The sequence below is a fragment of the Streptopelia decaocto genome, assembly GCF_964273445.1.
Source record: "Streptopelia decaocto genome assembly, chromosome: 6".
In the NCBI taxonomy this organism is placed as follows: Eukaryota; Metazoa; Chordata; class Aves; order Columbiformes; family Columbidae; genus Streptopelia; species Streptopelia decaocto.
In genome coordinates, this window is record NC_138660.1 from 60,419,910 (window position 1) to 60,484,887 (window position 64,978).

Sequence of the window (64,978 nt, forward strand, 5' to 3'; positions counted from 1 at the left end):
ATCTAACATTAGAAGAAATGACAAGTTTAATTAGACTAGCTGTGATATCACGCTGGCTCCTTGCTCTCAATGGTACCATCCCCCTCATGATAAAACATGAAATATCTGAAAGCTTTTATTCCATACAGGTGATGAAATAAATTAAGTTTCAAAGTTTTCCACAGAGAATTTTTTAATGCAAATTTAAAGTTCAAGTTTAATTGCTACCTTTCAGCCATATTTGCTCCACAGTGATTTTATCTTTGTATCTTTTGTGATTATGGACAAGCATATTTGATTCACAAAGATATTATCTAATAATTTTTTGTAGCCTTGTTTTGTTGAGAATAATGGCATTAGCATCAGCAAGAAACATTGCAGTGCATACAAGTGTAAAACAAGTTGAGCAAGCCTGAAGTAGTCACCTCTCCCATGACTCACAAGCTCTTTCCCTTTGCTATAATGCAGAGATCCACTGGAAGGAAGGGGTAGAGATGAAAGAAATGGCTATTGGCAACCCACAGCTCTCCAGCCACCATGCCAGGTGGTGCCACAGGTACACGGCTCTCTCCAGTGCCCATACAGCCATCCCATGCTGGCATCTGTGAGCAGGAATTGGGTTGCCCACCATGCAGGTGGCTGCAAACATATCTCTCTTCCAGAACCTTACTGATACCAAAAGGCCACTGACAATAGAAAACTCAGGAACAGCATGGTTCAGAATCTGTTCAGCGGCTTTGAGGGGAGAAGAGAGGGACCCAAAGCACACACACTTACCTTCATCTCTCTATTTTGAGGCAGTGCTGCCTTTCCACACTCAGCTCAGCCCCTGCTGTAACCTCCCAAGGCCAAAGTGCACAAAGCTGCCTGAGAGGTGCTGATAAACCCTCAGCCCACACTTTCCTCACCTGTGTGGTCCAGGCAAGCCCTGGTCCTCCTAGAGACAGGTAACGACCCAGCTGGGGTCAGCCCTGGTGGGCGGCCAGAACCCTATCAGGGTGTTCAGTCCCTTTGGGGATAACTGAGGAAGAGACCCAAGGCAGGAACAGCTGCAGGCATGGCTGCAAAAGAAGCTTTGCTTTCCTAAACCCTGTTCCCGAAGAAAAGGGAGATCTGAGAATCATTGAAGAACTAAAGATAGATAGATAGATAGATAGATAGATAGATAGATAGATAGATAGATAGATAGATAAAAGGAAAACTAAAAACAACAACAACAAAGTTGACTTACAGCAGAGGATGGGGAGGTGGTGACCTGACACGGACCTGCTCCTGGAAACACGCAGGCTGTTGTCTCTCTCACACTCAACTATGACCTTCTCTTTTTTCATTTGTGACTAAAAGTTTGTTTTTAATCTAGCCTTGTACCGGGTGTGTATGTCCCTGTGCTGGCTGTGGGGGCTCTGCTGTGAGGAGAGTCCATAGCAGCACCCTGCAAGACACAGCCGGTGCCAGATGGTTCCAACAGGCTGCACCATGGTCCTGCCGCAGGGCACAGCAGAGACCATCAGCGACGCTTCTGGCCCTTAAGAAAGGGCCACAGAAGCAGTGAGGAAAAAAGTGTGAGAAACCACCCAACAAGTGCCCAGGTCTGGGGAAGAGGACAGGGAACAGGCCCTCCTGGCGCTGGGACAGATATTGCCCTGCAGCTGGTGGAGGGATGATGGGGATCAGCCACGCACACAGAGCCCGCGCAGGACCAGAGCAAAGGAACAGTCCCTGAAGGGGCTCTGGCCATGGAGAGCCCAGGCTGGAGCAGGGGAAACATGTGAGGAGGAAGGTCCTGCAGAGAGAAGCTGCCCTAGACTGATTGCAACCCTCCATGTGTGCAAAGTGCATCTTCAATGTACCAAAATGGTGGGTATCTTACTTCAATTTGTTAGCTGAATTATTTACAGCATGGTTCATTTCATACCCACCCCCACACACACACAATTAGAGACACACCATTTATGATTATTTGCCCTCCTGTCCTTATGGCAGGCCTTTATTCACTGCACCAAAGGCTGTGGTTGTGGGGCAGTTCAAAATGGAGAGGAGCCAGCTCAGAGCGTCCTTGCATGTCCAGCCTCTGAGGAGCAGATGCCTTGTAGCCCTTCAAAGAGGCTTTCCTCGTATCAAAAAAACCCAGCAGATTTCTAGGCAATTCAATGCTGTTAAATAATGCATTTCTGAGATCAGAGGCGAGACACAGCTCACACCATAAACTGGTCCAATTTAATCAGGAGCACTCATCAGAAGATACCTACAGTCATGGAAGCTGAAATATTTCTCTCTAAACATCTTTAGCTCAGTGGACTTTTGCAGATTCTTCAGCCTGGATCCCAGAGTGGGATTGATTTCCAGGCAGACCTGGCCAGGATCCTTAGATCTAAGGCAGATCTGCCACAAGGCAGGTTTCCTCTGAAAATGGATGTTAACTCCAAGTCCTATCAGCCTTTCCAAGACTGTTCAATTTCTGCCATACACTCAGGAAATCGGCCTTCCAGCTCTGCAAGTTAGAAAGCCCTATGGGTGCCAAATGGAGCTGGGCTCTGACAGCTTCCAAATTCTTGCTGCAGAGATAGGACTGAGGCTAGAAAGGAGCCTCCTTTGTTTGTTTGTTTGTTTTCCTAGAATTTCTGGTTGGTAGGAAATCTTGAAAGTGTGCAAGATTTTTCACTTGGAACTGAAACCACATATCAAACCCATACAGGCAGAAAAATAAACTGGCAAATCTGCCTAATTTGTCCTTTAAACCTCAGCCTTTTGCAAACCTATGGCCTTTTGCATTGAGTTTCAAATGAAAAAGAGAGATGGAGGAAGAAGAAAATCCTTGCCCACGATTGCTTCCCAAGGGAGGGTGACAGACTAGCCAGTTGCCAGACTGAAAGGTGCTGATTTGGGCTATATTTTAGCACACCATGATGTATTTTGTGCGTCCTCATAGAATCAGAGTGCCCTTGTGCTTAGCTAGCTCAGAAGTATAAACGTCTTCCTAATGCCCCGGTCTCCCTTGCTGCAATTTAAGCCCCGCACTTCTTCCTTTACCTGTCATATCCCCGGAAACAAGTTTCTTTCTCTTTGCAACATTTTTCTCAGCTATATTTCAGGGCTGAGATCTTCCATCGATCCTCTTTCCTCTACAGGATGCAGATACAGCACCTCAGTCTTTGCTCATACATCTCACCTTCGGTAGCTCTGAACTCCCTTGGGCAGGTCCTATTCATTTTATTAGGGATGGCACCAAGTGCACTGGTGAGACCTTCCCAGACTGCCATGTACACATCTCTTCAAACATTTTAAATGCCACACTCCTCCTCCAATATTTCAGTATTTGCTATTTTTTTGGGGGGGGAGGAGGGATGCAAGAGCATGATGTTCATGATTTCCCTGACTTAGTAGAACTCCTGGAAGAAAACTCAGTGTGGATCAAAGATTATTTTTATAAGCATGGTTTGTCACCTGCTTTCCACTTTCTATAACAATTCCTTTTGAAATTTCAAGTCACTACTTTGTCACCACAGCAATATATTTGTTCATCATCAGAATCTATTCCCTTTAGTGCATTTTCCTTGGCTTTATTATAGATGGCTTTTCTTTAGATCATTTTCATAATTTATTAGTTTTAGAAAACAAAATCCAAAAATACTGCAAAACTTCATATCCAAATTACTTACTTTGAATACAAAAGACAAAATGCTGCTGATCTTGCAGCAGTGGAATGCCCACTCAATGAAGTTAGATTTTTGCCTAAGGAAGAATAGCACGTTTCGGTCCATGATTTTATTTGTTTTCATTTTTAGAGATTGTTTTCTGCAGAATTTTACAGCCAAGATGATTTCCACAATGTAAAGATATGCAAGCATGTTAATCAACTCACAGGTGGATATCTCTACCACAGAATATTTATTATCCCTTGAAGGTGAATAAGAAATAAATTGTTTAACTGACATGAAGAAAGGACCATGCAGCCCCAAGAATGTTACGTGTTTTAAGAGAAGTGGGACAGAAAAGAGAGAGGAAGGTGATGATCAGAAGTTCACTTTTAAGCCTCTATAACACCCTCTTCTTCACCATTTTTTTAATTCATAATTTCAACTACATAGAAAACAGTTACACAAATTATGTTTTTGTAAATTAAGTATTCATGTTCACCCTTTGGCCTGCCTCTGGTGCTGTAAACAGAAAAACTCTCCAAATCTCATGATGCTGTTGAAACCTTTACACACACGGAAGGCTACTTACATCAAACAACCCAAAAGCCACTGCTCAGTGTTGCTAATGGGGCTCTACATGACCGAGACTCTCCAGCAGCTCCACGGAGCTGCTCCCCAGCTCTGCCTCTCCAGCCACACAGCTGGGACGGCTGCCACGTCTCACATGGTTCACGGCAAACGAGCTTACACGACTTTCCTTGGAAGTTTCACAAATTACCAAGTTCTGGATGGTTTGCAGGACCAGGATGAGCTCTGTAATTGCTACAGAGGTCAGCCAGATCCAACAGCTGAGAATATCAGATGATATTCCTCCTATCAATATGAAATATTTCTGCGTATCTGCTCGGTAACCGCAGGGATTACATTGGGGCTGGCAAAGTGTCTGTGTCTTGGCCTAGACCAGAGAACAGAGAGCAAATCCTGGCAAGGACTGCAGGGCAGCATCAGCACAAGCTGCATCCTCAGAGTTAATGAACTCAAGGAGTGAAGCTCTTAAAGGAATGAATATCCCCAAATTAATGAAATTTTTCATTTCATTAGGAAATGAATACCCTTTTTTTTTATCCTACATCACTGAAACCATAAAGACAGCCTCTACAGAAAGGGAAGACTCATCTGAAAAACTGATTTCATCTTTATCCATTATCTTTCTAAAAGCAGCATCTTAGTGCCTGTGCTTTGAGTGTTCTCCAGAGAGCCAACGGGATTTCTTAATGGACTCTGTTCCGGGCTGTGGGAGGATGGCTCTGGCATTTACTTGCTCACATAGCTTCACCTGACGTTATAAATGTAGCACTGCAGCTGAGAAAAGATGGAAGTTGTCAGCTATTGCCTTGCATGTGGGAATCTCTCTTTTTCAGTCAATTTGGGTGAGTTTCCTGCCAGAGAGAGCTCCGGTCCAATTTTCTGTGTAATATCTAAAACATAATTGTGTTCAACAAACCCAGCAAAAAGTGGCAAGCAATGCAACAGTGAGGTAAACCCCAGACTTGTTTCCAAACAAGCCCTGTGCTAGATGAGCCAGGCAGCTCTCAAGAGCTGTGCCCGAGGATGTGTCTGGCAGGATGGGGTGTCATGGGGAGCCGTGGGGTGGCTGCGGGAGGTGCGAGGGGCCCTGGCAGGGCCAGAGACTTCGAGAGGTGAGGTTTAAGGGGAGTTCTGGCAGCCTCTGCAACTGCTTCCAGCACTGCTGGTCCCAGTGCCAGCCCCCATCCCTTGACCCCTCACAGGAACGGGGAGGGCAGCTTGGTCCTGCCATCCCAGGTCAGAGCTGTGACCCGGGCACGTGGAGGTTTAGGTGCTGGGAGGAAGGAGGGAGGGGAAAGTGGTCTCACATCTGATTATGAAAATCTGCAGGTCCAGCTTGGCCACTCATGCTGCAATTCAATAACACTCTGTTACCTCTCTATTAAGTCAAATACTTTTTGTTTAACTGAGGATGACCACTCTGGGCTTAAGACAACCGGTTGTGATTTGAAAGCATTGAGAGACTGTACATCAGCTGCTTCACTTGGTAATTTGTTCCAGTGATTAATCATCCTCACTACTAAAAACTCTGCTGGATTTCTCATTTGATTTTTTTTACTTCAGCTTTCAGCTATTCATTCTTTTTATAACTTTTTTTATCCCTGAGCCACTTAACTCTATAGTAACCATTACTTTTTCCCTGTGGATTTCCACCATAATCAAGTTACCACTCCAACTCCTTTTCAATAATCTAAAACATTTAAGCTCTTTAAGGCTGCCACTTTCAGATGGAACACAAACAATTCTTCAGCCTTTTTTTCTATATCCCCAACAGTGTTCTTCAACATCCTTTTTAAAACATCAGTCTCATTAAAATCAGATTAAAATGCATTTGCCCAAATAAGCCCTGCCTCCCAAGCGATCTGCATGACTTTAATAGATTTCTCGTTCCTCATGCTAGTTCTTGCTCTGTATCCATGTTGTTTTATTTTCTTGATGAAGCACAGTGGTATCAGGGAGGCTCCCCTCCGCTGACCCCAGAGCCACCCGGGGCAGGTGGCAGGTCTGTGTGCAGCTTAACAAGATCCCATGTGACATCTGCCCTTTTCCCAGCCTGATTTTGCAAAGCTGTGAGCTATCCCTCCTGTGACAGCGAGCTGAGGGACTACCTGGCTCTGTACCTGACCCCACAGAGTGCAGCCAGCTGGGCTGGGTGAGCTGCAGCTCCTGCATCCCTCTAGATCAGCTCCAGTCACTCCTCCTGTCTCATAAGAGCTGTTAGGTGTATGTAGGACAATGGTATTTACACTCCTTTACATTTTTGAGGCATTTTCTATGCAGGCAGCATAGTAACTAGAACAAGCAAGTGCTGATGTGTCAGGTGCAGCCAGATCTCCCAGTGCTGTATACCAATGCCACTTCACCCATGAGGGGATGTGAAAGGAGCAATTGTAAAACTACTGTTCAACGTTTTATAGACCTCTTTTTTTTTAGGTATTATAATTTTTCATCACAGTACTTCTGCAGGTGCCCTATCCTTCTTTCCTTCCAGTTGTGTTGTTCTATCCAGCTCATTCAAGATAAAAGGCTCAAAACCAGTTCCTTGATTGATTTTAATAGCCTAGCTACAATTGCTATTTACAACACAAGAGTGACACCAAGAAAACAAAGGCTGGGGCATGGCAGAGAGGTGGCAGTGAAAGCCTCACCCTCTGCCACCTTTCTCGCCCACCACCTTGTGCAATCCTGCACCTGGAGCTGTGGTTTTTGCAGACCCTGTGATGGCCATGGCTACAAGCCCAACCTTCTGGACTTCAGTTATGTAAAAGAGGAAATGTGAATTCCACTACCTGATGTCTCCAGGGCTGCAGACATAATTCTGATGTGCTTTGTATTTATAACTCAATGGGGTTTTGATCATCTCTGGGGGAATTAAGGAAAATGGGAAAATGGATGATTTGTTTGTATTTTCAGAGTGTGCCTTGGGAAATGCCCCTCGGGATTCACCTTCATGCGTTCCTTGAGTCAGGAATGAGTAATCTGGTTTAGCTTCTACATTTTATGGGATCTGCAGCTGCAAAATTAGAAACCAGAGCCAAAATAAATAACAAAAATAAAACAAATGCCAGAAAAACACTATTACCATTCTCAGCAGAAGGTAGCTCCTGTTAATGGGAGTGCCAGGCACCGCCTGCTGGGCTTCCTCAGAGAAATAACAGGACAGCATCTTTCCATCACTGAAATCATTTGGGAAACAGCCTCTGTAGGAAGCCCTCTACAGCTCCTTGTTTCTCGTACTGTCTTAAGTTAGGGCAGGCGTTCCTCAGGGACCCACTGTAGCTTATAATTTTGCAAATAAAGGGTTGTGTGTTTGCAGAGCTGAGTGCCTGGCAGAGAAGCAGATGCCAGCAAGTGTGAAAATCGGTAGCAGTGGCCAGTTTCTAGCCACTTACATCCTCATTTGTGGCACACAGGGTCAACACTAAGCAAAGCATGAGTTAATATTTAGGTTTTACAACTAAAGGTTATAGAGGAGCTGCATCTTACCTTCTAGGAGGGAGGGAGTGAGTAAATAGTTTGAGAGTTATTTTTTTGGAGGCAAACTTAGTACCAGAGAAACTCACACCGAATGCCAAGTTTTCTTCATTGCCTCTTTGCTGGCTGGTGTGATTTCTGTGCAGCACAGCGCGGCGGGCAGGGCGTCCATCGCTCCAGCCGTGCGGGGAACACGATGGTACAGCGCCTGAGGACAGACAGGACAGCCAGCTCAGCCCTCAGTGCAGCAAGCAATCTTAAAGCAGATGGTCTGAAGTACAGTATTAATGCATTTTAACTGTCTGTCTTTCCTTCCCTCCCCCTCCAACCACACTTCTGTAATAATTTGTTTGATTTGCTAATGGAGTCAAAGCAACCGAGAGCAGCCGCTTCAGTGCTCAGTGAAATGCACCTGCCCTGGAGCACTGAGCATGTGAAACAGCACGGCGGAGCACAGGGAGTCAGGTCAGGCTTTCTGTAAGGTACCTGCACAGCAAACTTGATGTCCTTGGCTAGAAACGTGTGGGCTGACAGATAATATATTTCCCTTTTCCCTATCACTTTGCACTAAAAGCCTGGACAGTTTTAGTCTTTCAAATACAAATGAAGCATATTTTGTTAACAGTTTGGAAACTTCTTTCTGGTTTTATTCTTTTTCCCGGACAAGGATTTTTCTTCTGTCTGGTACTTACTGGAATTGATTTTTAATTCAAATTACTTCACCTCTAGGTCATCCTGTCAGCTTGAGAGGTGCAGCCCTTCCATTTCTGCCTTCTCAAGTTTGGAACATATTTTTCATTTTGCAGCTATAGAAATTAGCTCTCTTTGCTCCCAGAAGAGCAGCAGTTACAAGAAATGCACATCTTGAGCAGCAGAAAAGCAAAAGTGACAGTAAGTGAAGCCCTGGCAGGCAGCCTGGGGAGTGCACCGGTGCCCCGCTGCTGTTTTGGGGCAGCTCGTTTGTTTGTAAGTAATTGGGCCAAAACTCAGGGAGCTGCCTGGGATGGGGGAAGATGGCTGTAGTGAGGGGAAAACAGGTCTATAAAGGTGCAGCCACGTTGCAGAGACACTGATTTGCTGTGAATTCCTTTTGAATGCAGTGATCAGAGCAACACTTCGATGTGCTGGGGCAGGTAGTTCCACTTCATTTTTATTTTTGTGGTGAACTGAACCCAGTCAGTTCAGATTTTCTATGAAAATCTGATTTCTATTGGGGATGGAAATTTCCATTTTCCATCAGTTCTGCTAAACTGATGGAGTTTCTCCCTTTTTTGTTTTTGAATGTGGCAACAGTGCTGTCCCTCCAAACACTGCATGTTTCTCCTGTCTAGCTCCCATTTATTCTTCTGCCTCTGTGCATGCTGGTCACCTTTCACATTTTGGAAATTGCTTTAGATGCAAATAAATCCATTTGTGGCTCCACACTCAGAATTTCAAAAGTTACTAGAAAATTCAAAGTAACATATGACAGATCTGAGCCTTGGCTGCTGATTCACATAATTGTTTTTAGAGGCTTTGGTTTTCTCATTTTCTTCTTTTATTAACAGATGTTCTCTTCCATTTTAAAGGGCCCCAAAATGTTAATTGTTTAAAATACCAAGGCTGATCATTCTTTATCCTCTCTATGTTTTTCTGCTTTTTCTTTCAGCAAGATCACCAACCAGTACACAGCATATTTAATTCACTCAGTAGACCTCAGTTATAGATTAGTCGACTGATTCCTTTCACAGAGCACACTGAGATTTAGAGAAATAGAAGTACACACAAAACATTGGACTTTAAATAGGTGTTCAGACACAAAAACAAGTTATCCTGGCTTGAAAAGTTTACAAGAAGCAGCTGGGCTGCAGGAACTGTGGATGTCCATGCTTGTAGCATGAGTCAAACAGGAGGATACTGATTTAGTTTTGTCTGCAAGACAAAAGGATGAGCAAAGTCCAACTACCTGGCATTTCCAGTAGGATCATGCACACAAATCATCGGCACAGCTCAGCCTGGGCATGGCAACTTCTCCATTTATGGTCCCATTTTGTTGCCCTTGTTCCCCAGACATTGTTATTGACTCAAATGGAAAATGTTGGATGGGCTATAGGGCATATTGTCTTAATGGTCTTTTGTCATCGAATACATGTTTCTGTTTGAGCTTCCTGAGGGTTTCCAGGCAGGTATGCACTTCTGAGCTGAAACCAAATGAGGGGCTCTGAATGATCACCTAGAGGGTCCCAGCTCCAAAATGTGCCTCCAACTGCAAACCCCAGAGCCCCAGGACACTCTGCCCAACATAGAGCCATAGGCAGTTATCAATGCTTGAAAAAGATAAATATCCTCCCCTCCTCTCCTCAGTTACACTTCCCAGGCCCGTTCACAAGGGCCAGAGCACAGGCCCCAGGGTAGCAGTTACACAGACATTAGCTTCTTCCTACTTAAAGATTTTTCTCTAAGCATTCAGAAATTGCAATAAATGTTTTTGACCGCTGCAAGCTGCTGAAGGTGACCCAGTGAGCAGGTAGCAGCAGTGACACTTTGCTCCTGTGTTTCCCCCCTGTTGCCTTCCCTGGTCCTTGGACACGTCTGTCACACAGTGTTGGAAAATGAAGGGGGTTTGCTCACCCCTGCGGGAGATGTTTGTGAGTCTCAAATAAAGGTTTTGAAGGCTTGCATTGAAAGCAGTAGAGAAACTCAACATTCTGTCAGTGATGGGACACGGTCAGGCTGAGGAGATGGCGCACAGCCCTGGGGCTGCCTCGGGGAAGGGTTTCTTGTGCCCTCTTTCCTGTCTCTATCCATGTTGTAGCTCCAGTGAAGAGCCCTGGGATAAACATGACTTGGGCCTTTAATAATGTACAGCTTACAGCAGGCAAGATAGCCAACCTGTGTGCCGTTTCCATTTCAAACGGTGCTTCTCCTCTGTTTTCTCCCTCCAGGTGAGGGGCAGAGGCAGGTTTAACGCTTTCCTGGCTGATATCAGGACAGTTCATGATGGAGAGAGCCTGCCCACAAAGGCTCAGAACCCAGTGCTGGGGGCAGCCAGAGCAATGTCAAACAGAGAGCATCCTTGAGGAGCTGGCACAGAGGTGCTTGAACCTGCTTTATTCAGTTCTGCCAGTAATTCACTGGTCTCATTTCAGTCTGAATGAATTCAGCACATGATGCACTGGTGTGCTCACATCTCAGGAGGCTGCCCCATGCCGTCATGATATCAAGGGTTCCCTTCAACTGCCTGAAGAGCTAGTACCATCTGAGGGGTGATTCAAGGGCACCTGAGACATCCTCAAGGCAGATGCAGCACAGGTCACCGGGATACCCACCCAGCTGGAGGTGTACCAGCGCGCCCTGTGGGCATCTTGAATGGTACCAGATACCCACGTTGAAGCAGGTGACCTGAGCAGCCGCCTTGCAGATGTCTGCCCCACTGGACCGTAACATGGGAGCACAGTCCCCAAAACAGCATTTTGTACCTTAATATTATTCAAGAGTCATGCTGGGATACAAATCACAGATCCAAGTGATGAGTTCACCTGTCACTATTCCCAGGCAAGAGCTTTCAGCTGGGACAGTTAAGGCCCAGTCTAGTAGCTGCCTGCAAGTTGTTTCTTTTAGGATTTCAGCAATGGGCCTGGCTTCCAAGTGACATTTCTGAGCACTTCTTTCTAAGCTGAAGAATTCTCTGATGGTCCAAGCCACACCCTGAAGGCATGAGCAATAATCTGTTCAAAGACATAACCCTCCTTTTCTTTGAAATGTTGTCAGCTTGTTCATTTCTGAAGGAAGGCAGCAAGAAGTACACTGTGATACGTATTTTATTACTATTAATTTTTGGACATATTATTTATACAAATTCCTGAATATATTCTGCATTCCGAAGTTTTTTGTTAGCTGGAATTATTTTCATTATTTAAGAAAGATCTGCATGTTGAATTGTAGTTTGCTTCCTAGTTGTTTAAACTCTAAATGAATTTAACTGTTAACTTTCCTGATATCCATTTGCTTAGTATTGATAAATGGCACAGATGTCCTGTCAGCTCTTCCCTGCTGCTATAAAATACATGCAGCTTCTTTGTGACATGGACCAAATCACTTGTTCCGTAAGGGTGAGGCGATATCTCTAAGAGGATACGCCTGAGTAAAAGCCAAAAGCTTTCACTGGCTGTCTCTAATCATCAGCACTGCACTTGGTCAGAGGCAGAGAATAAAGGGGACTTAACCAAAATACATGGTCCCAGTTTGAAATCTTCCTTGAGCAAAAATTTCTCTTCATGCTTTGCATTCCAGATGGCCTTTTCCAATAAGTGGGAAATACCAACGAAACTGCATAGAGAAAAACCTGGAGGCAGAGTAAGAATTACTAAAAATGCCACATCCTGCCCATTGCTTGCACCTGCACCTGAGTCAGCCCATACCACAGGCAGTGGTACAAAATGCTACAGTCACTTCTTGGGATTTTCTGGCTGTTATTTCAGCTGGCTCTAGAGAGGGGAGTTCAGAGACAACTTTTCCAAATTCTGGAGGTGATAAGGTGTGAAATTTGAGTCTGTTTCGTAGTTGGAAGACGGCAGAATAACATACTGCTTTCCATATAATTCTGCATAATACAATTTTTCTGCCTCATTCTGACAGCTACAGAATCTCTCCATTATTACTGCAGCTCAAGAAATCCTCACTTTAAATCTTCCCCCATCACTCTTTCCTGTCATGTCCACACCAGCCTACATGTCATTGTCTCTTTAAATTTGCTAGGTAGGACTGCATCATGCCTTACATGGTCCTACATACCTTTCTCATACCATCTTCTCATTTTATTTCACATAATTTATTTTGTATTTCCAGGCACTTGTCGTTTCTGTTAGTCCCCTTGTTTAACATTATCCTCCTGACTTGACTATATGATCATCCTACTGACTACATTTCACCTTCTGCTTTACCCAGTTCTTATGTTTTTTGACGCTTTCTGTTTCTGGCAAGGTTTTAGTGTCAATTCACCAAATAATTCTTGCTGTCACCACCACAAGTTAGATGACTAGTTACCTTTCAGAACTCGAGCCCCAGTTTCCATCAGTTTTAAGGGGAAACAAGCAGCTCAGGGCTGACCTTCCAGTTTGGGAACACTGATGCCTTCAAAGGGTGCCTTACTGGACTGGGCAGTACAAACCTGCAGTATCTTGAATGAAGAAAAGAATGAAAAGAGCAAACATACTATGTTTATTACAATAGTAACGATATCACAGTCGGTATGTATTGCCTTATTCCAGATTTATAGCTGGGATCTGTGAATGCCCCAGGGCTCAGCATGCAGTCGCAAAGACACTCTATTTGCATGTACTCTGCATTCTATAAATAAAAAATGGAAGCGTCAGAGAGGCATTTTAAAACACTATGTTATTAAGCAGTTACCGGCAGATCTTGTGCTTTTCGGTCATTAGTCTTCTACAAGCTCTCCCTGTATGTTGTGACAAGCTGTAGATGTTCTAGCTTTGGTGCCAGACTGAAAACCAAAGCGAAAGAAAATAAAAGGAAAAGAAGAAGAGAGGGGGAAAAGTTATCTTTAAATCTGTGTGTCTTAAGATAAAATCCTGCCTGCAGACAGCCAGCTGGCAGGAGTGATGGCTAAGCCCCATTTCCTTCTGTGAACAGCCACTTCACTGGCAACCTCAGACACGCAGCCCTGTGCACCAAGGGATGCTGATGGTCCATGAAATTTGAGCCTGTATCAATGATACATTTAATTTCCCATCCTTCACTCCAGTTTCAGATAGATATAATTCATAAAGGTCAGCTTTAGCTTTTGCACTTAGCAAACAGAAGCAAAACCAGTGCTAACACTAAAAGGCTAATTTTTAAACCATCTACTCTTTTCCTACGGAGATCCAGGACCTCAGAGGTTATTAAAGCCACACTAGTTTATTACTTGGTCAGAAAGCACAAAGATATTAATTCTCTCTGAGGTATAAAGCAAGCAGAGGAAAGATCGAGACATCCAGGTCTCTAAGCAGGGTACTCTCTCACATCTCCGTCTCTCTTTTTCAATCTGTCTGTGCCCTCCCCAGCCTGGCGAGCTCCTTCCTCTGGCTGGGACACACAGGACCACTTAAATTTGATGAGAAACTCATTTTCAGTAAGGGTAACAGAACACTGGACCAGGCTGCCCAGTGAGATTGTGGAGTCTCCTTCTCTGCAGACATTCAAACCCGCCTGGACACCTTCCTGTGTAACCTCATCTGGGTGTTCCTGCTCCGGCGGGGGGATTAGACTTAGAGCTTTCGAGGTCCCTTCCAACCCCTGACATTCTGTGATTCTGCGACCATCATTCCTGCAGCATGTCTGCTTCCCCAAGAGCCTGTGTGATTGGGCTGACAAGAGGTCTACCCTCCCTCTTCCCCAACACCAGCAATGTTGAAGATTAGTACCTCTTTTCCTCGGGGCTGCCAGCCTGGAGGAGAAAACCAAGCAGCCTGGAGGGAGATCCCTGCATCCTCGGTGATGTCCTCCCCTTGGTTACCTGCTCTCTGAAAGTGTCCACTCCCAGGACCCATCCTCTGCTTGGTTGTCTCTTTAAAATCCTTACCAGGATTTTCTGATTTCACTTCTGGGCATCACACAGCTTCATGTCAACTACGTAACCCAGAGATGTGTGATGTACTTCACCACTACAGTCAGCCCCCTTACTTTTCACCCTCTAGAACATAAATTTTATTTTATTTTTCTCTTTTCAGAAGAAGGCAGAGCATTGCCATGCAATGACCTCTTAGAGGTGAGTAAATTTATAGCTCTCCCACCCCTACAAAGGCAAAAGCAAAAATTTAATTTACTTTCCTAAGGCAGAACTCTTCCCACTTACCCACTGTCAAGGCCACACTGAATAGTGAGGAAGGGAAGGGGAGGAAAGCGGAAGGGAAGAAAGAACAGTTCCACAGTTGCAGGAAATAATTTGTGCTGTAAGGTACCTCAGTCATTAGGTAATTATTCTGAGTTCTATTTGTGTTTGGGTTGGAATGGAAGGATGAGTCCTACCTCAATGAGAGCCAAATCTTAGCGTACCCCAGATTTGTTGACTGTGCCTGTGCACATTTCCCCATTAAGGGTCACACCAAGCACCTACACAGGTAACAACAAACACAAGCCTGTGTCTCTTGCTTCCCCACTGGCTCTGCCAGGCTTGGTGACTCAGTTGAGATCTTGCTCTTTACCAAGTGCCTTGAAGCCATAGCCCCCAAAGTTGAGGTGCCACCAAGGAAAAAAATCAAGTGGAAGGAAACTTGCCCCTAAGCACCACCATCAGTCCCTCCAGTGCCATGTCCCATCTCAGAGGGTTTCCATAGTCCAACTTCCACAGCCTCTCCCTCTGCCCCACCTCAGGGATGGGGCTGCAGCCACCAGCTCTGCACAGGCAGGGGGCTGGAAGGGGCTCATGGCCCCAAGGAAAAGCAGCTGAGTCTCAAATCCAGGGGTTAGGCAGATCCACCATGTAAACAGCTTAGCAAGCTAAACACTTTTTTTGCAAGCACACCTGGGACTGGGTAAACATGACTTATGAGCCAAATCCCATCCCTAAACCTAAGGTAAGCCCTGGGCTTCCCAGAGCAAGCAGCCAGGGCGCAAGGGGCTCCAACTCCCCATTTTGCCAAAATGAGAAAGCAAGAATTGATCTTCATTTAAGCAATTTCAGGAGTCAGTTTCCAAGGCAGCCCCACAAGCAGTTATGCGGAGACAACTGCAGGACTGGCATGCTGCAGTGAGCGGCTGGGGAGAGGGGAGAAAGGGGGAGTTCGCAAACTGTCATTGTGTTTCATATACATCTTCACACTCATTTTTCCATGTGTCAATAGAGGGTCCTACCACATGCAAAATTACCTGGACCCCTGTGATCATTTTCCTGATTTACTGTTGGGTCATCCCAAAAAAAGCACCATAGCAGATGAAGTTGCAAGTTTGAAAACCACTGGCTTGGGCTCTTTGATTATTATTCTGTTTCCTCTGTGAGAGATGAGCTGCACTTCCAGCTCTGTGTTCTTTATTTGCAGGTGATTTTTACTTAACTGCACTATTGATCCCAAGATGGATAGGAAACCCAGCAGCTTAAGCCCTGTCCCCAAAGGTGTGAAAGCTTCATTAGATTTATGAAATTCTCCAGGATACACTGAGGCTCTGCAGTACATCGAGCAAAAAGGCTTTACATTTTACTCATGCTCCCATGATTTGTATTCCTTGTTGAATTATTATTATTATTATTATTATTATTGTTTAGACTCAAGGTTTCTCCTCTATCTCAACCACATGTAAAATGCAGTCAATTAATAGATGTAGAGAAGAGCAGCCCATCCCCCATGAGTCTTGGATATCCCATCTCTTAAACTCATTCTAACACTGTAATTTCTCCTTCCTATCCCTTGTCTCTGGAAGGACAGATTTGGCATTTTTCCCCAAGGGAATTAATGAGGCTCCAGAAGCTCCCATTGTTTTCACCTGGGCTAAATGAAAGCATCTTTGGAAATGGTCAGAGAAAAGCAAGAAACAATGACCTAGAGGTCAAAGATGCAAATGAACACTGGCGTTCCCTCCTGGTGGTGATGCTCAGAGGGATCGTCACCCACTGGTGGGGTCAGGGCCACAAGGAAGCACATGTGGCTTTTGGAAGCAGGGCTGTGTATGGAGTCCAGGGCAGCAGCTCCCCAGCACCGTGCTCCAGGTCTCTGAGCAGAGCATAGGTTTTAGACCTCACTTACTTTTTTAAGAAAAGTTAAAGAACTCGCAGGATGAGCTACATCTCTACGTTGCCTCCTCGCCCTGGCTTCAAAAAGAAAGACTTGCTGCTCTCATCCAGCATTTGCTGAGTTCCAGCGGAGGGCAAGACATCCCCAGGTTGTTTCCTTGCTTCTTATTTAATGCAATAATACTGGCTAAAGCATTCGTGGGGCACCAAAGGGACCGCTTTGAACCAGCATTATTTAATACGTTCACTCACCATGCAGGTAGGGGAGTCAGTTGCAGATTCATGACATTTGTAGAAGAGACTAATTCAGAGGCTGAGAAGTCCAGAGAGGATAATGGAATTAGATAGAAAACAGCTAAATGAGACAGGGAAAAGGCCACATAGTATATGTAGTAAATATAATTCAAAATGTGAGATTTTTATTCAAAAAGCAAGTGAAGCTTGGAAAGCAATAATGCAGCAGTAGTGCAAGAACAGAAATGGACAATAAATAAAGTAAGCGTAAGCAGAAACTGGTAGATGTCACCAAAACTTGACCATACCTCGTGGCTGTTCCGTGGATTAGCCGCAGGCTCTGCTGCCCTGCTGGGAATACAGGAAGGTGGTACTGACACTGGACAGATACACTGGCAGGGTCAGGGAGGAGAATGGTAAGGACTGTTGAGCAGCAACAACAGCCTTGGAGGGGCTACACAGGAGACATGACAGCTACATGCTTGGAGGTTTTGCAAAATGGAAGTATCCAAAGAAATGCAAGTGAGTTTCAATATAGCTGCATGTGGACTAAATGTAAAATACCCAGCTGGAAGAGCAGAAAAACCTCCATGGCAGTCAGATCACAGATTAGTCTGTGAAGTCCAGAAGGTTCCTAGAGGCAGGATGGGAGCATCATGCCCCCATTTTGGACCCGTGCGAGCCGCCTCCCCAGGGGTGCCGGCACAGACACATCCCTGGCACAGCCGCTGCCACAGATTTAACCTCCTGCCCGCCAAGGGAACCCTGCTCCTGCAGTTTCCTGCCTATCTCACGATAACGTGAAAACATTCCTCTTTGCCCTTTTCTGTAGTTTAGGTGGAGCTTCCCCATGAAAAATCCTCACAGAAATGGCATCTTTTGAGACAATTTCTACTTTTTGTCCATGGCAAGAAAACATGCTTTTCTTCACAAGAAACAGTGATTGTCCTCACCTTAAAGTGTTTCTTTGGATTTTCATTCTGTTTCCTACTTGCAAAAGCCATTGGACATGGGAGGTTTTTTTAAGCTAGCTCTAGCAATGATAGTGGCAGTAGTAACAAAAATGGAGCTTTAAAGATTCTTTACAGCTCTTTGATTTTCCTCATTTGTGCCCTTAGAGCATCAAAGTTTTTGCTTGCTTGTTTTTTTTCAAGACAGTATTTTTCAGGACTACTTCTGGTATGTTTTTAAGGAAACAATTCACAAGCACCCATCCCCAGGTCATGGGCAGTACCCATTTCATACAAGCATGTCCCAGCCATACTGCCGAGAGTCACACTGGAAAAAACAAATCCCCCCCATTGCACCCCTTTCGATGCAACTGTACCCTCCTTCAGATTGCGAGAGGCTACACAGGTCAGTCAGTCCCAGCACAACTTCATTTAACCACCAGTAAATAGACCTCAAGTGGGCAGCTCCATGAGCGCCTCTGACAAGCAGCACTGTCGATGCGCAAAGTGTTACTGTAATTAAAACCCCTTTTCTGAAAAACAATTGCGGTAGTCAGTCCTGTGCTAAAAGACTGCTTCCAGATGCAAACCCCCTAGTGTCATTCTGACTGACCTTTGAAAAGCCTTTCTGCTGTGTCATTAATTTTCATGGGTCCCTTAGGCGGGCACTTGAGAGAGTTTTCTCTTGCTTTGCTCACTGCAGTCCCAGGGTTATGTCATTCCCAGACACCACAGCCAAAGACCCATGCAGGCTTATTTTCTTCAATGGCTATTTTTATACATCCTTTTAATCAAATATTTGGCTGCTGCAATCACCTTGATTAACAAATGTGAGTTAGACCCCTCGTAGCTCAATGAGTGGGTCCTTTTCTTCATTTCACACCCACGTCACACCATTCCCCCTTTAACACAGAAAGAGATGTATCAGAATCTAATTTACGATTTCTATGAACAGCTAGAATTTATTTCTTCCTCTTGAATTAGCATCTGAAATAGTGAATTATTTTCCTATAAGGTAGGCTACCTAAATGATTAAATCTGTGACCATGTTGTTTATTTAAAGATATTATTCTTAAAAGGCATTGAAAAAGGTCCACATCTCTTCAAGGCCATTTTTCAAGCTCCTGCTTTATTTAAAAGCATAGCCCTTATAGAAACACTAAACATATTTCAAAGCTGTCCAGGAGTTATTTGGGCTGATTTAACAACGTCCATGCATTACAGCTAATCAGCACAACTACAGCAGTGACAGAGAGAGGCCAGGCAGGTTAAGATCCTGCTTTGGAAAATCACATCATGAGCAGCAGCCGCTGCCCCAGAAGAGCTCCCAGAAATTACAGCCCCACAGGAGACAAAATGGGACGTAATCACGTGCAGCTTATGAAGTTCAAAGCACACCTGTGTGTCACGGTCCATTCGATGATGGACTCATGATGGTTCTTTTACCTTGATCTCAGAGCACAAAATTAAGGCGACCAAAATGCCAAGGGGTTATAATTCAATCAAGCCGACTCTCACACTGTGGTGCATCACAATGCTACAAACAGCTACGGCAAACATTATCCAGCTTTCCTTGGGGGATTAGTCAAAATTATACACATAGGAACTAGAAATCTATTAAGTTATTCAGCAGGTAATAATTCCTGCCAAATCAGGCAGCTATGTTAGCTGCTTATTAACTGTATTACATACCTGCAGACAGAAGGCACGCGACATTGTTCGGCAGCACAGCCTTATCCTTTGATTTGTGTCAGGCCACTTGTATTTGTCACCCACCTCCCCTCAGGAAGGCACCACCTGAAATAGGGCAGCTGGAGGATTCCACTCCGAAAATTGATCTTTTTGAATTAGGGCAGCACAAGCTGTGGGCTGAATTACACCCAGCTGTCTACAGGGTTGTTTTATGAGAAGATTGTGCTTTCAAGTCAGGTGAGCCAAAGAAGGGATGAGGAAGTTCTGCATTGTAGTGCATTGTATCCTGAACACTTCGTGGTCTTCCCCAACATAGTGCTGCACAACAAATGATACAGATGAACGACCCAAGTGATATTAACCTTTGTATCTGATGTAGGACTTAATAGATAGATAAACTGGTCTGTGCTCCTGCAAGATAAGAATAGAGAGAAGATACATAAGACATTTTATAGACCTAAAATGTAAAAGTTGTGTGGCTCCCTGACCAATTATTGTGTTGTAATCTTGGGGAGCAATTTAATTTAAATTTCTATTTACTGTTACTATTTTATTGCCACTAAGAAACAACAACAGCCAATTCCCTCCCATCCTTTGCTCCGGATTGCCCTCATGATTTTACCGTGAAGCTGCTCATCTGAAACTCCATCTCAAACTCAGCTGACCCTGGAGCCCTTGGGCTGTTTTGGCACCTGGGGTGAGTTACTCCTTTCCTTGGTGTGGGGAAGCTGTGCTGCACCCACTGCTGGGAGAGCGGAGCAGCCAGCACAGAGGATTCAAGGGAGCTCTCCTGTATCGCTAGCGCATCACTGGTAATATTCTCTAGGTTTTTTAGTTAAAAATTTCATCAAAAGCAACAATATGAAAACCGATGTAGTGCTGGTGCCAGCAACGCATTCTCCTTGGATAGAACTGCTTTGTAAAAATCTAAAACCTGGTAGTGATGCCAGCATAAGAGATATTACAGAAATTTCCACCACTGCTGCTGGGACACAGCAAAACATGCTGCTGTTATTGGAGAAATATGAATTTCTTGGGACCCCTGAAGATATGCAGCATCTCTATCCAACTTCTACACTGAACAACCAAGAAGTAAAAGAAACAAACATAGTCAACCGAATATCCTATTAAAAAACTTCAGAAAGAACTGATAACCTGGTTTGGGCTTTTGCCAAAATGCTGGCTTTTCTCAGCATTCCCTCCCAAAAGACCTCAAGGTGCTGTTCAATACCAGGGCACACAGCAAAGCAGGGAGCGGGTCTTTGCTGTTACTCACATGGGATGAAGCTCCTGCTGACTCCCTGGGCATCTCCACCTCTGAGGTCCCTGTGCAGGGGCATCGAAGCAGCAGGTCCTGGGCCAGATCCTGCTGGAGCTGTGGGTGGGTGAGGGGAGGAGGATGGAGACGTGTAGCAGCCTCTGCGGGGAGAGACCCCAGACACACATATATACATTACACTGGATTTTCATTATCACCTTATTTCTAAGTAACATCTAAAAAAACAAGGTTGACGCACCATATAAATAAACATGCAGCAATTCACAGGAGACTGTACTTATCATAGAAAGACCTGGCTGTTAAATGGTCTTTTCCATCACATCTTGATTTTTTAATTTAAAAGGGCAGACACAGAGTTATTAGAGTCACTGCTGTATAAAGTCTAATATACATGATTAACTCCACGGTGTGTGATCCAGCCATGAACATGTAAAACACCCTTTTGCTTCAATGCTGCCTATACACAGTTTTGTTTTCATATCAATATAAAGACAGTATCAAAAAGTCAGCTTTGTTTACCTCGTCAATGCACACATTTTACATGCCCACTTGAGCCAGCATGTTGTTTCAGAGGTAAGCCAAAGCTGTTACTAAGGTGAATACAAATACTACAGAATAAGTTAATTCAGTTTTTATCTCTCTGCAGTTGTCTCTTTACGCTCTCCTGCTCCTTTTTTATTCCCATGTGAAGCTTCAAGCATCATTCCTCTGCTGAAATACTGACACCTTTAGTTTTAACCTCACTGCAGCAGGAAGGGCAAGAACCCCAAGAAGACGGCTCTGAATCTCGATAGTGAAGCTGTGGCCAAGGGGGTGGAAGGTGATGGAAGCCACAGGGCCGGGCTGGTGCTGCTCAAAAACTGGACGTGTGGTTTGGAGCGCGGAGTCTCCCAGCTGAGCAGCTGCTGCCTTCTGCTTCCTCAGCAGGTATTGATCATTCCTCGGGTGTTGGGAAAGTGCCTTTCCTGATCTACCATCCCAATCAGGGGAGCAGGAGCCACCATACCGTCACTACCTTCCTTTTCATGTCTGGGCATTTGTTTCCCTTCTCAGGACGGTCTTTGGGGATTCCCAGTCACTATCTTCTCTCCTCCACACCCCGAACAAAATATGCGAAGTAATCCCTGAGCTGAACAAGAAAAAAGGAAAAAAAAAAGGGGGGGGCACAAATACTCTATGTGAATCAAGGTTTAAAGGCAAAAATACACAATCCCAGGGACTTCCATCCACTCTGCCAAAAGAGAGGGGGTGTCTCTGCCCTAGATCAGGGGTAAGTCACCTATGGAGAGTCTCCAGCTCCTGGTGTTTGCTGTTGCCCTTCCAACCCAACCCAAACTGATTACTGAGCATCTTTAAAATCCTTTTAAATGCCCCTTTCTTTGGCTTGCAGTTTACATAGACACCGCCTTTTGAAAGACATGCTACAGATATATCCACATGTACAAGCCTTGCTCCTGGAGAAGGAAATTCTCTGATTTCAGACATTTTCCATCACTACAAGAAAGTATTCAAAATGGAAGAAAATAAATCCTGCCTTTTGATTGACTCCCCTCAAGTTTTCCAGCTACAGAGACAACCAAATATTTTTTTCCTTGGGGATAAAAAAGCAAACCAAGAAGAAAATTACTTACTCACTTTAGCCACATAAGCCAGTAGGCAGGAGTCATGCTTACTAGGAGACTCAGGGAAACGCCTAAATCAGGGCTGAGTCTACCAGGAGCAGCCAGCGCTGCCCAACAAAGAAAGAAAAGTGCTTCAGATATAATCAGATAGGCGCAGGTATTTTCTTCCCACACTTCAGCTCTCCAGTATGTTTTGAATACAACTTTTAACAGCATTTTTTTTTTCCTGTGAATATTCCCCTTCATTTTTTATTTAAGCCATTCCAACTCACTTAAGCAAGTTCCTAGCACCAACGTGTCCTAACAAACAAGAATTGCATTAAACTTAATAAATAGTTACTCAGCTATTTATATAACAAAATTAAATGCCACTCTGAAAGACCAAGAGCCTGCATTCATAGCAGAAAGCATTTATTTGGTCACAAAACCTGGCAGCAGAACAAGAAAACAGGTTCGAAAGCGATGGGGAGGGAGATTTCTACCCATCACACTCACAACGTCCTTTCCAACAAAAATAACTAAGCTGATTTAGACAGAGTTTGGATAAAGTGCAGGCAGTCAGGCTGGGGGTCCCAGCCCACGAGGGGCTCTCTGCAGCCTATGCAAACCTGGGAAGCCTTACAGCTGCCCCACAACACTTCTCGGGCATTAAGATACTTAGTCAGAAACAGAACAAAAGTAGAAATGCCATATTCCCCACTGCTGATCGTCATCCTGAATTAAGGAGCGTGGGATCAAGGTCGGAGCCCAGGAGCACCCTAAGCCCAGGCCAGCGGCTGCTCTGGGGATGGACACTGGCAGGAAATTTGATCATTGACAAGAGAAACCTTCCTGATGGAAACATCACAATGGTGGAAAACTTCTGCAAAAACATTTTACTCTTGCAAATCAGCTCTTAGGTAAAAGCACATTTTGCTTAGAAACACCTGATGAGCTATACCGATGACATTGCTGTGACATCCATGCAGTAAGTATCACATTAGGGTAATATTATCATTATCTACACTTTGTGGATGACAAGTACAACAAGCTAATGGCACCTAGTTACAACAAAACTCTCTCAAGGCTCTGATGGAGCAGAGCTCTGCCTGGCTTTATCTGTGCTTGTAGGGGCATCGGGTCCTACAAGACATCAGCATTGCCCAAGCCCCATCCCTGGAAGTGTTCAAGGCTGGGTTGGATGGGGCTTTGAACAACCTGATCTAGTGGAAGGTGTCCCTGCCCATGCCAGGGTATTGGAACTACGTGATCTTTAAAGTCCTTTCCAATCCAAACCATTCTATAATAGCATCCCCAGCCTGTCTCCTGTGCACTCCATACAGCCAGGTGCACAGAAAAGTCAAATTAATCCAGAAATTAATTGCAAAGGGAGTATGACAACCTCCTCATAGTTATCTCCTGAGGTGGCTTCATGTATTTTGTGTGACAACTCCCTATACGTTACTACGCCTCCACCGTATCTATCAGCCCCTGTGCTGACGGACTCCGTCCAGCTCTGCATCCGTAGGCAACTTCACACCATTTCTGTTGGCTGGAGCATCTTGCAGGTGTTTAAGCACCCACACCTGCAGGGGGACACCGATTTAGGAAGACAATGCTCAAATCCTCCTTGCCGCGGTGTGACTGGAAAGCATTGGCCTTTCCAGGAAGGTTTGCCATGGGGCTCCCTCTGTTAGATGCTTTTTTCCAGGCAGGTTGTGCCAAATGTTTTTCCGGGCTGTGGCGAGGCCGGATTTCTTGTGAGAAAGTGCCATCGTGTGGCTGTGTGCGAAATCCGGACCGCACCGTGCCTGCAAACTGCTGCCAGCCAAAGCCCCTCAGACAACTATCACTGTATCAGTAAATACACATAGAAGTGCAGCCATGCTGCAATAAGGCAAATTACCCTCCTCCCACCACCATAGTCTGCAACAAATCTGCATTATAACAGACTCTTGCATCTTCCTTAGCTTCTGGCTTCCTTGGAGTTTTACCAGATACTTTATATTTGTTAGCTGTTATTTATTATTCTTTAGGGGACAACTACTGTTATTTTTCACTGTTAACAAGGTCTGGCTAAATCCCAGAGTTGAAAAGTTGAAGAAAACAATAAAAACAAACCCAAACTGATCACCACCCTGCAGGATGGAGGGTTTTTGGGGTATTCACCTCAGACCAAGCTGCCGCACAGCAGGCTCAGCCCTGGGGCTCTGCCACAGGGGAGGGATGGGGACACACACAGCTGGACCCCAGCCAGCAAGGAAGGGCAAGAGGAGCAGCTGCTCACCCAGTTCAGTTCAGGCACCCAAACAAGCGAAGCTACCGTATAGCTTAGTAGCCAGAGCAATTAGCTGGGAAGGTGAGATGCATTTAAGCCCTTGCTACAGTTACTGTTTATTTACCAAAATTGGAACAACTTTGAGATGTTAAAAAAAATTTGCCCTGGATGTCCATGAAGCAGAGTCTTCTGGGCTTTAAGGAAGTACAAATTGCTTCTTCTATGCTGGTCTTACTTTCAAACAATACACCTTTCCTGATACTTATTTTAATTCATGAAAAGAAGAAAAAAAATTACTTGATCTTTTTTCTTTTCTCAAAGATATCAGTGTTACATGCTCTATATCAAGCACTATAACTTTGGTTCCTATGAACTCAGTGCTGTCGTATTCTCTGGGTGTCTCTCCACAATTACTAGAAAACTTTCACAATTTATACAATACAGGGAAAAGCAGCTTGAGTGGCAAGAGCAAAGTACCAGAAATCACCGTCTGTCTGCTGGGATGGGGATTCATAACTAAGCAAACACACCAGGGACTGTTCCTTGTGCAAGGGAGGCACATCTACAGCTGGCACAGCTCAGGCTGGGCCTTCCCTTTGGTAATCAGGTTTAGGGTAAGTATTTTAAGAGATGCAAGAGCCATCGGCTGTACCCACACAGCACAGAGCTGCCCAGCTCCTCTTTAAAACATGAAGTTTATATTAAAACTGCCACAAAAAATTGTAAACATGTTGTTGTTGTCCTGCCCAACTCACAGCGGGGCCAGCAGGCAGAAAGCGCAAACTGCAACGTCCCACCAGCAGCACCCTCAGCTGTTCAACTCATAAATAACTCGTTCATCCCAACAATAACATTCAGTCACTAGCGTTCTCACAAAATGAAGAGATGAGCCTACACTGACTTGGCATTGATCAGCTGCAGGAAAACACGAGCTTTTAAGCACACGGAGTCAATTAAACCTGGAGTCCTACCTTTTCTAGCTGAATAAAATCAAACGCCTGGAGATGGGAAAGCAAGCCAAGTTCAGGCAGGCCAGTCTGCAAGGGTTTTTTTAGTGCTCCTTGCAATTTTCTGTGCAGTAGTAGCACTGGTCCAGGTCATCTGGCAGTCACCAGGACAATAAAATACAAGTCTCCTTTATGTTGCTCCATAACGCCAATCCCATTAAAACCTCCGTTACAGAACAAGCACGGTGACTGCGTGGTACATTTGATGATTAAGAAGAATGGGTTTTTTTTTAAGCAAAATCTCATCAATCAAGCTATTACGAGGAAATGTTAGTATTTTAAGAGCATTTGGTATGTATGGACAGAGTCAGCACACACATCCAGCACATAAAAATTTGATGGTGCACATTTTGAAGAGATATCAAAAGGCATAATTTAATATGTTCTCATTGAAAAAATCATGAACTGCACATTCCTTAGCACTGTATATTCAACAATCCTAATTACTGAAGCTATTAACATTAGGAAGATAATTTTCACAACCTGAAGCATTAGAAGGAGGTGATGGGGGTGGGCTGGTTTATTTTCTGTTGAGTTTTGATTTTCAGTGAGGGCTGAGTCTTCTGATTCCTGGGAAAACAAGAAGCTAATGCACCATCCTCCAGGACCACCACTGAACTTCAGATTGGACCATGAAAGTGGCGTCTGTTGTAATAATCTCTTATCTGGTGGTTCATTTGTTGATGTTTTCATGGGTTTTTTGACCCTTCACATTTCTACATGTGTCTTAGATGCTTCCAGCTCTGCCGCCCGCCACATCCCACGGCCACAGCTCTGCCCCAGCTCGGCACTGGGAGGGGAAGGTGGTTACTGGTGGGTTCTGCATCCATCCCCGGCCAGATTATCCCTGTGCACTTTATCAAAGAAACGTGGAGAGGTTAGGCAAAGGATTTAGTGTATCCTTGGGATGCTAATTAACAACACAACAGGATTTTGAAAACAAGAGAGAAAAAAAATAATTGCACACAGGTGCGAATTGTAATTGCCTTTATGTAATCTTCCCAATAACAAGCCTTAGAAGACAAAAAAATACCACTTAATTCTAACCTTAAAAAACAACAACCAAACAAAACACCAACACTTGCCTTTACTGGATGCTTTAAAGCCAACCCAGCACAGAACAACTATGGGAGGTACAAATTTAAGGAGAGCAGAGGATTTTCTGAAATGGCCTTTTATTCACATTGTACTGTCACATTTTGATCTGGTGTTACAGGGGCAGAACACCCCAATGTGAACCACTCCCAGAGTTATTCTCAGTGTACAAGACTATAATAGAGTATTATATCTTGTGTGTTTATGTGTTGATGACTCTTTGTGTTCAGTCCAAGTTGTTAATGGGAGCTGCCCACATTTTTAGTTCCCTCATGCATCAGAGAGCAGCCACGGCTGTGTACCTTCTCCAAAATTATCTCTACAGCATAAAATAAACGCCACAACATTGTAAAAACACCCCTACCTATTTCATTCTGTGAGAAGCTTAACATCATTTTAAGTTACAGCTACGAGAAAATGAGTGTTATGTAAAGCTACGGGTACTTTCCCCTCCTTTCTCTTCCACACAAATGACTAACACGAGTTTAAACAAATTTTCTTGGAGTCATCAATAAACAATTTCAATAATGCAAAACTAAGGTCCTACATCCATGATTTTGTAATTAATGTGCAGGGAGCCAGATACATTTGTACACATCTCACCTGAGCACACCAGGCACTGTACGAGCTGCACAGGAACACTTGGGGCACACGTGCTCCCTCCTCTTCTGAGAGCTGAGTTCCACCGGCGAGACAACACAGCTTCCCTCTGGAGCATGAGATTTCTAGTTCTGTACAAAGGACCACGAGTTCGGTGTGGAAGGTGCCTAAACCCACGCCATCCTGGGCTGCTTTGGCTATTTTTATTCTGTTTTGACAGCAGGGCTCACTCACAATCTAGGAAAAATAAAACCGCCTGGCCTTACTCCTGAACATGCCCAATTCATGATTAAATCCCCAGCAGTACCTGCACTTCCTGCATTAAATACAGCTGGAATGCAAAACCCAATTTATTTTACACTTGGCAGCAACGCCCACTCTCAGCCTGACAGCTTTCATGCTCAGACATCAACTCTTCCCCCAAAGAATTCATTTACAAGCTGGCTCATTTCTTTGACAAGTGATTTACTAATCTGGTTACAATTGCACCAGATACAGTGACCAGCCCTACAATCATCCCCACCACTGGCAAGCACTGATTTCTACAAGATACCAACCTGCCAGACCTGCCCTCCTGGTGCAGCCTGTTTCTTCCTATTCTGCCTCCCCTCTCCTGCCAGAGCCCAGCAGCTGAGCCACGGCACAGGAGAACCGCCCGTCTTCTCCTCGTTACCCACCACAGCCAAGAACAGCCAAACTGTGAATATTCGGATGCCACCACTCTAATCCAGACAGCTCTTGGCAGCACCCAAGCCCATCTCAATAACTCACAGCCTGACAATGATCCATATAAAATCAGATTTTCTGAAGAGCCTCAACTCTTGTTGCCTCTTGGAGTCTCCCCAAATCCGTGACCACTCACTCAGCTCCTGCACCCCAGCTCCCACCCCTTGGGCTCCTTCCACGTCAACTTAACTCTGCTGGTGTCTTCTCACCAATTGCCCCAGCTCCTCCAAAGTGCCAAGTGTATTTATGTATCAGGAATTTTTTGCCTCTTTTTTCTTTTTTTCCAAGTGAATTTTTAAGACTATATTCTAGTGGGGAAATAAACCACAACCTTGCCTTTTCTTCAGGCCATTGAGGTGCATCAGGAAACTCGGTCACTAGAGCGTGACACAGCAGCAGAACCATAGGACTGTTGGAAAAGCACAGCTTAAATTAACTTCTTTATTTTACACACATTTGCCTATTGGTCTTTCTTACCACACGAATCAGTCAGCACTTACGACTTGAAAAGTCATCATTTGAAAAACTCTCAGAAATTGTATCATTCATAGGGAGTCGTTAATAATATAGTTTTGTAATACAATTATTTAACGTTTTCTTGTTTGCACCAAGGTTCTATTCGATTCTAGCACATGAAGTTTTATAATGCTTGCTGTAAAAAGACTTTCCCATATTTATCCTCATTTTGAAGTCTTGTTTATCATGCTTCAAAGCAACTAGAAGCTCTGGAAGTTGATAAGCTTCTCTGAAAAAAATCTGAGGAATCTTTACAATTCAGAAGAAACCAAGAGATCTCCCTCTTGTGGTCTTCTACACAAACAGCCTTAACTACATTTGTGAGTTCAGAAGTGTCTAAAGAGATTTTTTTCATCAAATATTAACAAAAATTAAGCAATTCCATTTAATATATGAAGCGTTCTTCCTAGAAAGAATGAGAAAGAGATTGTTTTCACTTTATTTTTATCTACATGGTATTTTCTTGCAGAAAAACCACAGAGATGTAAAACGCAGTACTGTCTCCTGTAAACCACCGCTTGAAAGAAAGTGTTGGGGGGGAAGTTACAGAACAAAATAGATGAACAAACCTAATGATGGAGGAGATGTTAGGTTTATATAGATAAGTGCTATCTAGATGAACATATAAACTTCTAAAATGCTCACACTTCAGTTTACACAATGCACATAATGATCTCTACCTTACAGACCAATCTTACTCCTCAAAAACCACAGTGAATATGTAGGAACCCGTGCTCACAGCTTCCCATGTAATGAGATTAACAAGTCTGACACAAACATAAAAAGAAATTTTGTGCCTTTATTGGAATGGTGTTAGGCTTTAAATACACCAATTTTGATAACCTGATTATTTGGTTTTTAATTAGAAATGACACTACAGAACTGCAAATACTGGTCCAACAGTCTTGTCTTTTTTTTTTTCTTTTTTTTTTTTAAAGCAAGAGATAGTATGAAAATGCACCAAGTAATCAGAAAGCACTAGCAGGCATCGGTTAATCCAAGATACTAGCTTCGTAGTTCCAAAAGCACTCGCAGTGTATGGAACCCAGGATTTAGACTGGTCATGATTTGCAAGAACGAGTTGCATGAGTCATGACTTTTTTTTTTTTAATTTACTTTCAAGTTGGTCACTGGTAATTTCTTTTCCTCAAATATTACAGTTTCTTTAATCATATTTTTTCCTCAAAGTATAAAAAAGTATGAAATATAAACAAGCTCCTACATTGCACCCATGAAAGGGTACAATGGAAGCATTAGAGAGCTGACTATCTACACACTGTCAAATCCCATCAAATCTTGGATAATTCATTAATATACAAAATATCAGGGCACAGAAAGAACTAAAATCCACTTTTTTGTTCTGTTATGCACAGGTTCGAATAATCAATCTAAAGAAAAAACGTGATCATTTTGGCTTTCCACTACATCTGCATGTTGAGACACTTATTAAAATAATCCTGCTTAATTGTGTTTGGTCTTTTTCTTATTGTCAAGTCATGTTTGTTACCTTAATACCAGCCATCAGACAAACAAGTAATCAGAAAGACTCCTCCTCCTCCCCACCTCCCCAGCCCTGACCCCTGCGAGGTCACAGCTTTAAGACATGACCCCAAACACAGGGTTGTGACGACAGATGCTAGGACCAATCTCTTCATAGTCTTTTTTGGTATGGCACACTTGGTAGAATTCAGGCTGTAAAGGGAAGGAGAGAAAAAAACAAATTAGTCAGTGGTACGTACACCTTAACACTTAAGTAGCAAATGGAAAAAACTACAGATAACTGGGAAGTTCTGATATTAGTATTACATCACACATCACTAAACACTAATGCAAACAATGTATTTTGCCACAAAACTAAAATGCGCTATTTAACAACTCTCACAAAGCTGTAATTTGGCTTTCATTTGCTCTTTTGAATCTTCAAAGTCTAATGCAAAAACTTCTAATGGGGCAGGGAGGGTATATTTGCTACGTGAGGCCTATCAGAAACCCCCCAACTGCATTCGATATAAAGTGAACAAGAAATAAGAACTCCAGAAGTGCAGCCAGAGTAACTAAAACATGCTCAGCTTTATAACCAACTTACTGTGGAAGCCAGCATTGATCCGCCAAACCAAACAGCATATCTTTGCATATGGTGTGTAATGACTTGTACATCGATAGGCTTAGGCTATAAAAGGAAAAAAAATATACATGAAAGGTCACTTTTGCTGGTAAAGACTAGATCTCTTTTAAAAGGAGTGCATATTCCAAGCCTAATTTTCACAAACGAGTATTTTCTTAAATGCTGAGTAGGTAAACTTACAGTTATAGCATCAGATTTTTTCATGTACAACCCAGACTAAGAAACAGCTCTTGTTTATAAATCACCAGTTACCTCCTTTACTGAACTTCAAGAGATATTTATTTGCATTCACACCTATTTTCTCCCAAGAGTGTTCTTCTCCAATCATTGTTGTATTTTCTGCTGAATTTCTTCAGGGACTGTTTATTTATGTAAGAATGGGTCCATGCTACTTACCCCTTTCAAAAAAAGCACTTCAGAAAGCTAATTTTTAAGCTTCATATCATTATTTTAACAAAGCACCAGTTGCAGACTGAAATTTTATAGGACCAATAGAGCCAGTCGTGCTTTTCAAAATGACACCACTCATCCCAGTCAGCCCCTCTCCCTCATATCCACACAAACCTTCATTCCTTACTTGTGCTTATCAAAAACTGCAGCGCACGTACCAGTTTCAGAAGTAGTTTGTTCCAGTACAACCTGCTGAAATCTGAACAATTTGAAACAGTATCTAAAAATAATTTGTAATACATTTGCACAGTTCAAGTCAGTGACCACCTGCAATGCCAGGACTCTGAAGAAGGAAAAATCCCATCAGATGTCCTTATTATATCCTGTTTCCTTACTAAGCTGTAGAAGTCCGGTAAGGAGAACTAAGAATAAATGAGGTTGCCTGAGCCAGAGTACTGTATATAGCTGAAAATTCAAAGTTGTCTACATGGCATATATGAAGCTATACTGCGGGTTTTAAGGATTGTTTGAGCTCATCTAGCTAGATTACTACTAAAAAATAAATTAGGAAAATCACTTCAATCTTGCCTTAAAAGGAAAAAACACAATATAATTTTTCTCTCTGCTGATATCTTTTATGTATGCAGAGTCAACAGAAAAATGAAAGAGTTAGATCAGAGGTCAAAAGTGGAAAGAACAAAAATTAAGCATCATGCAGTTTAATGAAAACGTGAAGTCATTTCATAGGATCACAGGGTAATTTTGGTGGGAAGGGTCACCCAGAATGTTTTTAGTTCAGCCTCCTGCTTAATGCAGAATCAGCTTTGAGGTGAGAGGAACTTATTCAGGGTTTTATCCAGCTGAATCTCAAAAACCTCCAAGGATGGAGACTGTAAAAACCTCTCTGGGCAGCCTGTTTAATACTTGATTATCCCCACAATGAAAAAGTTTTTCCTTTTATCCAAGCTGAACTTATTTTGTTTCAATTTATATCTATTCTCTTGTGTGCCAACCACTCCGCACTGCCACACACACCAAAGGGCTGCTACAAGGCAGCACAAGTGCCTGTCAGGGGAAACAGCACTATTATGGCTTCCTACAATGAAAGGATTATATAAATATTTTCCAGTACCAGTCTACAACTCTCTACAACATATGAATCTCTGAAAAGCTTCTATGAGAACTTGAAACGAAAACGAAGACATTTCAACAAACAAGAACATCATTGCAATACGGAATTTTCACATTTTCCAGGTAACAAGAGAAAGATGCTTGTTAAACACATTAGCAGCAAGAACTAACCTTCAGTCTGCCACCACTAAGTTCTTCACTAAGTTTCAGTCTGGCATCAACGGTCCTTTTCAAGTCTCGCTGTAAACGGCGACCAAAGTCCCTGAACATGGTTGAGCCTCCAGAGAGGACAATATTCTGTTTTAAGTAACAAAAATTATTAGCTGCTTCTGAAAATGTACATCTCCAACTTTATTCAATTCTTAAATTCTAAATATGTTATTTTAATTACAGTTAACAGGTATGCTTTTACTGTAAGCTTTCAATTATCTAACACAAGCCTGGTAGAACATGAATATACAAAGAGGTTGCCAGAGTAGAATCAGCTGTGCTTTAAAATCCATTTATATCTTAGTACATCTCTCTCTCACTCAGATTTGTGTTTCTCTTACTTCTCTTTCATTTAAAAGAGAGTTTGAGTAATGAAACATATTCTTCAAAAAGTGTAAGTGAACAACATAAAGCCTTCTCCATATTGGGCTTCTTTCTAGAAAAATGGTTAATTTTGTCATTTGTTTGTGGTTTTGTTTTTTAATAGTTTCAAATACTTATTTCAGCATAAAGCATAATCATTCTGAAACAAGTATTAAAAAAATCATTATTAGCTACTGACCTTATACAGAGGACGTCTAACATCAATGGGACAATTCTGAATAACTTCATCTACTACTTCTGAGATTGGTTGCGTAAAGTCAGGATTAGCAAACTGCAATCAAAAATAAAAACAGAAGTCAACAAGTAGGACCACAAATTGTATATCAGAGATGTCATGACAACTAATAATGGAAATAGTTACGTTAGATATTTTTGTTGCCATTTATAAAAGGTTTGAAGGAATAAACCTAGAGAATCTATTTTGTCAGCTATTCTCTTAGATAGCTTTAGTTACCCATAACAGGTCAAAGAACACCCACCCTTCTCAAATGCTGAGCACCAGAGCAAAACAGAGTAACAGGAAAAATCTGCAACAGGAGAACACAGAGAGAGGACAGAGGGAGAAAAAAGGCTTTATTCCCTTTTAGTTTTTCCCAACAGTAGAAGAGAGACTGAGGGTATAAAGGCAAGACGACAGAATATTTGGAAACTTGACTTTTCAACAGACAAGTAAGAAAACAGGCTACAATGTGGTGAGACCTGGAAATTCTATTAAATATTTCAAGAAGAAAATATAAGTTTAGCAATCCATTTACTTTAAAAATTTCAAATATAGTGCTTTGTTTAGGTATCAGCCTGAATTTGTATAAAAATTACTAACAATCAAGAATCAAAACTCGCTGACTTCCAATAGCCGGTTATCTATCTACAAATAAGGAGAAACACAAGTCAGAATAATCACTTATTTAGAAGTTTACAAATGCTCTCATCTAAAATGCAACTAAACCAAAGTGTAGACAATTTAAATCAACTTACCTCAGGATGGAAGAAAATCTCTGGCCCCAGGAATCTCTCATAGCCAACATCAATGGTAAATTCTTTCTTTGAGATAGCATTAATTCCAGTATACTGTTTAATCCACTTTGTACCATCTGTGTCATACTTGTTAAATTCTTTTACTAAGTCAGGGCAAACATAACTAAAGCGTTCCTGAAAATTGAATATGTACAGTTAGAAGTATCTTCTTAAGTATAGCAAAGAAGATGGTATGAACTTAAAAGGTTAAATTACTACACTGTTTTCAAAAATAGGAGTTTTAAATTGGCAGATATAGAAAAGGCCCCCAAAACGGCTGAACTGACATTTACTGTATATGGTTAGATAATGGCTCTGCTACTACAAATCATTTCCGTGCAGCACTGAAAGCAGCACATCTTGCTGAGCTCAATTACTTTTCTTCTATTTTTCCTCTGAACGTATATGATGGTGAGAAATGAGTTCTAAAGCACATTGAAGAATTGCCATAGAAACAAGGTTTAAGTGTACTTTTAAGCTGAATGTCTTTCAGAATAGCTTTGTACTACGAGAAAGAACATATCAACATAAAAGAGTAATTACAGCTCTTTACATTGCACATCCCACCAAGAATATTTGCTACTGAATATTACAATAATAATAATGAAGGGAAGAGAAAGGTGAGACGACAAGTGAAGAGTGAAATTCTAGGTCTAATTGAGTATAACCCAACAATATACCTTAAATGTAAGCTATCTGATATGATTACATTATTTAGACATTTTTATATTATTTAGAGACAAAGCATCCTTATTTGGAAGACAATGGTTTTAAGAGATTATTGTATTTTAAAAACAGATATCAAGCTCCGATCTAAAATAACCTTAACAACTGTGATATTCACTTTACCTTCACTGCTTTAGCTGTTTCCAAGGATTGTTCCGGAGGAATTCCTACTTCTCGCTCCCTCAGCAACTGCTGAATGAAGTATGTTATATCTCGCCCAGCAATTGGAATGTGTTTGATACAGCTGCCAATCACGTATCCTTCAGCCTGTATATAAATTAATTGGGAGAAAGGTATTGACAAGAGCTCCTTTCAACAAAGCTTAGGAGGGAGAGATAAAGACATGGAGTCTAAATTCCTGTTCGCTACCTGTGACTGTGAGACTGAAGCCCTTTAACACTGGCTCGTTTTAACTACCAAAAATCCAATTCTTCAGAAGCCTTATTTTACTTTAGTGTTTCATTTTGCATTGGTTCATAATTCTACAAAGTCAGGAGGAACAGAAAGGTCACTAGTACATAAGGCAGACAAATAGCTATACTCACTATTCCTCGGCCTTTATTTTCTCTTCAAAATGAGGTTACTCTTACCAAAAAGGTCAAGGAACCTTGTATCGTGAAATATTATTTTAGAATAAATGATGTGGCTCTGCAGTCACAGCCACTGATGTTAAGACGTTACAATCCACATGAACCAAAATTAATTTTCTGAAAGCAGGGAGAAAATGCATCATTTCAGCACATTAATTGAGACGCTTAGAACATCAGACCGGCCCATGCTCATCCATCAGTCTCCCCTTGTAAGTCCCACTCGTCCTGGGGGCCAGTATCATTGCATTACAAATATCTGGTCTAAACACAGAAACCAAAAGCATTCAAGACCAGCTTTCAGCCTCACCAGACCTGCTACATCCGAACAGACGAATCCAGACATCACAGCAATGTTAAATGCTTAAAACTTCCTATATACACCTTACGTTCACATAAAATGTTCTACCACAGAAAATAATGTAGTTATAAAAAATACCACTGTTGTTAGCTTCACTATAGCGATAACTGTGTTAAATCCTCTTCACTCATTTTACTATAAAAATGGTATACTATTGCTGTCAATTTGTTCAACATGTTTAAAAATTCTAGAAATCAAGCAAGTATCATTCTACAAATGAGCTTAATGAGTGACAAAGAATATCTACTCTCATTTCAATTAAACAACACAAACCCACAGATCAGGAAAAGCTCAGCTGCTTAAAACAGCAATTTGAACTACTAAATACAATTTTTCAAAAGTTTACCTATACAAGGTTTTGAATGTCAATTGTTTCCTACTTATTAAAAATATGCCATCTCAGATAAACTGTCTGAACAAAGATTTAGCCACTATATTCCACCAACATTAATAAGAAATTGCCACATCACATCATATATTTAATCACCACTGATGCTACTATTTGGTCTAAAAAAACATTTTAAAAAATTGAGGTTACTGTGGCACGATAAAGCTTTGTATAGATTTCAATCTTAAAAATTGCAATCTAGCTTCGTTTTGAAAAGAAAAATGCATCTGGTGTCTAGACACGCATTTCACTTCGCAAGGAAAGACGAGCAGAGAGACAGACAACCAGCCACTTGAAATAAACCTACCAAGTGCTTCCCAATTATAAAATTTCAAATATGTAGCTTTGTAAAAGGAAACACATACCTACAGCAAAACAATAATTTGACAGATAAGAAACTGCAGCTGTACATGTTAATTATTTATTAAAACATCACATGGTTATAGTAGTTTTTGCTTTTAGCAACTTGATATGTTAGAACAGACAATAATTAGCATTAGAAGTCTGTTGTTGGGGTTTTGTTTGTTTGGTTTGGTTTGGTGGGGTTTTTTTTCAGTCAAGTAGGAACTTTCTTCTTTTTACTTGTATCCCTGATGTGTGATGATATACTACTAAATACTGGTAAACAGATGGAGAAAAATTTTAAATGATACTATATCTGCCCTCAAATATTTGGTATTATTTATGTTTTATATACTAATTGACTGAATTAAACAAAAAAGTTTCCAAACTTTTTGGGCTGACTATTGTAAAAAGTGTATTCACTCTTACCAGCAAAACAAACTGGAAATATGATGAAGGAATACAATTTCAGTGATCACTTAGAAGGTGATTTGCCAAGGCTGTGCCAAGATAAATCACTGCAAGACAATATACCCTGACAAACTCTGGGTGCCGAAGAGTTGAGAGTTTCTGTGCTACAAAATAAACAAAAAACCCACAACCCTGGAAATTAGGTGACATTTTTGAACATTTCTAGCTATAACTCAGTCTGGGTAAGTGTAAATTTCAGAGAAGTTATAGAACAAACTGTTCTCCAGTTTAATTGTTTTGATGTATACTTACCACAGGAATAACATGAGTGACACCATCGCCACTGTCTATAACTGTACCAGTCAGTGTTCGTTCTCCTACTTGTCTTGACGTCCAAGAGGCAGCTAAGGCAAGGACAGCCTTGGAAAAGAACACGTACAAAAGACCAAATCTTAATACAAGCACCACACTGCAGATCCCACCTTCCAGCAGCCCTCTCAACACACCCAGACTGACACCCTCCTGGTAACTTACACTCTGGAAACTGATTTAGTAACATTATGTCTGTGTACACAACAGCTCACAAAAAAGAAGCTGCATAAATGGGGTTTTTGACTCCTGATGCTTTTAAGCCATGTTCAAACAAACAACTTTTCTGCTACTTCATATTGAGAGGGATTCAATTCTTGGCCTACTACCAGTAATACTATTTATTATTATGAAGTGGCATGGTGTTGTTTTGTTTGTTTGTTTAAAAAATTAAGATGTAACAGGTACATTTTTCTGCTTAGAGGCTGCTTTCTACACAGGTAACAGAAGAACTGAGCACAGAATCAACATCCACTATCCACGTATCAAACATCCACTGGTGAAACTGCTACCCAAAAGTAAAGTATTTCAAACACCACTCATATAGTTTCATAGTGAAACTAGTTTCAACTCACAGAGAATTACTGTAACTCTAACTTTCAACAACCCTGCCCTTACCTGAACAGCAATATATAGCCCTGGAACATTGAAAGACTCAAACATGATTTCAGCAGTATATTCTCTATTTTCTGGAGTATTTAATGGAGGCTCAGTCTGTGAGACAAAAAAAAAAAAAGTTTTACTTACATTCAAATCACTTTTTAAATAAAGTCAACAAATCCTAAGTTTTGTAAGATGAAACATTCAACAACAATGGCATGTAAAAATAGTCATGTGCAAAGGGTGCTTTTTAAAGATAAATGGTGCAATTAAGAAAAATCTATAAACTCCTCTGACAATAACAGGATTTATGCAAACTGCACTGTAAAACCGTGATGATTTCAGTGGAAACAAAACCAGAAGTGTAGTAAAAACACGACAGTAATTACTGCTTAAGACTTTAAATGATGGCCCCCTTTGTGGGTTCGTTAGCTCATTACAACTGTTGATTTCACTTGAAAGAATCAAGAACTATGAACCTAAAAATGTCAAAGGACGTAGCTTCGCACATTTAAAGAATGACAATTATTACAATTTCTCAGTAATTCATTAAAGAAAAAAGCTGTTTTGTTCAGAAGGCAATCACAATAAAACAAGTTGATATCATCAGCCGTAGAAATGTACTTTACTGAGAGAAGCTCACAACAACATACAATACACTATGATAGTATGCTGTAATTTGCATTAAAATACCAAACATACTCAATATTAAGTCCTTTCTCTGAAAGAGCATTTTGGATAGTGCTACAGATTATCTAAGAACTGAGGAGACAAAAAAAAGAAACAACAAAATCACTCTTTTGTTGCATCAACTATGTAATAGGAGGGTAAAGAGAGGAGGGAGCCAGACTGGTCACAAAACTGACAGGACAAGAGGCCATAGAGACAAACTACACTATGGGAAATCCTAAGGAGGCATTAGGAGGCAAAAAGGTAACGTAAGGGTGGTCTAGTATTGGAAAAGGGGCCCAGAGCTGTTATAGCATCTTGATCCTTGAAGATATTCCAAGTTTGGCTGGACACAGCCTTGAGCAACGGGACCTAATCAGACCTGCTTTGAGAAGATTGTTGCATTAGAAGTTCTTTAATGAGTAGGGACAACGCCTCTAACTCCAAACGTGTTCTATAAACATCACAATAAAACAAACTATCTATTTCAATGGCCTTAAATAAAATACTAAGGAACAGCAGATGCTTCAGAATAACATTGACCTTAATTCAGATCAAATCTGCCCAAATATGACAATCAATCCTGATTTCACAAAAGAAGACAAAAATTCAGTCTCTAGACAAATCATCCAGGTGGCAGCATTGTAAAACCAAAATAACTGAAATTATACCAAGTCAAAACACAAAAGTCCTTTTTTGCCTCAAAACCATAAACTTGATCATTGAATTCAATGGCTAAGTAATAGGGGAGGTGGGGAAGGGAAGGATGTAGCAGATGCAATTTGGAAGAAAACAAGAACAGAAAGGAGTTTGCAGTTCAGATATTCTGATGTCTTCAGAAAATTAAAGAACGTGGATGGGATAAGCCAGGTCAAAAAAGTTTCAGGTAATTTATATTTACTTTCGTTTTCAAGATAAACATAATAATATTTAAGAATTATTACATAAATCAGCACAAACATTCTTACTAGTCATCTGCAATTTCACAAGTAGCACATAATTTTACCTACCAGAAGAAAATAATGATCCTCGGGTTCTGCCCTTAGATACTTAAAGATTACTTGCTCCATAAACCTCTCCATCAAGTCCCAGTCTTCAACTATACCATGGCGGATGGGCCACTGTTGCAGAAGAAAATCAAAATAGAATTGGAAACACAAGGATAAAAGGAAAAAGTAATCAGTTTTTTGAACTGCAATAAAAGCATAAGATCTACATACGCAAGAAACCCTGCATTAGGTTTTCCATATTCTGCTCTGACACCCATTTCAAATACAGATTCCAGCCCTGACCAGCAGAGACAACACATCGCACTTGTCTCAGCACATGGAATGGTGGCATGAGAATAAACCAAATGTTCCCCCAGCCCAGTATCCCGACTCTGACGCTGCTGACACGAGATGCTAAAGAACACCAAAGAACGTCGTATTTCCGCTTAACACTCTCCCATATTCACACACTTTTTTGCAAATTCCCACAGAGTGGTGAAGATCAACAAAACTAAAACCAAATCTTATTTTCCACTTAAACAGAGTTAATAAGAAAAGAATATTAAAGTTAACCAAAAAGCATTCATAAAAAGCAGTTTACGGTATAGCTGATGTTTTCTAAAGAGTACCGGAAAGTTATTTTAAACACTTCTCTTAATACCTTGGTTGCATAAGTTGGTTTTTCTATTGCTTCATCCCCAATAAAGAAGTCTAAATCATCAACACCTTTCAAAACCCTCCTTTGTGCTTGATCGACCACTTTTGCTGATTCTTTGATAGCAATACCTTTAACAGAGAACACAAACAATACCAGAGATCAGATATCCTGCACTAAAAAAGAAAACCCAACATTCAAGAACAGGAACACACTGTAATTGTATTCATCCTTTGTTTCAGGCATAAGCACAGAAAAGCCAAATAAAAACAGATAATTTGAATTCCAATCATAGGTAAACATAATAGGGATTTATAAAGTAACACCATACAGATCTAAATGATAGACAAATGCAATCAGGGAGATAAAGTAAAAATTAATCACTAAGGTAGGGTATCCCTACAGATCTCATTGTATTCAACAAGTGTGCTGATTTTCTGCATACTCTACTAATTAAAAGAGAAAAAAAAATGCAGTTCTTGCATAAAGAGCAATTAAAAAACAAAACAAAAAACACATATTGCCGCTATGTAAGTGGATGTTTTACTTCACTTGCACCAATCAGATTTCTGGATATATTATAAAAGTTAAATATGTTACACAAACCAGATTTTCACAAAGTCCATGTTTAATTTCTTCCTCTGAATCCTACTCCTATCTTATAGTTAGGAACAGGATGGGGAATTTCCTTTAAGCAAGACTGTAAATCTCTCCTTCACTTAAGGAATAACTGGCAAAAGTTAAGAGCTTGTATCTTAGCAATTTATTCCTTCCACAATAAGTACTCATCATAAAGTTCTTATCACAATAATATGGGCTAAGGCTAAATACAGGATCCTGGAAAGATGGGTCAGTGATTAGTTATCACAGGAACACAGATGTCCCCTTCCCTCATCTTTTGCATCAGACCCCCTGGCTACGAGGGTTGCAGAGTCAGCAATACCTGCTGTACTTTTCCAACTCCTACTAATTGCCTTTAAACACAATCCTCTACACAAACGAGGAAATTAATGTACATAAGAAACATTACTATCAGCCTCAATAATTCAAAGGATGCGATCCAAAACCTCTTCCAAAGACAGAATGATTTCACTAATTTTTATCTTTGGTAAGAAGTTCTGTTTGCTCACAACTAAGGTTTTAAAAAGTCATGAAAACATCTGCTGCAGCCTCAAAGCCCATCAGCCACAGGATCTGGAAATCAGCACCATTAGTTCATTGATGTTCCCTCCCCATAAAGAGCAACAAATACAGAGCTGTGCAGACAGAGAAACTGAAAAGTTGTGAAAGACTCAGCAGGATAAACCAGAACACATTATTTTGAGCTCTTCAGGAAGAAAACTGAATCATCCTGTAACTTGTGTAGCGGCTTACGGGACAGCAGAGAGGAAGCAAAAGGCTGGAGGAAGCCAAAAACATGAAGGGCTGGGGGGAGATAGGAAGTAGAAGCTAAAATGGTGGGGAAGGAGATGTCGCAAGGCCGGTTTGCTGTTTGCTGCAAGGGAAAAGAAGGATCTTGCCAAATATTTTTCAGGTCCTCATTACAGAGCTCACACATTTTGGGAAATTTTTCCGTCCAGATGTGTGTTATCCCCAAGAAGTTTCAAGATGCCATCTCTTGCCACATGATTGTAGGAACTTTTAAATCAAAGTGGTTTCACCCTGTTACAAGCCTAAAACTAGATGGGAGCTCTCAGTATTTTGATTTCTTGGAAGCCAGCCTCCTCAGTCCTCATTCTGAAAGTCAGAAATGAGAAGGAAACAACCTGAATCAAGGATCATATCCTGAAAATACAAACAGGAAAATAAATCTTGCTGAAACAGCGGTGTCTGAAGATGGGCAGCACTCCAGCGGCAGCTCAGAGCGTTTGCCCTCGGTTTGCTTGGCACCAGAATTAAGAGTTTTCAGAAAAAGAGAGGACATACTTGCATCAAATCAATTTCTGTGCTCGCCCACTACTGGAGCCTTTTTTTCTTTTAAAGGTAACGGAAAGGTCATTTAACATGTAAACTATCATAGTTAAACTGAAATAGATGACAAATGAGAAGAACTGCTGGGTAATGGAAATAAATTGATTCAATTTTAGCATACGGCAGGAAAAAAGGGTTAAGTGAATAAAAATCAAGGAAAATTAAGATCTAAAAAGCAGCCAGAGAAGAAAGCAGTGAACCCAGGTGTCTTCAAAAAATTGGCTCAATGTATTTTAATCTACTTTACTTTTCAAGCATTTGTCATCTCTACAGAAGCATATTCAGAATTAAATCAAGAACACAATGTAAGAGATAAAGATTTGTTAAGAGCAGGGGTGAATGAGATATGCAAGAGGAGAACAAGGCAGAAGGAATGCTGCTCCAACCTGTTTAACAGCAAACATTTTTATAGAGAATCAAACTGATAATGTGCAGCCACCACTGCTGGAAGTCAAAGGAGAAACCAAACCATTGTTCCTCTATGGATAATATTAAGGAAACTGAAGACACTGAATTTCTTCAAAAAGATCCACTGGTTTTTGTAATATTTTATTTTGAAACTAGGTACTGATATATTCTATTTTCGTTTCTGTAATGTGGGTTACACCAGTGCTATTTCATTTGAGGTAGAGGATTAACGCAAACTGGTGCATTTAGTAAAATAATCTAACTTGGATTACAGTAAAAATGAGGAAATGACAAGAAAGCGATTTTTGAATTAAATAAACCGAATCCAAAGATGCAGAAAAAGTATGTAAACTCCATCTGAAATTCCACAAAAATAACCATTTGTCTATTTTTAATGTAAAGACAGCTATGAAGTTTAAAGAGCAATGTAAGGGTTTTTTCAATGATTGGTAACTTAAAAATATCTGATGTTAAAACTAGTTTTTGTGTGAAAAACAAAACTGTATAGTTTATATACCACTGATGTAAATCAAATGTAATTCAATTGAAAAAAACAAATGAAGAACTACATATAAACGAGATTGAAAGGATTTTCTCATTTGCATGAAAACAGGAGAAAGCATTCATTAACCTCCGCTTTCCATGAAAATTCCTTTTTGAAGCATGTTTTCTAGAAAAATTAGCATAGAGTTCAAACTACCAAGTTCTATTTTACAGCTACTATTGCTTAAGTATTATTAGTTCTAGCTCTTTTCCTGTTGTATTTACAAGCAAAACTGGGTGTACTAATTATTCCTTTCTACCAGGATGTAATACATGATTATTTTGGCACAGATGAACAATGACAAAATGCCAAGTGGTGTAGTGGTCAAAAGGCAAAGCATTTCCAAAGGAAGCCCACTGAGTTCCACTCTCTGGAGCAGAGCTGCATCACTTCAGGTGGGAGAAACACTTCAGAAGAAAGGGAGCAAATAAGTAATTTTACATGTTAAAAAAAAAAGGTAAATTATTTCTTGTTCTATTTACAAAACATAGTGAATTAAGGAACATGACCGTAATACTAAAAATATCTGGGAATTACAACATTTTAAACCCTAGAGATATTAAAAATTTGATTTTAATTTTTTTTGTAGTTAACATCAAATGAACCTGGTAAGTCCCTAATAAGGGAAAACCTTCTAAAAAGCAAATATAACCACACTACTATATTTCAATATGGTCTCAACTTGCATGATATTAATTTCAAATATTAGTATACCATTATAACAAATGTATCTTTCTAAACAGAACAGAGCCATGCTGTCACTTTGTGTCACCATCCGGAGGTCTTTACAAATCGCTCATTTTTGACGTTTGGGTTTTTTACATAGCATGTTATAGAAACTCCAAGCGTAACTTGAGCATTCACACACAAGTAATAAGTACTTACAGGAAGGAATAATGAACTGGGGTTCAGTATTACCGGCATATCCGAGCTTTGTATACCTAATGAGGCAAAAAAGGTTGGGTTACAATACTTAATACCACAAATACCAAAGATAGCTCCCCTTTTTTAATCAAGTCTCTTCCCATAAAGACCCGCTTAATTTCCTTAAAAAAACCTCAAACGTATCTTTTTTAAAAGGAAAAACAATGCTTTCTAACACAAATCAAGCATCATTGCTAGCTTCTACTCTAGTAAAAAGTTACTACAGAACACAAAGTATGTAATTCAATTTATCAAAGCTTAGAAGTATAACTTTGAGCCAGAGTGGTTCTTCCCTTAGCATTTCTATAGAAATATTTTCATATAATATGAGTGGTATAAGTGCTTTTGTAACTGCTAACTATAGGGGAAAAGATTCCCTTTCCCATGGCCTGCCCGCTGGGCTGGCCATCATTACTTCACAAGCATTTCTCAAGACATAATGTCGTAGGCGGCAAGTACTGGCAGCTGATAATTACTGCGGTAGCAAAAGAAATTCCATTTAACACACTGAAAACAGTCTTGGCAAATGTGTTTAATAAGAGTAAGGAAAGCAAGAGGAAAAGAGCTACACACCTCCACCCTTGCCAATTTCCAGAATTTGCTGTGGACATATACATCATTTTCATTGTTAAGATGTGAGAAAACTGAAGAAATTACAAACGTATTCATGAGAAGCAACTAAAAAAACCATCCAGCTGCTAGAAGTGTTGTTGCAAAAGAGTTAACAGCAGCACAGGCAAATTCTAAAGTGTGCAGACCAAAACGCACACGACATTCAAGACCTACAGCCTACATACAAGTTTTTAACCAACACAGACGGGACAACGTTCTTTTCTTTGCACAGTCAGGCAGCTGTACTGGCTAAATTAGCACCATCAGCAAAAGCACCAAACACTGTAGTAGCACCTCCAGAGCTTTCAGCACTTGGATGTAAACCTGGGAGATCTCAAGTGGTATAAGGCAGTACTGACTTTAACAATCCGTAAATTTATGTCGATAACACAGCAAAACACCTTGCAGCAAACACAGTAAGAGGCTGGATTTTCCCGGCTGGAAGAGGAGCGCTACTGCCGCGCGTTTTGCAGCGGTGCCACTGATGCAGCGGTTCACAATCTGCTCACGTGCCCGCTAATGCCTACACAATTCTGTCCCTTAGTGCTGGGCCAGGAAAAACAGCATTCTCAAAAGGAAGGTATATTTCTCTCTAAATCACATGGCATAGGACATCATCTAACACAAAAAAGGCTTTGCATGAGTTATTTTTAAAGCTGTAAACCTGATCTCATCTGTACCACACTGCAACAGTTGGGAGGAATCATGCAAAAAAACCCTTGAGTTCATATTGATCAACAGGAAAGTTTACTGAAAAACTTCACAGGCAAAATAAGATAAATAATGGAAAGAAAAAAAAAAAAGAAACTAAATACCAGAAAGAAATTCACCCCTCATGAGATCAGCATGATGTACTGTACATGTCTGAACTCAGGACATGCAACTTGGATTTTGCAGACTCGAGTTACAAATGTTTTAAACTTTTCTTCCTAAATATGTAGTTCCTAAAAGACACATCCAGACTTCCACAATCTGATGTTTCTATAAACTGTCGTGCAGAATAAAACCGTTCACTGTACCAACATTGTTTTAAGAGGCTTCTAGTTCCACAAGAAAATTAGTAAGAAAACCAGTGAATACTGACTCACACCCTCTACCTTCCCCTGCAAATCCGGAACCGCGACGTGTGGATTTTTAAAGCTGAATCTACAGAGGAACTTCGGAGCCTGAAGGCTACATAAACTCACAACTAGATCAGAAGTGCCTTAACAAGCCAAAAAAGTTAAAACTATTTGATTATTAAACTCAGCATTTCAAAGAAAAGCAAAGCTGAACTGTGGCAGGTAACAGGCTGCGTAGCTGCTTGTGGTGTGGGAGGCTGCCCAGCACACACACAGCCAGCAGACTGCAAGAAAAACAGCCAAATGAAAGATGCATTTTACATAAAAAGACTGTATTCAGACATTAAATCAGCATATCTAAAAATACGATGGCCTGCTCAGCAAGAAGCCTCCTGACTCATGAAAAAAAAAAAGTAACGCTTTTAAGCTTCTGAAAGAAGGAAAAAAAAAAAAAAAGGAAAAAAACCATGTGTGGCTTCTGGTGTCTGAATATTAAAGCACTACAGCCGCAAGTCTCCAACGCAAGGTTTCACATCCCTACTGTACCAAGATGTCCTGGCCACACTCCGGGCATCAGGAATGTCACCACTGCCTGCCCATGAGTCAGGGCAGGGACCCACTGGCACCTCCTGTGCGTCACACCTGCCTGCCCAGCCCCAGGCTCACCTTCTGCGGCACCGCTGCACTGACGGGGAGCTTGACTTCCAGAGCTAAACATATAGATCTTCCTGAGTTAAAACTGAGCTTAAAAACGGGATAGGTGACACAACAAAGGTAAGTTCAAAAATGAACAAAAGTTGACAAAAACCTTCAGTTCTCCAAATGCACAATCTAATAACAGTGAACTTTTTTAAAAATTAACTTTGCAAACATAAGGCTTTATTCAGACTGATCAGATCTATTCTACCACTGTCACTTGAAGTAAGTATTCAAGTCACATGAAAAAAAGATACCACGGGCAAGCTAGATTTCCACATGAAGGACAAAGTGTGTCTGACTAACATCTGATTCACAGGGGAACGAGGCACACCCTGTCTTCTTCAGAGCAGCAATCCCTGCCACGATGGAAAAAAATCCTGATATTCAAGATATCGTAAGGCAATACCAATACTGGACCACAGTTTTCCACTAAATCACTGCTTGTCTTGCTTGCGACATCATACTGAGGAGAGGCAGGAGGGACTTCCATGGAAACAAGAAGGCACAGGTCATTTCATGAGCCGTGAACCCAGTTTTCCCCACACAGAATTTGGGGCACTCGGCAGTAAGAGAGCAAGGCACTGTACACATGAGTATAAAGGTATAAGCTTCTATTAAAATCTGTAACACAGAACTGATTTACAAAATCCCAAAGGTGAAAACCTGAATTCAACTTTGATCATTCAGATGTTTTCGTTTATTTCTCCATGTTCCGATTCCTGAAGTGTTTCTGTGCACCTGTTGGCTCAGTGAAGTAGAAAAGGAGAAGGGGAGTGAGGGGGGAAGGAGCAAACATGGCAAAAAATGCTGTTGGATAATCATGACCTTCAGATTTACTTTAGAGGATAAGCTACAAAGTATGCAAAAGCAGTCCACAGTCTCCATACACGTGTGTTGGTATCTGGAGAAACATACACACACACCTCGCTTACTGTCTCTCTCTCTCTCTCTCTCTATATATATATATATGTATAGTGCTGATATTCCCCAGTGACTGCCCTGCAACATCTTCTCCAAAAGGCAATGAATGGGGTCTCACAAACCATCCTCTGGCACCTATGCAGATGTAATGATGTGACAAACAAAATATGATTTTTTGTAGGGGACATTCATACCACAAATGGGGTGGAAGGAGCCACTAATGAAGGTTCCCTCCGAGTTAACTCTGCTAATCCACATCTCAACTACCAGTGGAGAAGTATCTCAAGAGTCATATCTACCTCAAACTCACGCCCTGAAACTGCAAAGTAGCTCTGTGCTGATCTGGCCGGGAGATCTCTGGAAGGACAGATACAGGCCTTCCACAATGTTCTCAGATGCACTAATGGGATTTCTTGTGTGTGTTCTCTCACCTAGACTAGAGATGTTTCTGAGGCTACAACATGAAAGCAATGTCACTTGAAAGTTACTTACGTATTAGTCATGCAGACAATTTTAAAGCCAAAAGGAAACAGCACTTAGGGTAAGAATTCCTAATGAGAATGTCATTAACAGAACATCCGTCTGCAAACCACAAACTATGACCATGTGCTTTTGCTCCACTTCTTTCCTGTCCACAACAATGTCGTTCTGTATGTATCCTGCCAAGCTGTATACCCTAGTTCTAGCACAACTGCAATTTTAACAAAAGGATGAGGAATAGTGGGACAACTGTTTTGTGGGCAATACAGTTGTTCAGCTGCTCTAAAAAGTACCACAGAAATGGGGTGGCCCAACACAAGTTGTATCCTCGTCATTTTGCGGACAGCTCCATGCAAAGGCAAGTTAGCCAAGCACAAGCAGAGAAGAGCATTAGAAGACAAATGTCACATCTTCACCTTCTGTAGAGCAAACCTGGGCTAACGCCTGCCCCTCAGCTATTCCTAATGACTTATTCCTAATTCCTAAAAGCAATTTCATGCATAGAACACTTTTTCTAAATGCACACACAAACAGGGATAAGATGCACCTCCAACACTGGCCCCGCTAGAAAGACGCAATGCAACTTCAAAAACAAACAGAAACCACCACTTCTCTGCGGGGAGGTGGGACTAAAACCTGAAACTCTCTGGAAAGTCAGGACTAGGCTGAAACCACAACGGTCTCTTTCTGGTTCAACTTCAAGACGTATAAAGTTTGGAAAAAAAATATATACATACATACATATATAAGGATTATTTTTCAGAGGGCTTTTTTTCCTTGTTTTTGTTCATCAAATTGCTGTCTCTTCATGATGGTTCTGAATTACTGTCCACCACCTGAGCCACAGCAATCCTTCTGTGCAAGCTCCCACTCAAAACACAACACATTCATTGCTTTGTATCCTACCTTGCAGATGCAATGGGCTTCTCAAGTACAGTAACCTGTACAGCATACATGTTAGCTTGGGTGTTCGAGTCCTAAAATTCTGCTTGGGTGTATACCACAGCCCGTGCAACAAGCCCAGCAAGGTTTCTCTAACTCAACACACCTCTACAAAGCCCCATGCAGAACTCATCCAAGGGGTCACGCTCCAAGCAAGTGTTATACGATTTGGCTTTACATGATAAACTGTGTTTATTCTTACAAGTAAGCTGATATTGCCTTTCTGCAAGGTGCCACACTTGCTCAAGCAGCAGGAGACCTGCAGTCCATATCTTCCTCCACCCAAACGGGTTTAGAGCCAACTTCCCATTTCCCACAAGAGCCTCTTGCCATTTGCTTATAAACCCTCCTGAGGCAGGAGTGCTTTGCATTTCTTTCCTGTAACCATGTGGAAAAGATTTGAAGAAATGAGAGTCAACGAGAGAAAGCAAGATGATTGCCCAGTAACCACAACACATATCTTAGACGAGGTACAATTAGAGTCTCAATCCCAACTCCAAAGACTGTTTAATTATTTTTATTCCATGACCATAGAGGCATGGATACAGACACCGTACAGATATGCTATGTATTGCTTCCTGGAAGAAATCTTGAGCTTTTGAAGTGATATTATGCCAATGAGAGTCAAAAATCATGACCACACGTTAACAGCTGCACACAAGGGAACACTGGCTGCTTAAAAGAAACAGTAAGAGATGACTTTTAAAAAAAGCAATCCCTGCTAATTCGTGAATGCCATAGTGATACCACAACCCCGGAGTTCCAGGCCTGGAAATCATTATTTTATTAAACTATTAACCTAGAGTTTTAAATCATATGCCTACCACCTGGAAATTTAAATGCACCCTGGCTTTTCTGTTGTCCTGCTCAGAGAATCCCCACTTAGATGCTCATGTCTCCGAACCCCACGCTGAGCAGCCAAATGCACAGCTTTCTGAAGCTCCTTCGTGGGTTTAATCCAAATAATTTAACAGAATAAATGGCTGCATGAGGCCTTTTATTTGGATCAACCAAGAGCGAAGAGAAACTCCAAAAACAGACAAAAGCCTCAATCATGTAAACCAAAGAACAGTGAAGAATCTTACCAAGTCTGTTGCCTTTGCACAGGAATTGCCTTCATTAACATGGTCTGTAAACCATCTCATCATTTAAATCCAATCTCACAATGTCACTTCTCTCAAGACACCACAGCAATAAACCTTCCACATGTACTACTTGAACACCAGTAAGGACCACTATAATATTTATATATTAATCTGCTTGCTAAAATAACCTTTGTTTACAAAGATCTCCTCTATCATAGCTTGACACTGTGCTGCATAGCAAATTTTACAGAGAAACAGTTTAAATGATCACACAATATTTTTCTTTAATATTTCAATTTATGAAGTTTCAAGCATTATATCTTTAAATTACGATTAGGTAAATAACATTATTATAAATGGCTCAAGATAAAAAAAAAAACACAAAACCAAGAAAGGTCATTTTACAATTTCAGTTTCACAGTAGGCCACTGTCTAAAGGCACACAAGACAGTGCAGATGAAACTTAAGGTGTAAATTCTTTGTTGTAGGTGTGCACACAACAGTAAAATTCATTGCTGGCAGAGTTATCTTAATTCTAGGAAAATTTTAATTAACTGAGCAGGTTGTAGAAGGCACTCCAGAAAAGCCCAGGAAGTGTGGAGATTCTAAGGAAGAGACACACACACAGTAATATAATATATTCAAAAGGGCATGAAATAAATCAAATGGCAAAAATTCCAAGTTTTTCAACCAGATGGAAAAAGAGATTCTATCCTGCTCTTCAGTCGCCAGCTCCTTAGAGATGGTCTGTCCATCAAAGATTTCACCAAAAAGGACTTAATATCCTTTCCTGTTTTAAGTGCATCAATTCTACCCACACAGAATTGAAGATTTGTACAGTGCTCTTCCTGTCTGATGCCTTTTGGTACTATAACTGCTTTAAAAAAAAAGTGGAAAACTTCTCATGGATGGGCCCCTAGTCTTCACACATAGGGCCTTATGTGACTGAAAAGCCTGAGCAAGATTTTATGGGTTTTTTTGTTGCTTTTCATCCATCATCCTCCTTGTACACCAGATGGGACTGAAAAGCCTTGGGAGTATTTACTTTTCAAGTCTCCATAAAGAGAAGTAATAAGAAAATGATGATAAAAGAGGAAAGCCATTCTGCCCCTTTAAAAAAGTTTCCAACTCTGGCATCAGGTGCAAACTGGTTAAGCAGCAGCAGATGAGAAGTCCCTGAAGGAACTGATTATATTAGGAAAATGGGGCTTGTATTAATAAATTAGTTTACTGTCTCTTTTCAAATGTCCTTGATAAAACACAAGACAGCAAAATATTTGAAATGAGTCATGGCTTTCATATTTTTCTATCTTTAGCTAAAATATATATTACCTTTTACACGTCACTAGTTTGCATTTTAAATCGAAATTGCTTCTGTCAAGTTTTAAAGCACTTGATGATTGAAAACGTTTTAAGTAATCAATAGTGAAAGCCAAAGAATTAGCTCTATAAATGGCAAAACCACACAAGATTAGGAGTGCTCTCAGATGAAGAATCTTGTTAAGCTGTAGATGAGACATAGGGGATAGTAAAATGTCATATTTCAAAGACATATAGGACCCCTAGACACCAGAGGTGTTACAAATGTAAGAAGCTGCAACCCTGGCCTTGGAATTAACTACATTACTGTTTATCTGAAACTATTTTCACCTTTACAACAAATACTTCTTTGCTACATATGGCAACTGTCACAGTAAAACAAACTATAAGCAGACTGAAGTGAGATGCAATTTAAAAAGTGAGCTCAAAAACAGTTTCAAAGAGAAATGCATCTAACAAACATTTATTTTCTAACGAGGAAAAAACACACACACACTTCTAGAAAGGTTAACTTACCTTTCAAAGTATCTTTATTTTTATCTAGAATATTTATCCAATGCTGCTTTTTATCAGCAGCTACAACTCAAAATACAGACAGGACCATAATGCTTGTAAAATGTAGCAAAAATATGTAGTGAAAAACTGCAAAGTCATGGCCACAAAGAGCATTACTAAGAGGAACACAGAGGCAATAGTAGCGTGTGCTACACAGCATGCAGAGTAAATTCACTTACATTGTAATAAGATGAGTTTTTACACCAGCCTGGAGAGGAATCTACCACATTGTGCAGCTTTTGATTTCACTAACATTTTGGATGGAGTAGAAGGAATCTACTTTCAAATTTGCTCCATGTTTACTTGCACCAAAATAAAAATAAACAACAGCATTGACAGCTAAACTCTGGAAAAGTGCTCTTCTCCTGAAAATAAACAGGAAGCATTTATTACCAAAAGACTCTAGCTTATGATTGAGCCATGAAAAGTGTGCTTGAAAACCAGTCCACACTTAAGCGTTTAAGACTCACAAAATCCAATTCAGCCATTTTGACAATATTGCCATCTATATTTGTCATCCTAGTCAACTTTATTTTCTGCGTACATATCAGCATTCAATATTTTAACTGGATTTTACAAATATAAATAAAGTTAGCTTTCTTTGACTACATTTTCCTCAAAGTAAGAAGAGTAAATAGCTTTGGATATTATCTTTGTAGAATGAAAGTAGTTTGTGCTGGCAAAAGCAGAATGCTCTCTTTTCACTCACTGCTTCCTTTGAGACTTCTAGACTAATTCATTTTAGCAAGTGTCTTCACTGTGCCTCTGTGTTACACCACACCCCCACAATACTATACTGCCAGATCTTTAAATAAGTTTATATTTAATTTTTATGCAAGTTTTCTGAGCATTTTCCACAGCCCGACTACTCCATGTAATATTTCCAAATAACGAGGAAAGAATGTCCCAGAAGTTTGGACGTCTGCATGACTAATTACTTATTACGAGGGAGGGATTAATTTGGCAACTTTTTACATCACGTGCCCAAAATAAGCTGAACATTGCACAGATACCTGTCATGAAGAAAAAAGACCAGGAGAATAGATTAACTATACATACTTTTCAATGGATAAGACAAGCAGAGATCAACTCCATCTACAACTACATCATTTCCAAGTAAAAATCCTGCACTTGAAGAAATCAAAGAGGCAAAATGCAAGTCATAGGATGCACAGAAAGAGCCACGGCTAATATAAACCTGCCTCAATTTGGAAGTTTTTCCAAACAAATGCAATACAGTGGCTAAAACTGTAATGTTATTCCACATTTAAAAAAAAAAAAAATTAAGTTGAGCACTTTTGCTTGCTATTTGCACAATTTCAGCACCTGAGAGCTCCAGCTTTGAACCGATCACTCCTCCACTATCGGTCCATCACAGCAATGTGAGCAGCGGGTGAGATGAAACCAAATAAGCAGAGTGGGGCCAGGAGAGGAGCAGCCACAGCAGCACCGCAGGGGACTGTCCCAGCACACTCCAGCCTGCCCACTACTCTGGTCACCGCTTCAGCAGGTAACCAAATGTTTTCCATCAAGAACAGGCTTGCACTGAAACACCAGATCAAACATTTATTGCCTTACACCATGCTTCTAATAAAAAACGGCTTCCAATTAGAAACAACTGCCTTGCAGAAAAAACACCCCACTAAGCTGTGGACAAAAATATCCCACTGAATTTTGTTTAATATACAAAGCAGGTCTCGTTTAATCATATCACAGAGATTCTCAAGTCTGACTGCAAATACACAAGCAGTCATACTGTGAAAGCTCTTGCACATGACAAACAGCATGATAAAACTAAGGCAAGTCATGACAAATAAAATGCTAATAGTGAAAAAATAGATAAGTAAGAGATACTGCATCAACTAAAGAATTAAAATTTGGATTCATTCATTGATAGCAGGGTACAATCAAAATAAAGTATTGTCAACAGATAACCTTCTGTCTGCATCTTACTCTCTGCAGACCGAGCACGCCAAAACACATCCTGTGCACAGCTGCAAACACTTGCAATGACCACAAGAGAATAATAGAAAAAGGAAACTCCAGGAAAAAAAAATCTAAATTTATCTAGAGCTTTTCCATGTCTAGTCTAAAAAATGCAGACTCATGATCAGAACAAACAGAAAAAAAAATTAATTACGTTATATCCTACATTAAGTCAGTGGACAAAATAATTACTTTTCCAATTTTGGATATAATCCTCCTTGACAGCTGATTCAAAAAAAAAAAAAAGCAAGCAAGCAACATTTCAGCACTAGCACTTGGAAAGGACAGATGCTTCATTTTGATGGTTAAAATAATCCTGCTATGGACACTAAAAAGTTTGCAATCAAATTGGTACTTTTAAGCCTCTACCCAAGGACAATTTCTGATTGGTACACCTAAATATATTTTAGTTCAGTGACTAAAACAGAACAAAAATTAAAAACTAAAGCAATATAGATTCTTTCTCTTAAGCAGAGGAGGAAAGAACTCAAGAATTTTATTTGGGACACACTAAAATATTATTTCAGTTATTTTACCTTCAAATTTAACATTTTTTCCTTAAAGGCTGTTTGACCCAAATTATAAGTGAAAAAAAAAAAAAAAAGTTTGTTTGAAATTGTCAAAGTCTTTTTGTATTTCCCAAAGAAAGCAAGCAATGATGAAACTAAATGTCGAAACACAATGTTGAAACTTTTAAATTGCATGACCTAGAAGACCAACTGCAAAGTATCTTATACTACAAAATAACACAGAGGACAGATTACTACTCAGGAACTAGTACAGTTCTTTTGAACTCCTAGAAGCTGTATTTTTGACTAATTTAGATGAGCAACTACACGTCACACTCATGCAACCAACATATTTTCTGGGCAGAACATTCATGGTGGGGAATAAATAAGGAGTGTGAAACAAGCAGGGAACCTGCCCTGTCCCACCTCCCTCCAACCTCCCCCAGCCAGGGCCATACTCTGGGCTCAGGGGCTGCACAAACTTCCCTGCACGCACCAGCAGGACATGGAAAGTGGCTCATTTAGTGTTACAACATGGACTGTGATGTATTAGAATCATTTAAGAGACACCACAGGTCATCATGGGTCTTCAGAACCTATTTGCAATTATTAAATATATATATATATTAAACCACATCTCTCAATCTAGCACAACTCGTTTTTCCACGTTAAAGGACACAGCATTTCCCTAACCCTCCCTAACCACTTCAGCTACTGGCAAACAAAAGATACTCTTAAAATCCTGGAAGAGTATTTTTTTCCATATTCCATTAAGGAATTATTTTGTTCATGCTTTCCACACTGAAAAATTACTTCTGGAATGACACAACATAGAGAAAACTCATCCCAAAAGAGCACATTTTCTTGAAGACTGGAACCCATGAAAGGTCATGACAAGATATCCAGTTGAAATATTAACTGCAAGAACATCACAGTGCTGAAATATTTATACTAAAGAGAAGTTATGATCTGAGAATGTGCAGAAATAACACGTCTGGAACACTGGGAAAGAATCATTTCAAGGTCCAGTATAAGATACTAAAAAAGCTGCAGAGCAAACAAAATACAGGCTGTTATAATATTTCCCCTACTTTATTTTTATAGCACCTCACTTATCTTTGTTGTCTATCGAAGATTATTAGTTTTCATGGATCTTGTACTCATTTGCACTACCAGGTCAAAACCCAGAAGAGAAACAGAATGACACAATCCTGTCATAACTTCTCACACCAGAGGACACTCAACCCATAAATACTTCACTCCACTTAAGAGTATGAAGCCATACAGGTGTTGCATTAAAATTAAGAAAAGAAGCAGGATTTGTAGAGAACCCCCCAATGCAAATCTCACTCCACAGCCCACACCACTCAAGCACCGGCCAGGATTTCAGTTTCTCTGAGATTTCACATGCCCAAGTTTATCCTTCCCTCATTTACACCAAAACTGGTTATAGTAACTGAACAGCCAAGAAACTCTCAGAGACGCAATTCATTTCAAAGAACAGTTTGCAAGTTCACGTCAAGCAAGGCTGGAAATCCTGAGCAGCCTCAGTGTTCCAGGCTCTCAGCTCAGAGGGAACCCAGACGGCTGTGAGGTCTCAAGGGACTCTCATCTTCCTACCACAAAGAGAGGGGCTTTCTCTAGCCAGCTCCGAAACCTTTCCTTCTCCCCTAGAGTTCAGGAAAAAAGAAGATAAAAACCTAAACACGCCCATTTTTGTAACCTGTGTAATGGAAGTGAAAAAGGGGCCCAGCTTGGCATATGAGAGGAGATAAAACAAAGCAAGATGTGAGACAACAGAAATCCTATTCACGCAATCACATAACCAATTTATTCAAGGCAAACCAACATACTGACCCTACCACCAAAAGAATCTGGAGTAGATCACAGAAGCTGGTCACCTACGACACTCAAGTATTGATTGGTAATGGATCCGCCTGACAGCCACAGGAAAAACTGCACACCAGCCTATAGAAAAGTGAGTCTAGGTACAGAAAATACTTTTCTTTAAATCACTTCCACTGCTAAAATTAAGCTCTCATTTTGGAACTGCAGTAGGTTACGCAGCCACTTACTTCAGCTCAGCTGAAGAGTCATTAATTTGAACACTTGCAATTATCTCCCATCCCAAGTGAGCTAATTCAGTGTTATACAAGTTTATATTAAGGAAAAAAAAAAAATGCATTCACACAGAAAGACACAGCTAAAATCTACTTGTCAATCTAATCAAGCTAAATTCTGAAGTGGCGTAGGAAGAGCTTTTTATCATGACTTGCAGGTCGTGCTGTTTGCCTATAGAACAGGCAGCAAGAACTATTCAGTCACCCAAAAGGTACAGAGCAAAAGACTGCAGCCTACTGAGATTAAAATATTAGAAAGAGCTTTTTTCTTTTTTTGGTGTGTTGTCCGTATACTTTCTGGAAATAGCACTACATTATTTTTCTTTTTTTTTTTTTATTTTTAAATGTAATCTTTTTTATTACTATTTTTGTATGCAACCCTTAGATACACTAGTTCGACGTAAGTCCCGTTCACAGTCTCTACCCACTCTTAGTAGGTATCCATTACCTTATGTTCTAGATATCAGGTTTACTTAAGCAAAGAATGCAAATTTGACAATAACAAATGTAACACTGGAACAACTTCTGCTGCACCCATAATCTGACTGCCGTGTCACTGACTTCACCCACGTGGCAGCTCTAGGTTTATGACATGTATTTGGATGAGCCCTAAAAAGTTTGACTAACCTGTTAAAGTCTTAAACAAGGTTCACATAATCTCCCCAACCTCTTCTGTGCTTTGGTCTCTTTATGCTTCGAAAGGGGTTCTTAAAATCTGTCTAATCTGTGCAGGCTGATGGTGAAAAGCACAACTCTGCCACCTTTCTCATCCATCTCCTTACCATCAATATTAGCTGGCAAAAATGAACACACACACACACACACACACATCACTCAGATGAACAAACTGAACCTGCAGCTACATGCACAAACCACGTAGGAAGACACCCTTAAAACTTCTCCTAAATCTGCTCTTTTGCTGCTAAGGTAAATTCTCCTTGGACTGTAAATGAATTATCCTCTCCATCTAAAAAAATACCAAACCTACTTACTGGAAAAATTGTGCACTTTTAAAGCCTTGCCTGTTCTAAATAAGGCCATTTGTTTCAACCTTTCTGCTTTGGTTGTATTTTTGACACCTTTTCCTGTTTTCAGGGGCTATCTTCACCTTTTTTGTTTTATTTGTTAGACAAGACAGTATGCTTGGTAAGACCTCAACTGATCCACAGAACGCACAAGGCAGACAATCTATGTGTCATGCTTTGGCTTATACACACTAACAGAGATGGGGTGGGAGGGCTGCACTGATTAAAAAAAAAAAGCTATGAGCATGATTATGCTATCACATCCCACTACACTGCTACCCACCTGCTCCTTATTTATCCCAAGTATTACATTTTTCCTTTGTAAATTCACCACTTCATATCTTTGACTACTGAAATCAATGAATTCCAACAACTCCAATGCTCTGTAATGTTTTCAATGCTAAAAATCTGCCCACAGTTTCCTGAAGCAGAACTTAATGGAAGAACAACCTCAGACTATGAAGTGCATCAGAAAGAAAAATCTTGAACAGGAGAATAAGCGGTACCATGTTAAAAGAACAAAACAAAAACTACAAGTGCACAGTAAAGCAGTACCTTAGAAAGATCTTTGAAGACTGAATGGATATATACAAATAAAATAGGAGCAAGACTTGGTGAACATCATACACAAGAAGGTTACAGAGCACGCCCTGTGCACTGAGGTTGATTAATGGAGCACTTACGTGCAGGTCTTCCCCAGGAACATTTATTTTAACACCCAGACCCCTTGGTATGCCTCCCACTTTAAAAAGACTAAGTAATTTCTGTGGCTATATGCTAGCATGTTGTTCCTGCTTGGTATCACTGAAAGCTCTAAGCAAATCTCTCTACTGCAGTGATCACAACCTATATTTTGCAAACCTATAAAGACATAATTACTGACTTTAATGGGACCACCTGCAATGTAGAAACATGCGAGATAGGAAAAAGCCACTAGTGGCATGTGGCAGGGTATATTACAGATATTTTGTTTTGAAAGATTAACAGTGCATATATACATCATGTTAAACCCATGTGTACTTCCATTACATTCAGTTACACCCTCACTCCTGCTGTGCTAACCTTCCTCAATCCCACAAAACTCAAGGTTTTAGTTCTTGTTCTAACTACAGGTATGATTTCTTCATACAACTGTTAAACATATAGACATTAGATACATACATGCCTGCTCTTCTTAAAGACCAATTTATTAATGTTACACATCAAATAGATTTCAATAGAATATGAGCATGTGCTTTCAAAAAACAAGCACCTGGATTTCAAAAGAACATGCCCTTCCAGAATATTGTAAATGTTTGTACCTATACTACAGTCACTGAAATTTCTTTGATTATTTTTAGCAAGTTGGATGAGAAATGAAACAAAAAGACGAGGTAAAGAATCAGCATGTCATCAGTACTAGCTAAAGAGTAAGAGCCTTGAGAATATACCAATACTTTACTTTCCAGTAAAAGCCTGATGCATAAAGCCAAAAATTAAATACTTCATCTTCAAAAATCACACCACAGACGGCAAGTCACAGAGCGGTTTTCACTTCCTGAGCACATTCCTACAAGCGGTACCACGCAGCCCTTCCTTAGAGGTGTCTGTAGGAAGCCGACCTGGGCTTGTTCCCCAACCCAGAGTCTCCAAGAGCCGAGACACGGCGGAAAAGGGAGTCTGGATCCCACGGGCCTCCTCCGAATCACTTTTTATGCTACATATCACTGGCACCGCATTGTCTTCATCATCTGGTAGCTACTAAATAAAAAGAAGAGTTTCTAGAGCGGATTTGGTTCAGGTTTGACACTGAAAACTGCCTTATAAGGTATAAAAGCCCGAAAGCAGGAAGAGGCTTTGACAAAACTAAGGAAGTTCCTCTGCGCTTGCTCGCTGGAGGGGGAGGGGTTTTTTTCTTCCACAGGGAGAAGTAACATAGAATAAATGGCATTATCCACATATTAAAATAATAATAATAATAAATACATAAGAGCTTCCAGGGCAGCACCATGACTCCTCTGAGGGAGGGCATTTCAGGAGCCCGCACCCGGCAGCCGCCCGGTCGTTCCCCCCGCTCGCCTCCCCTGGCCGCACAGGGTCCCCCCGCAGCCCGACACGCACCGGCCGACGAGCCGGAGGCGGCTGCTCCGAGCGGCCCGAGGGCTCCAGGGCGTGAGGGGCCGGGCAGGGGGCCGGGCCGGCGCGGCCTCGGTGCCATCCGGCTGCTGAGGGCGGGGAGCGGCGCCGCGCCGGGACACCGTCCCCAGCGGGCGGCCGCGGCAGGCCCGGCGGAGGAGACCGGAGAGGAAAGGAAGGCAGCCGGCTGATCGCCCCCCACCCGGCCAAGCCCCCCCACTGCCGGCTCTAGCGCGGCTGCCCAACTCGGCCCCAGCCCCGCCGCGGGCAGCGCGACCCCCGCCGCCATCTGCGGCAGCGGAACCCGCCCGGCCCCGCCCCGGGCGGCACCGAGCTGTCAGCGGCCGCCCCGGCCGTCGCTCACCCCGTGCCGCAGTCCACCACACAGGCCGGAAGCCGCCCTGCCATGCTCCTGGGTAGCGGCGGTGCTGGGGACGGCGGCAGCCCTGGGCGCGCTCCGGCGGGGCTCGGCGGCGCGGACTGAGGGCACTTCCGCAAGGCGGGCGCTCCCTCCTCCCCCGCCCGCTCGCAGGCACGGCCCGGCGAGCCCAAGATGGCTGATCCGCCCCGCCCTGCGCGCGGCGGCGAGGGCGGGCGCGACAACCCCAGCCCGCGATGACGTCCGATCTCGCGGCCTCGCCCCTGCGAGCCGGTGCGAAGCGGAGCGGGCGGGAGGGTTCGTGCCCGACCAGCATCCTCAGGGGCGGCGAGGGAACGAGGCCAGCTGAGCTACTGTTTTAATGCCAAAACCTGAGCGAAGGTGGGGTGAGATGTGTGGTGTGAGGAGGGTGCTGAAAACGACGGAGGGATGAGACTTCCTTCTGCCGAGGGGCCAAAGGGAGGCTGAGGGAGCTGGGTCTCTTCAGCTTGGAGGAGACTGAGGGGTGACCTCATTAATGTTTGTAAAAATGTAAAAAGGGTGATTGTCAGGAGGATGGAGCCAGGCTCTTCTCGGTGACAACCAATAGTAAGATAAAGGGCAATGGATACAAACTGGAACACAGGAGGTTCCACTTAAACATGAGAAGAAACTTCTTCTCAGTGAGGGTGACAGAGCCTGGAAGAGGCTGCCCAGGGGGGTTGTGGAGTCTCCTACTTTGCAGACATTCCAACCCGCCTGGACACCTTCCTGTGTAACCTCATCTGGGTGTTCCTGCTCCAGTGGGGGACTGGACTGGCTGATCTTTTGAGATCCCTTCCAATCCCTGACATTCTATGTTTCTACAAAAAGCTCCCCACAGAAAAAGTGTCACTGACGGGAAAGTGCAGGTGGCAAAACTCCTCCTGGTGCTTCTTGGCTTTGCCAAGCCGGCTGGGCTGGGAAGGTCCCAACTATCCCACAGCACCAGCCCCGAGCAGCCCAGCTTCACTGAAAACCCAATTCCCCTGAGCCATCTATCATAGCAAATCCTCAAACCCCTCACCTGCAGACCCACAGGAGCACCAAACCCCAGCCTGTGGCAGGGTGGCACAGCACTGCCAGGCAGCCAAGCAGGCGGCTGTTCCAGCCTCCAGCCATGCCAGCTCCCGCCGTCCCTGCCAGCTCGCTCTGCCACTCACCAGCTCGCTGCCGTCTCCCCCCATGGAGCTGGGGCCCTGCTCGGCCGCCCCAGCGCACCCACTGGCAGCATCGGCAGCGTCCATTGCTCCTTGGGTTTAGCCATAGGCCCCCATCTTCCTTTTGAAGGATTTTTGGTCTCAAAGGGGGTGAGGGCAGGCACTGTTTGGGCCCTGGTGTTCTGGTGGGCAGAGTAAAAAAATCTCTTCAAGGGCTTGCTCTTTCTCTCTCTTTCCACCTTTCACAGACTGCTGTGTCCACCAGCTCTGACCCACTTCTTGCCCTGTGGTGTCCTGTAGCCACAGGCTATTTTCTAGTTCAGGTATTGGGGCTTTCAGGTATTTTCAGTTGTTTTCTGGCTGCTACCGCCTTGGAAATGTGAGGATGTGCGCTTGGAGGTGTAATCTGATGTCAGGCTGAAGACAATTTGGTAGCCCATCAAAAGGAGTAATTGTCAGGGCTCAGCATACACTAATGGGCCTTAATGGCCCTAATCAGCCTCACCTGAGGCCTCCACCCCACACTCCCTGCCCAAGGCCACAGGAAGCCCATTCAAGCTCAGCCTTGGGCCCTTAGTTCTTACCTGAGCTATGCTGTAGGTCTGTGTTGTCCTGGCCTTGCTTTCTGGCTTGATTTGAGACTTGCCTTGTCCCTGTGGGGCGCCCTAGTTACCATAACTGGTCCTGGGCTCCAGACTGACACGCTGGCTTCATCTTGGACCTCTTTCACCACCATGATCTGGTTTCTGGATTCTTGCCACAGCTATGTGCTGTGGGACAAGCCCAGGTTGGTGAGTCCCCAGCCCTGCTGGCTGCGTCACTGCAGGTAACTCTGTGTTCCTTAGGGAGCCACCAGCCCTCGAGGGAGCCACCAGCCCTCACAGTGGTCTTGCTTCCTTGTTCAGACATTGGTTCTCACTTAGTTTAAGCTGTCTCTAATTAATAGGCTCATTCCCAGAGTTAACTGCAGGGTTAGACAAGAGTCAGTGCAAAGGAAGGGCTAGGTAAGTGCCCTTCAGGTTGAGATAGGAGGGAGGAAAACCATCCCTTTTTGTAGCAGCAGCTAGACAGCTCAGTTTTGAAGTTCAAGCCACCATCTGGCTTCTGTGGGATGCCAGATCTTCCTGAGGAACATAAGCAAGGAAAGGAGATATTGAGAATATTAACATTTTTAATGTCAAAGCAAATTATGAATAGAACATTATGAGGCAGTTTACAGATAATAAAAGGGTATTATACAGCCTGTGAACTATGCTGTGCTAGAATACGAAAGATTAATATCTCTGAAAGCTTTTCAGAGGAAGTGCAAATAGCCCATTTTTTAATGCACATGCCTCTGTGTGTGCACAGGTACATATTTATCTAAAATAAATACAGTTAGTATATAAAGTACCAGGTGGACTTTTCACTTTCCTCTTGGTATTATTACCTGGTATTCAGGGTTATACATGCAGCAGGTTCAACTGCTGTGTCTGACAGATGGAGACCTGGAACAAGAGAGCAGCTTAGTGCACCAGTTGCGGGTGTTCAAGTGACACCCAGAGAAGCATGAGACAAGGGCCAAAAAACCTGGGGCATACAAAAAGTGCGGAGCTGGCAGGTCTTGTCCTGGCTATACAGCTCATGTAGCCAGCACAGAGGGGATCTGCGCCACCGGTTCGTATGCCCAGCTGTGAATTTGGAACAGTGCAATCGTTAGTATACCATAACTGACTGTCCTTTATTACCTAATATTTCCAAATAATGCTCCCAGTTAGTCCATCTAAGATTTAATAGCAAAATCAAAAGACAGATAGTAGAACTAGTGTAAAAGTATGCTGATGACTTTCTGCTAACAGAAGCATAATTTCACTGTAAAACATTAAATCACACCTACAAGCACTTACTGTAATGCACTCTACAGAATATATCTCATAGCTAGATTTATTTTTTTCCTCCACGTGCATACAAGTATTCTCAGCAAAATTGTATGGCACTGAGCAGGAAAAAATATACTGAGGTTCATATGGAAAATGAAACAAATTATTAAGTAACTCTATTGTGATCTCTTGCTATGAGTTTGTGTTCCTCCTGAGTCTGTGTTAAGAATGACATTTAAAAAGAGTGGTACCGGTGCATTTTGTTTTGCTAGGTTACAGTGGAATTTACATGTAAGAACCAAAAAGCATAGAATTTCTCTCAATATCAAGGTGCCAATGCAATCATAGTTTTGTAAGGGAAGGAGTTGAAAGGCTGAACTCCCTGGCCATGGAATCTCATGTTTCACTTTAATAGTCTCACCAGATGCAGTTCTTCAGGTGGCTGTGGACCCAGGCACCAGTCCAATAAAATAAAGGTGCAAGACTTCTCTTTAAACAATATTATCTCACATTGTTGTACCATAACCACAGGTTTGGCGTATTACTCATCAAGATTCAAATAGATCCATCTAAATTTCTACACTAAATTTCTCTATAGACCCTTTGTACTTTCATACATTGGCACCTAGATTATCTTGGTGGTTGTTTTTAACGTAGAAGTCTTGTGCTCAAATTACAGAATTGAGCTTATAAAGCTAAAATTCATCTAGATCTGGCAGGACTGCAGTGCTGACTGATATGTTTTGAAACTTTCTTGCATTGAAATGTTTTCCAACCCTTATTTCTTCAGTACCGGAGCAGTAGGAAAGGCCTACTGTCTGTTTTCATGGTGTAATTTTCTCAGTCTTTTCATTCCCATTTGGCCAGAAGTCAGTTCCAAACTTACGCAAAGCTTTTCACTGTTTCACGGTGTACCAGAAATCCATTTTTTTAATATGTAGAGTCAATATCTTAGTATGTTATCAGTCTCACCCATGGAATGGGGGTGAATAAAACCGTAAATTGCCTTTACCTGGTGCCATCCAATACAGCAGACATAATCCAGAAATATCATCATTCTATGAAGCACCCCAGCTCATCTTTCATAAGCACAGTTGGGTTTCAGGTGATCTTTTCCTGAATATCCATGATAACACAAGTAATTACCATTGCAGAGCATCCTCCTTCTGTTGCTGTCTGCCTCCAGGCAGTTTACAATGTAAATATAAAACAAGAGAATTCAGATGAATACAAATGCACAAGGAATGAGAAAATAAAATATCAGAAGGAAAGGTTTTCTATTAGTCGACAAGTAAACACAGGAGCAGCCTAACAGTTTGATTCAGATGGAGGGAATATTTAGACAGCTTTCTGCAATTTTTATAAAAGTCTTGGGGTCCCAAACTTTTCCATGATGCAGGTATGATTTACTAGCTCCAGCAATACTATGTATTAAAATTTCACAAGTCCTTCAGCCTGAAGAAGTACATAGCTAGACAAAAGTACTACAAATCATTTGCCAAGCTACGCAGGAAGCTTTTCAGCATCCTGCTTGTTCTGGATTGTTTTCATGCAGTTAATGGTTTGCCCTTGAATGTGCAGAAAGAACAGCTCTGTGAATCCATATATAGATCGAGGCCTGGGAAGCACAGTAAAGTGTAAGGAACAAGGGAAAAAAAAAAAAAAGTAAGAAAGGAAAGTTGCAGGGGTGAAGGGATTTTTGAAATACTTGGGAATACTAAGAATCTGGTCTTGCCTGTGTCAGCATGTTGACATTTACATTACTATAAACTGAATTTAAGAGGCAGGTTAATATCCAGTACATCACACTGAACATTTCCTTAAGCCCAAGTACAGCTGACAATAAAAGCTATAGAAACAGCCATGGAAAATCAGGTCTTGATTATCCATTAGACAATATTCACTGTATTGTAAGTAATATAAAGTACATTGCTTAATAATTTATGCATCAAGTTCTAAGTATTTTAATATATTTTTTACCAATAATTGGTGGAATACTACAGAGAGCTAAACAAGAGAACATTTTATCTACCCTGATATAAGATGTATGTGGGTTTCTTCCAGGAAGGGCCACAAACAAAATTATAGTGTTATTGGTTGATTTTGGCATAGCTGTAGCAACAGCCATATGGGAGGCACGTAATTTCATGGAGCTACACATGGTGAAATCATGGCAAATTACCAAGATCTCATTTGATGTGGCTACTCTCCAAGAGCTCTGACTTAGATCAACGAAAACCATTAACTTTCAAAATATAATTAATCCAACCATATTTTTTTTTTTTTTAAATAACAAATGGGAAAAACCTAACTATGGTTATACACTGAAACAAGGTATGTAAGGTATTTATCTAAGATATTTATCCTTGGATTATTGTGATGATAACACCACTATTGCCCATTCTATTTTTCTGTTTGCTATGAGTAAAATAAAATAAAATAAAATAACATAACAAAAAGATGTGTCAGGAGATAAACCCAGAAAATATAAAGGAAGCATTTGACTGAAAATGTCAAGACTTAAACAGGAACTTGATGTTCTGGACAGAGGCAAAATCTGCAAAAGTCAT

The 64,978-nt window shown here is 41.5% G+C and overlaps 1 protein-coding gene across 1 annotated transcript; it reads right to left on the reverse strand.

The window, feature by feature from the left end:
• Positions 1-28,777: 28,777 nt before the first annotated feature.
• On the reverse strand, positions 28,778-59,541 carry ACTR3 (actin related protein 3). Its single transcript, XM_082057332.1, has 12 exons — positions 59,357-59,541; positions 43,524-43,579; positions 39,722-39,846; positions 39,082-39,192; positions 37,421-37,516; positions 36,746-36,853; positions 34,468-34,611; positions 33,580-33,753; positions 32,783-32,875; positions 32,182-32,307; positions 30,451-30,534; positions 28,778-30,056 (listed from the first exon to the last, which is right to left on the reverse strand). Exons 1-12 carry the CDS (start codon positions 59,398-59,400, stop codon positions 29,961-29,963), a joined length of 1,257 nt encoding a protein of 418 aa, XP_081913458.1. The 5' UTR covers positions 59,401-59,541; the 3' UTR covers positions 28,778-29,960.
• Between the last annotated feature and the right edge of the window lie 5,437 nt (positions 59,542-64,978).

Coding starts and splice junctions, on each gene's coding strand:
- ACTR3 (XM_082057332.1), bottom strand. CDS start 59,400: ATGGCAGGGCGGCTTCCGGCCTGTGTGGTGGACTGCGGCACGGG. Junction 43,580..59,356: donor GTGGTGGACTGCGGCACGGG/GTGAGCGACGGC, acceptor TTGCCTCATTAG/GTATACAAAGCTCGGATATG. Junction 34,612..36,745: donor TCACTCATGTTATTCCTGTG/GTAAGTATACAT, acceptor ATTTATATACAG/GCTGAAGGATACGTGATTGG.